A 72,089-nucleotide genomic window follows, 5' to 3' on the forward strand; every position below is an offset into this window, starting at 1 on the left:
TATAGACTAGCCTTGCCCATGGATTTGCATAGAGTGCATAATGTGTTTCATGTGTCCCAATTGAGGAAGTATGTCCCGGATAAGTCTCATGTACTGCAACCGGAGACCATAGAGTTAGACCAAAGTTTGACCTTTGAGGAAAGACCTGTCAAGATACTTGATAGTAAGGTGTGTAGCACTCGAACTAAGGATGTTAAGATCGTAAAAGTGTTGTGGTCAAACCAAGAGTCTGAGGAAGCTACCTGGGAAGTGGAGGAGGAAATGAGAAAGAAATATCCCGAGCTTTTTCCCGAGGTTAGTTGAGTTACGGGGCCGTAACTCGTTTTCTTTAAGGGGTAGAGTGCGGTAGAATTTCGCGCTTTTTACCTTATTTACCCAATTTACCCTTAAAAATATGCTTGAATCGTTGCTTCCAGTGAAGTTTCACTTTTTATTGTCATGTTGAATTACTTAGAGAGTACAGCAACTAAAACTTTTTGCAAAGAAAACGCACTAAAGTCTCAAAATAGACTCAAGTTTAGTTTTAAAATTATGATTTCCGTGCCAAAGTTTCGGGACGAAACTTCTTTTAAGGAGGGTAGAATGTAATACCTCGTATTTTTCTATTATTATAAATATATTTTATTATATTTATAAAGCATTTCGTTGTATACAAAGTAATTTCATTTAATGAGAATTAAATGCGCTTTTATTTTTAATTAATTTAAATATTAATTATTTCGAAAACCGTATTTTATTAAATAAATTCAAGGAATTTATTTTGTCGGGAATTGTTGGGTCGTATTACAAAAACGAATTTAATAAACTTAAAGCCCGGTCGTTTTGTTTTAATTAAACCCAACAAAGCTTGCAAGGATTAAATTCAACTAAGCCCAAAAAGCAAGCCCAACCTTAAACCCTAATACCTAACCCATGAAGGGATGAGAACCTATAAATACCCCTCCCCTTCATGAGATCCCCAACCTACAATTTCTGAATTTTCTCTCCTCCCTCTCTCTTGTTTGTCCGCCCTTGCTTCAGCCCCAACGCACGAGTGCCTTGCTCGTGTCCTTGCGCTCGTGTGCCCAGCCGCGCCTCACGCGCACCGCACACCCCTTGCTCTCTCGCTCGCCTCACCCGCTCGCCCTCGACGCAGCCCGCAGCGTGTAGCACTCGTTGCTGCTGCTGCTGTGCGCGCACCTCGCGTGCCCTCCCCCTCTTGCCCAGCGCACCTCGCGTTCCCTCGCCCCCGCCCAGGCCTCGTCGCTGCTGTGCCGTGCGCTGCTGTGCCGTGCGCTGCTGTGTCGTGTGTGTTGTTGTTGCTCGACGCCCCACACACACAACACATCAATTGTTGTGTGTGTGTGTGTTGTTGATTGGTGATAATCAATTGTATACTTTTTAAACTTTGATTTCAGTTTTTAAATTGTTTTAATTATTGTGATTAAATTTAATTATTTGATTGTTTAGATTAATTAAAACGGTTATGAACACCGTATTGGGTTAGTATTGTGTTTTAATTAAAGAGATTGGTTTTGATGATTTAAATTATGATTTTCAGATTTAATATGTTTATAAAGTGTGGATTTTTGAAGTCAAAACATGTTTTCGGATTAAACTATTGCTAGGGTTTTGGTTTCAAATTGATTAAGCAATTGATTTACATAATTTAATGACAATTTAAATTATGGGAATCAATCAAAGTTTTCAGAATGTTTATTAGCTTTAAAAGGATGGTTTTTAAGGGGTTTAAAGCTAAAAAGTCAATGTTTTTATGCTAGGACTTGAGTTGACTATTTGAGACTATTAAATTACCAATTAATGAATGAATTTTAATTAAACTAAGGGTTTTAGTTTCTTAAATAGTTGCTGGAAATTAAGTAAACATGGATAATAATTTAGTTCTCTTATTTTGTTTTATAGGAGTTGATTTCTAGTGAGTCGTGATTCGCACAGTGGCCCCCGTACTTAGGTATTCCAGGTACGTACAAGACTAGGGTGATCACCCATCCCTTGAGGACTTTGTGAAGTATATTGAATGCGAATCATGTGAACTTATATGTTATGAAGTCATGTTTGATGATTGGGAATGATTATGTTGTTATGAATTCATGTTTAATCACTACTACAAAAAACCCTTTTGGAGTCGCCTCTTAACCACCTATAGAGTCGCCTCATGGGCGACTCCACAGGGGGCGATTCTATAGGTACCCTCTTTACGTGTCGCCTGTCAACCGACACTGTAGGGCAGTTTCTGTGTCGCCTCTTAAGTTGGAGGCGACTCCGAAGAGGAAATCTACGAATTTGTATGTATATGTTTGAGTCGCCTATTTCATTTGATGCGGCCCATATGGTACTCTATGGTGTCGCTTGTATTTTTAGGCGACGCGAAAGAGCACCATATGTGTCGCCTGTTTCGCTTGAGGCGATGTAAATGGTACTCTATGGTGTCGCCTACTTCGTTTTAGGCGACTCATATGGTACTCTATGGTGTCGCCTGCTTCGTTTTAGGCGACGCATATAGTACTCTATGGTGTCGCCTACTTCGTTAGAGGCGACTCATTTGGTATTCTTTAAGGTCGCATACTTTGTTTGAGGCGATGCATAAGATATTCTAAGGTGTCGCCTCATTTGTTCGGGCGATGCATATTTTAGTGTCCGTTATTGAGTCGCATCTTAATTAGAATTGCTATTTTTTTAATTTTTTTAGAGCACATATAATTTGCCTATGTAGGACTCGAACCTACATATATGTGCGTGGCACATAGCTCTACCATTTGAGCTAATAGGCTTTCAAGAAGAAATAATGGTACTATTAAATTACTTGAAATACTCGGCTAGAAAATGTGTTTAAGACTAAAAAATTTAGAAAAAGGATAAATACTAGAATTACCTGATGAACTACCCTAAAACAATGAAACTATTCCAAAACAATTAAACTACTCTGATGAACTATTCTAAAACAATGAAACTGCAATTTTCTAGGATTTTGAAAGCAGAATGCTGCTTTTGTTCTATATAGCATGTATTTTAAGATAGTAAACCATGTTAGTCTTTCTTTCTGAAAAATATACATAAGCTTTGTGGTTGAACAGAACCAGGATACATCCAACACCTACAACCGTTTACACAAAGGTCAGCATTTTCATATTTAATGTTCAGTATAACTAACAAAACACGAGTCAGAAATATGGACTCACCTGCTTCTGTACTATACAACATGTATTTTAAGATATATCTGAACAATGTTATTTAATGTTTACATCACATTGGCAAATTCAGCAGCACACATTTCTCACTCAGATTAACAATTCAAATCTTTTTCTCAAGGCAAGCAGAGTGTTGTAAGACGCAGTAAGCATGTTTTAGATACTCATTACAACTACAAAATCGATAAGAGGATAATAGTTGCCTGCATTTCACCAAGAAAACATAATTGATGTTAACGAACAATAAAGAAAAATAAATTCTGACTCTATCAAATATGACCATTTGTTAGAATCGTCTGTAGAGGATGCCACAGCAAATCAAGTTTCAAGAAAAAGCATAAATAACAAAGCAACAGCAATAAATTATGGGATACAACGACTATAACTGATCCTTAAGGCAGACATGTGGTTCTTCTCATAATTCTTCGGCATGACGGGAAAAGGCTCTGTGAGAACAGACAAAGTCTCTATAAACACACTTCTCCACCCTATGTTACATTGAAGTCATGTTTTTACAATAAAATTTGTCCAATAATGGTTAGATCAATATACTACTTAGGCAGACCAAACACTTATATGGCACAACCACATACCAGGTTACCTAATTCTGTTACTAAGATAATCACTAACGAAAACATGAAGAGTATATTTATCGTGTGTTTGGATGAGAAATTCTGAGAGTGAGAGAAAGGAAGGGATAGTAAGAGATATTATCTGAGGGGTCCAAGAAGCATGTAAATTATGAAGAAACAGAGTTAAACGGAGTTTTCATTTCCATACCCTATCTCTAGTAGCCTCAAACACATAGCACAAAAGAGAAAAAGTCAAGCCTAACTTCTCTGCAATCATCTTGAATTTTCATACTCGGGCTAGAAGAAATTTGAAGGGACAATAATCCAATAATTTGTCATTAGAAAACCTAATATCCTGCTCTTGTTGTTTTCAAGATAAATCAGCAAAAAGACACCCCCTCCCAAACCAAATATCAAGGGGATAAAATGTTTAAACAAATAAGCACTTTTCACGACTTCAACGCATTATCAGATTCCACCCATTACTAGCAAAGAACAGTCGCTTCAGAATCAAAAGGAACTGTACTCCACAAGAGATCTAAGTTCAAATAGTATAATTAAATAATTAATCCAAGTTCAACTAGTCCTCCGATAATTAAGCCAATAAGATATGCAACTTCATAACTCGGCATTCAAATTCAACTCAAAATATAATTCAGCAGAAAGAGAATATTGCACACTTCCGACTTCAAATTCAACTAAAAAAAGTAATCCATGTTATTAGTTATCAAAAGCTTTGCCCATTAATTATAGGAGATAAAATAATCGGGTTTTTTTTCTTTTCACCATTGAGAGGCAAAGTTCATAGAATGGACAATGGAATAAATAAACTGCAACATGATTTCTTTCGGAAATATATCACCTCAGATGCTTGAAAGGTATTTTACATTTAATCTCACATACCTCTAGCTTTTCTTTCATTTCAGATTCGGTTGTCGCTTCTCTATGCGAGACAACCAATATTTTACATGTGGTTTTACCAATAGACCACTACAAAACAGGAAAAAGTACAATTATAAGCATTACTATTGAAAAATCAGTTTTTGACGCGCTATTTTAGTGATCAATGTCATTAACAAATTTACTACTCCAGATACAAAAAAAATTGGTTAGTTACTAAACATACCATGTGAGTATTGAAACCTTGTAGGCTGTGATGGATACCTCCCTGGCTCCCTCTAAAACAGTCCCCCATATATTAATATTACGTTGATGAGAAATATAAACTTTTTCCGAAAGGTTGTATACATACCCTTCATATTCTCGTGTTGGGCTTTTGTTTAGAGTGCGGAAAGAGGCAGATTCCATTGCAGCAAAACTTTCTTCAAATATACGAGAAATCACCATATCATAGCACAAAAATAAGGTACCTGAATCAAGGTGTGCAACGAGAATGAATACATTGCAGATGAGAATAAATTTTTCTGAAAACAGCATAAACATTTGAAATTCAGATTCCAGGAGAAGAAAGCCGGCAAGGAAATAATTTGGAGCATTTATCGACTTCAGTTATTTGCCGCAGCACTTTTTACAAATACAAGAGAAATCAGGTGCCAACAGTCTCGTATATCATGGCACAGGACATACGGTTCCAGTCAAGAATTGCAACAAGACTGAATACACTTCAGAGGATTGAACAAGTTTTGCTGTAATCAAATTAACAACAAAGAAACAGACATTTCAAATTAAAACATAACTAAACAACACAAGTATAGAAAATTCGGCTAAAAATGCTACTGTATTTATTTGCTCTGACTAATGACATTTTAATCCTTTTTACAATACGACTTCTGGCTCTTGATTACCCCAGGAGTTTGGCTTGGATATGATTGTAGCATCATTCAGTGTAACTAACAAAGTGATCATTAAGATATATTCCCATACTACTGATGATCAATCAATCATAAGCAGACATTCTGATCCAACTAGCACGCAAATGCCTTCATCAAAGATTTAGTTGCCTTCCTTGATGATGGACATTAAACAGCCTAGTGAAAAACCACAGTACATGATATATTATGCTTATGTACTCCCCTTCATTCTAAAAGATATGTCTCATTCTACATTATTAGACATAACTACTTGGACCAGAAAAAAGAAGGGAATGAAAAGGAAACCTGTGAGCCGGGGTGTAAGATCGAGTTCAAAAGGCAACTATACTAGCAGTACTTGCAAGAATTCAACAAGTGCAATTAATTGATCATGAAGCATCAGAAGAGCGGAAGAAAAGAATTTCCAGAATGACAGAGATTGAGGATCTTCAAGCACATGATGAACCTCTACTAGCAGTACTTGGTATCGATAACCATTGAGACTATTTCTGCCAACAACAAGCTCATGCATTCAAAACTAGTCACAGCTACACACAGGAAGCTTATACTTGTATGAAGGAATCAATTTCTCACATTAAATCTGTAGGAATATATGACTCTATGATCATGTCTGAACTTGCCATAACGGTAATACAGACAACAAAGTAACGCAGAAATACATCAGGATTCACTACTTGTGATACTACTAATTGTAGTTATACTTAACTGTGGAAAATATCATGAATTTCTTTTAATTAATTTTACTATACATTTGGTAAACATTACATATTAACAACTCACATCCAAAACCAGTAAACTATGATGAACTCCCTTCAGTATAAATTATTTTAACACAACCAATGATAATTTCATTTTAGAATAAGATCAATAATATCTACAATTTTAGAATAAGATCAATAAGACATACAAAAAAAGCTTGCATAATTCCCATCCGTTAGCTCTAACACTGTAGTAAAACCAAACAATTTGGAACCTGATATAAAAAAAACCCCTAAAATTCCAGAAAAAAGTGGGTAAAAAGAAACCGAGTAATACCTCCCTGTAATCGGTGACATTGAAAACCAATTTTCCATGACACTGTCGATAGTATCGAATAACCAGTCTGCATTGAGCGGGGAATCAAAATCAACAACCCAATCTCAGAAGTTCCAACAACACAAAACCTAAAAAATAGATAATAGCTTGAATGATGATGGATGGGACTTACATATCCAAGATCTGCACGAAATGATTTCACGGATCCCTCCACGAATTCATCCCAGCAACTAAGATTAAATTTTGATTATACACCCTGCAAAAGAAAAATAAATTATAGAGCAGAAACCCTAAGATTAGTAAAATTGAAATGGGAAGAAATTTGAGAAAAGACCAATTTAGCAATTTCGTCCTCAATTTGTTGATGGAGGTCGAGTTTCAATTCTGGAGTATTTCGTGGGTGGAGGTTTTCGCTGATGGAGGTTTTTCACGGATGAGCTTTAGGTTGATGGAGGGTTTTTAATTTCTGGAGTATTTTGTGACTTTCTTTTTGAGGGAAAATTTTCTGACTTCATGAATCAATTTTTTTTTGAGGGCGTGACTTAGGGTTTATGACGTGCCTTTTTCTGCGTAGGACGTGCCTTTTCTTTTTATTAGTATTTTTAATAATTTTTTTTAAGTAGGCACTAAATTGTCTCTTTAAAGCAGGAATATAATAACAAATTACGTTTATATCTAACGGATCGCCTATAAATAAAAGGCGACACATAAGGTCAACTCTATAGTGTCGCCTACAATATAAGAGGCGACACGTAAACTATATGCGTCCCCTGCAATGTACAAGGCGACACGTAAAGTATACGCGTCCCACTTTATAGGGGAGGGGACTCGTAAACGTTTATTTTTAGAGTCGCCTACTCAATAAAAGGCGACTCTAAAAGCTTATGTGTCGCCTAATAGGTTGCAGGCGACACGTAAGCCTTTTATTTGGTTTTTTATTTTGATTTATGGAGCCTTATGAGTCGCCTTCTCTATAACAGGGGACTCTAAAAGCTTATGTGTCGCCTATTTGTTTGAGGCGACTCGAAAAGTCCGACTCCATAAGGTGTTTTTGTAGTAGTGAATGTTGAGAACAAGCATGTTATTATTATTGTTGAATCTAGGTGAACGAGCATGTTATGAATTGAATTATGCTTTATAGATTCTATTGAACTATCAAGTATGGACTTTTATAATCGTTGAATTATGTCAAGCATGTTGTTCAAGTTGGTTTGCATGTATGAGTATTGCGCATGCAAGTTGTTATTATTATTATGCTATAGTACAGGATGTCTAGCATAATTATTGAGCCAGTCGAATATTGCCAGTGAGCAATATATATTCTACCAAGGGGTAGAATATTTTAGGGAGTCTATGTGAATTGAATTAAGGACAATTCGTGCTAAGGGCACACCCCGCTTGTTCATAGGCAATGTCGGGTTATCTCAAACAGTGTTTTTGAGAAGGAACAATGGGAGTAATTTCAATTGAGTCTGTGTTTGATCACAAGTCTTAAAGAAATAAAATATTAAAGAGTCATTGTTGAATTGTTTAATTGTTCAATTGTTTGTATGTTGTGTCTTGAGTCGCCTTGAACATAATATACTAATTAACGTAAAGTGTAACCCAAAGAGCTTCAAAACTCTTGGAACGTATATACCTTGAGTATGAACAATGGGGGGAGTCTTGCCGGAAAACTTGTACTCCTAGAATGATACAAGACGTTGTTTCATTCTCTTTTATGCCGTTGTGCATTGGAATTCCTGTCAGTATGGCCCGACTGTCGGTAGTAGCCCGACTTATTTTTGGTGTATGGTTGGCTCCCATCACCCTTTCTTTCCTTTTGAGGATACTTTACTTTACCCGTTCGAAGCTACTTTTTATTAAACTGTGAGTCAAGAGTCGTGTCTTGTGTCGAGTCTTGTCTCCATGTTTAATTGTTTATTACATGGCTTTGGCATGTTGATTATTTAATTTGTCGAGTGAAGCATGTTAGGATAGAATGTTATTCTAGCTTGTTCGTACTCAGCTTTTGCTGACTTCGTGCTTCATGTCTTCTGGTCATGGCCTTTTCCTTAATGACCCTATGATGAACCATCAATTGCATTTGTGTTGTTGGGGAGTAGATTTCAATAATGCAGGTTTGTAGAGATAACTTGCGGGAGAAGTTATCATGGGATTCGAGTTGAGAGATCCTTTCTTCCGTACTTTATAAACTCTATTTTTATTATAGTCATGACTAATACTACTATTTCAGTTAATGGATTTCAAATGGTTTGTTTTAGTTTGGGCCTCAACGGTTCCAACTTGTTTTAATGACCATTAACTATTTATTTAATATGTTTTGAAAGTTAGTTAATTCCGCTGCGTAATTCTGGTAAATAGCCTTAGCCGTTATCACGGTGGCGGTAATATCTCGGTAATTCCTGTGTTTTAAGTTGGAAAATATTTTATAAAAAGCAAGGAATTATTAGGGTGTTACATCCAGCATGCTCCACAAGGCCGCTACACTCGCCGAACTCTTCTGGGCAGTCCGGGAAGCATTCTTCATTTCATGCAAAAGGTGGCCGTATGCCAAGCCACCCTAGTTGAGGCCTAAAACAACTCTCAAGTCACTCAAAGATCTCATAAATCCCACCAGCACGCGGCTATTCCTGCCGGGGCTACTACTCGACCTACAAGAGCCAGAAGGAAAAGCCGAACCCTCTACTCCGCTGTCATGGCAGCCATACGAAGCCCAACTAAAATCACCTCCATTGAAGCGGAGGATTTTCCGTCGGTAATCAAGTCAACAACAGGGTCAATCCAGTCCCTAACACCCTCCGAATGCCATTTCAAGGCAGGATCAAAAGCTACCTCCCTCTGAGAAAACAGGAGACCTGTAATCATAGCAAACTCAAAAGGGTTAATGGTGATCTCCCTCCAGGTCATATGAAACGTGTTGGTGGTATCCCACCACCGCTCCAGCAAAGGCTATGTCCGAGCTCTGACGCCCGTCTTCCCTCTAAAGCCTCTCGTGGCCTCCAGAAGGGAGCGAAGCCGGTCTGATCCCAGATCGCTCTAGTCTCCTCGACATCAAGAATGGTCGGAGAGATAGTCCAAAGCTCCTCCAAAGACCAATACGTGCTTATCGCTTCCCTATCAGTCTACAAGGGGGGCAGATCAATACAAACCTATACAAGTTCGAATAGCCACTTCAAAGTGCAGTACAAAACATACCAAGCCGGCGCGTGGCCGCTGAGATAGGTGAATATCCGGGTGAAACACAAGGTATGAGGACCGCCAACCATCCCCTCAAAAACAGGTCTCCCCTGCGGTACCATGCCAAGAGGCGGCACATCCGCCTCAGCCGCTTAGTTGTCTGAAGCATCCTCCATAGGCGCTCGGACGGTCGAGCATTCGGCAAGTTTCCTTCGAGTGTGACGAGGCATACTAAAGCATTCAAGATACAAAAATCAACATCCAAGTCTGGGTGGCTATCTTGTACTAGCCCGTACAAAATTCAAGAGTCTAAAACTCCCAAATGGACTTGCAAGTTTAGCCAGGGACCTCCATTTCAAAGCAGGTATACAAAGTCTACACCAACGCCTAGGCTACCCATGCCAAAGCAAGGTATGCAAATTCTATATCAACGACTAGGCTATCCATGCCGAAGCAGATATTCAACATCTACACCAAAGTCTAGGCTATCTAAGCCTATTCCTATACAAAGACCCGCAAAGGTCCCTAGTGAAATCACTATCTACAAGTACTAAGTGCAAAATTCAAGATGCAAAATTCAAGTTTCAACAGTTCAAGTTCAAGTGGCTACCAAACAATTTTCTTCCTACAAGATACAAGAAGCCTACTACCATACAAGTACAACATCAACAAATACAAGAGCATTTCAAGTATAAAAAATTGAAACCTACATGCAATCCTATGGTAATTTCATAAGCAAAAACATGAAATACTTACATGGACAAGGATGAAGGCAAGGCAAGAGCAACGAAACCAAGGGGAGAGAGCAATCAACCTTTGAGGAAACAAGAAAGCAAAATGAATGTGCTCTCAACAAGAGCACGCACTAGAGGAAAAGAGCTTATAAGTTGCTCAACATAAGTTGCCCTTATACAACAAGAGCAACTTTTAATGGTTTAAAAAAAATAAAAAAAATAAATGAATATTATTTTCCCTCCAATTTGAAACAAGGGCAACTTAAACCTAACTCTTTCATTTTTCACGCAATACAACAGCCTTCAATCCCTTCCGTACTACTCACGCTTCCTCTCTCGTCCATACTCAAACTCCGGCCACCATCACCGCGCACCATCACCACCGACGTTCGGCCCTTCTTCTTTACGGCGCACTCAAACTCCGGCCACCATCACCGTGCACCATCCCCAGCGTCGTTCTTCGCAGCTGGCCTCCAACTACGTACATAGGGCTGTTACGTTCTTCACGGCCGAACAGAATGCTTCACTTCACCGGCGACGAGGCACTGCGCCTCCTCTTCACCGGCCTCCTCTGAGGCTCTGCTTCATGTTCACCGGCGACAAGGCCCTACGCTGCGCCACCTCTGCTCCTTCTCACGTACCGGCGTCAATTCTCTTCACTCACCACTCAATTCTCTCCATATTAGGTGGTTGATGTTCCTAGGTATGGTTTAATTGCATAATTCAGTTACATTACACCCTCATTTAATATGAAATTGCTTTGTCGGTCGGTTTTGTTCTTGTGGTGGTACTGCGTTGGTTGATTCGGTGGTGGTGGGAGTGCAGGGGGAGGTGGTCAGTGGGAGGGAGTTGTATTGGTGGTGGTGGGAGGTGGTGGTGGGCAGTGTGGGAGGGAGGTGGTCAGTGGTGGTGGTACGTGGGAGGGAGGTGGTGGTACGTGGAGGTGGTCAGTGGTGTATTACATAAAAATAATAATAATAATACAAATCAAAATTATATATAATAATAATAATAAAAATAAAAATAAAAATTAATAATAATAATAATAGTAATAATAATAGTAATAATAATAAAAATAATTATAATAATAATAATAATAATTATTATTATAATAGAAGTACAAATACAATTAGAAATAAATAATGAAAACTAAAAACTAATAAAACCAATTAAACTTTAAAATTTTATAAAAACAAAGAAAACAAACGAGTTATGAAAATAAGGCCTAAATCTTGTTATTAACAAGAACACAATTCCTTATTTTTAATTTGTTGATCTCATCTGTATGCGGCCTAAAATCTGTTTATTATCAGTAGAACACATGCAATTCACTTTTTTGTAATCTAATAGCTTCTTGCTCTTATGTGCAGGCTAGACGCTTCCCCACCCTGTTCAGTAGAAAATTCAATTGTTGATTGTTTTTTAGGTGAGTTTTCCCCCTTTACACTTTATTTTCGAGCATTTATGTATATATGTTTACTGTTTACATTATTGTCTAGAAGTAAATGCATCATCATTATATGCCTAGATATCCGTTCAAGACTTACTCGTTAGGAGTAAGTCTTGAATAGTCCCCGGTTTGGGACTGTTCTTGGACGTCTAATCTCAATTAGGAAGTGAATGTATGTCTTCTTTTTGATTCTAAGGAATATACTGGCTCGTCGTTTCCCTATGTTGTTCTCTGGGTACATATGTAGGTAATAACTTACCTACATCGTGTACTTGGTGAACAGTAGGGAAATGCTGCCGGATTTTCCTTAGAATTGAATAGTTGACATGCATTCACTAGTGGGGTTAGACGTTCAAGGATGGGTTAGGTTGGAGTGATAAGGACCTTTGGAAGCATGCATTCATTCGATAAATCAACTTCTGTATGCATATGCTAAAGTGGTAGAGTTTTTGCTTTTCTATGCCAATTAAACGGGGGTTTTGGTTTGTTTAGAAGTTCCCGGAGATGGATCGTAGTTGGATGTATGGTAGACGTGACACAAAGGATTTCATGCATGGGGTTTCGGAGTTCTGTATGAGTGCTTTACAACATCAAACTAGTACGGGGGTCAAATAGTTTTATTGTCCTTGTGCCGATTGTGAGAATGTGAACACGGTCAATAATGTTTTGGTGATTAGAGATCATGTATTTATGCGTGGGTTTAGACCTAATTACCATGTATGGGTTTATCATGGTGAGAGTGGAGTGTACGTAGGTAATTCTAGTAAGAATGTTGTGCATGAACAAGAAGAAGCCATCTATGCGGAAGGGGAAGCCGATTGTTTTGAGGATGAGGATGACGATGACATTGAAAATAATATTGATGATGATAATGATCGTGTCGAGGACATGTTGCACGAGGTCGAGGATGAAGTTCGCGATCGTTTTTTTGAGTGCTTGTCTAAGGCGGCTGAAACGCCATTGTATCCTGGTTGTACAAAGTATAGCAAGCTTTCCGCTGTTTGCACACTCTACAATATCAAGACAAGCGGAGGCTGGACTGACATTAGTTTCACTGAGTTGTTGGTGGCGCTAAGTGATATGTTACCGGATGGCAATGAACTTCCCAGGTCGAACTATTATGCCAAGAAGCTCATGTGTTCCTTTGGTTTAGAGTACAAGAAGATACATGCTTTTCCAAATGATTGTCTGCTATATCATAAGCAGTATGAGAATTTGGATAAGTGTCCACGGTGCGGAGTGTCGCGTTACAAACGCAAAGGGGTAAGCGAGGGTAAGAATGTGTACCCAGCTAAGGTGTTGTGGTATCTTCCCATAATACCGAGATTCAAGCGCTTGTTTTCGATAAAAAAAAGATGCAAGGAATTTGAGGTGGCATGCAGATCCTGATCGAAGGAAGACAGATGGTTTGCTTAGGCATCCTGCTGATTCTCCCCAGTGGAAGACTATTGACAAGCTTCATGACACTTTTGGTAAGGAACCTCGGAATTTGAGGCTTGGGTTATGTACGGATGGGATGAATCCATTTGGCACTCTTAGCTCCCAACATAGTACATGGCCAGTACTTTTAGTCATATATAATTTACCTCCTTGGTTGTGTATGAAACGCAAGTACATCATGTTGTCGCTTCTTATATCGGGGCTTAAACAACCGGGAAACGACATAGATGTCTACCTTGAACCTCTCGTTGATGATTTGAGAAAGATGTGGGATGAAGGGGTTTCCGTATTTGATGCACATGCAAATGAGACGTTTAGATTGCGTGCAATGCTTTTCTGCACCATCAATGACTTCCCTGCTTATGGTAACTTATCCGGCTACAAGAACAAAGGAATGAAAGCATGCCCGACTTGTGAAGAGGATACACAATCCAAATATATTTCCGAATGTCACAAATATGTGTTCTTGCGAACGCGAAGGCTTCTTAGACGTGATCATCCCTATCGTAAGATGAAGATAGCATTCGATGGGAATGTTGAGATGGATGTCGCCCGTAGAGCGTTGACTGGTAAGGAAGTTTATGAGCGGGTCAGGGGTGTTGAAACGGTCTTCGGAAAGTCAGTGAAAGACAAGGGTACAACTGGATTATGGAAAAAAGAGTCTGTGTTCTGGAAACTTCCATATTGGAAAGATCTACCGGTTAGGCATTGTCTTGACGTCATGCATATCGAGAAAAATGTTTGTGAAGCAATTCTTGGGACACTTATGAATATTCCGGGCAAGACAAAGGATACCAAGGGAGTGCGAGAATACTTTAAAAGTAAGGGGCTTCGTCCAGAGCTGTGGCCTCAGACTTCGGGAAATAATAGAACGAAGGAAATGGAAACAGGGGGTGCCAAGACAAAAGGAAAAGGCAAAGGCAAAGGCAAAGGCAAAGAAAAGGGCAACGACAAAGGGAAGAAGAAAACCCATTACTTTCCTCCGGCTTGTTACACATTGTCCAAATTAGAAAAGCGGTTATTTTGTGAGTGCTTGTATGGCATTAAGGCTCCCTCGGAGTACTCATCGAACATGAAAAGTTTTGTGTCTTTAAATGGCGAGTTGAAGTTGACAAGTATGAAATCTCACGATTGTCATGTCATGATGCAAACTTTCTTACCCATTGCAATTCGTGGGATATTGCCAAAGCATGTGAGACATAGTATTACTAGTCTTTGTTCATTTTTCAATATGATATGTAGCAAAGTGCTTGATCCGTCAACACTCGATGAACTTCAGAACAAAGTAATCCAAACATTATGCGAATTTGAGATGTATTTTCCACCTTCGTTCTTTGACATAATGGTTCATTTAATTTGCCATCTTGTTCGAGAAATTAAGTTGTGTGGTCCAGTGTTCTTGAGGTGGTGTTATCCTTTTGAGAGACACATGGGTGTTTTACAAGATAAAGTGAGGAATCCTGCACAACCAGAAGGTAGTATGATTCAAGGCAACGTGGGTGAAGAAGTTGGAAATTTTATGGCCGAGTATTTAGCAAAACCTGAACCGATTGGACTTCCTACATCTCGGCATGAGGGAAGACTAGAAGGCAAGGGTACAATTGGGTCAAAATTGAACTCACCTCCTACGCATAAGCTATTACAAGCTCACTTATATGTGTTGCATCATATTCTAGTCGTCCACCCATATTTGGTGATGCATAAGCAGGAATTGGCTAATGAATACCCTTCCAAAGGGGAAAGTGAATTGACGCAATTGCATAATAGAGAGTTCATTAAATGGTTCCAAGATAAGGTGATGGGTGAACTAGAGGTAGTTGGTAATACTGTTTGTGAAACTGTTCAATATCTAGCTCTTGGTCCTCGGGAAGCCGTGCAGTCATATCAGGGTTATGATGTCAATGGATACACATTTTGGACCGAGCGCCAAGATCAGAAGTCCTTGTCAGTGCAAAATAGTGGTGTCTCCCTTGTGGCGTCATCAAGAGAGTATGCTAGTGCTAAGGATGGATCTCCGGTTGATGCCGAGTTGTCTTACTATGGGCGAGTCCAAGATATATGGGAGCTTAAGTACGGAACAAAATTGACTGTTGGTCTATTTTGGTGCAAGTGGGCTGATAATAATAAGAGGTGTGTAAAAAGGGATGATCCTTGTGGGTTCACTCTTGTAGACCTGGGTCGTTTGCGTGAGACTGAAGAGCCATTTATACTTGTATCACAAGCTAAGCAAATATTTTATATAACCGACCCTGCCGATAAGAAGTGGTCTATTGTTGTACCGGGAAAGAGAAACATCCTCGGTGTCGGTGATGTTGAGGATGAGGACGAGTATGATGCTTTTGATGATACACCTCCATTCACCAATCCCGAAACTGAAGTGACAAACAATGTGGATAATGACACAAATTACATGCGTTCAGATCACACGGAAGGAATACTTGTTGATGACGAAATCTAGCAATGGTTAGAGGTATGAATCTAAACAAGTTAAATTGGCACAACATCTAGCTTTTTAATTTAGGTCTTGTCACTGTGTGTTAGACCGTACTAACAGGCCACATGTTCAATTGGTCTACAGTACATGAATCAAGAAAACACAAGAGGCGACTTCAGACCAGCCTGAAGAAACAACCAACAAGGAGCAGTTGGTGGTGCAAGACTTGTGTATTGTGTTGGTGGTGCAAGACTTGTATATTGTGTACTGAAGAAAACCGTATTGATGCAATGTACTTGTGTATTGTGTTGTGTTGAAATTTGTAACCTAAAGTTACTATATTGGGCAAATAGTCACATTTTACCTATTGGTAGTTTGTATTGTACGTATTTGGTATTTTGGTATTTTGTATTGGACATATTTTGAGCCTCACTATTTGGGCTTCGGCCTCGTAGTCTTGCTTTGTTTTTAGGTTCATTTCTTTTAATATAAGTTTGACTATTTTCTATGTGTGCTATTGGATGAATTGTTTAGAATTTGGACTATATATGCCATTTTGGGCCATATATGACCTATATCGAGCCATATGAGCCTTAGCTATGCATAAATAACTTGAAATGAATCTTAGAAACATCTAACTAAGCATATGACACATAAAAAAAAGGTTTAGAATTTGGACTTAGGTTCATTTGTTTAGATTTGGGGATCGAAAATGCCATTTTTGGCCATAAATGACTTATATCGACCCAAATGACCCTTAGGCGTGCATAACGAACTTGAAATGAGTTTCATAAACATATAACTAATCATATGAATCATTGTATATATTGTGATAATTATTATGCAAATGATGTATTTGTTTTGTGACGTGGTTGTGTTTCTTTAATTTCAGGTATAGCTCTATCATGGATGATAATGATGACCCTATTATGGATGAGCTGATGGATGATGATGATGAACGTAGTGAGGATGGGGATTATGATGCAGCGGTGGAGGAGGATAAAGGTGAGTCGGAAGATCGTGAATATGATGAATATATACACAGAATTGAGCAGTTTGAGGTTATGGCCGATAGGGCCCCCCCAATTGATAACCATCAACATGTGGTGGCAAATGAAGTTAGCACAAGTAAAAGTGTTAAAAAAGCGTGTGAAGAGAAAGGGGAGAGGGCCAACAAAAGGACTTGGGCGAGAGAAGAGATGTACTTGGAGTACAATGAATTCGATAACCCTTGTGGTAAGTGGCGCCGTAAGTATGCAACATTTACAGGCCTTTGTATGCGGAAGATTTCAATTTTGTTGAAATGAGAGGATGTACCCGAGGGCTTGAAGAAAACTTTTTGGGATGATGCAATGGTAAGCCTAATTTTTAATTCTAGAAATTTATCTAATCGTGTACTTGATGTCCGAATTAGAGCATGCACAACTAATACGTCCGAACATAACAACGACATGATCACGTGCTGAACAGATCAGAAACTGATCAGTTCAGCTGTTGATCTGCTTCTGCTGATCTGTAGCTGAACTAATCAGTTTCTGATCTGTTCAGCAGCTGATCTGCTGATGCTGATCTGCAGCTGAACTGATCAGATTCTGATCTGTTCAGCAGCTGATCTGCTGCTGCTGATCTGCAGCTGAACTGATCAGATTCTGATATGTTCAGCAGCTGATCTGCTGCTGCTGATCTGCAGCTGAACAGATCAGAAACTGATCTGTTCAGCGAATCTTCATTTCTTTCATACTTTGGTCTGTGGATGTGACAATGTGTGTGTAGTGTGTAATACAGTGTGTAACCAACCTTGTAACTATTTTGATTGGATTGTTAAAGTTGCATTAAATTTTATATTGATTATCCATTCAAGTCTAAGATTTTGTGTTCTATTGTTCTTTGTATTGATTGGATTAATGCAAATTAGTACAAAATCTAAGTATGACCAAGTAATTCGCGAGTTTAATGAACGTGCAAAGCGTTTATTTTATACATGGTGCAGAATGTGTTTGAGGTGCACACGGGTGGACGAGTGATGCACGGTAGAAAATCAAACAACAGGATCCTTCCCATATGAATTATGGTTTGTTTAGTTGGAGTATTCAAGCATAATGTACCGAGCTGTAATCAAATTTAACTGGTCTAAGTTGTTATAAAATGGTCTACACTCGGTAGTTTTATGTGTGTAATCAAATTTCCAGGAAGACATGAATTATGTACCGAGCCCTGAGCTTGCGAACCTGATCTGAACAGATCAGAATCTGATCAGTTCAGCTGCAGATCAGCAGCAGCAGATCAGCAGCTGAACAGATCAGAAACTAATCAGTTCAGCAGCTGAACAGGTCAGTTTCTGATCTGTTCAGCTGTTGATCATATTTCTTGCGCTCGGGAATTTATGCTTGGGACTATACATGTTAACTAACGTATGAGATTCAAAAATCTAATATCGAAATAGGTTTGTTTGTTGGTATTTGGGATCGAAAATGCGATTTTTGGCCAAAAATGACCTATATCGACCCAAATGAACCATAGGCGTGCTTAACGAACTTGAAATGAGTCTTATAATCATATAACTAATCATACGAATAATGAAAAACGTTTAGAATATCGAAATAGGTTCGTTTGTTGGTAGTTGGGATCGAAAATGCGATTTTTGGCCAAAAATGACCTATATCGAGCCAAATGAACCATAGGCGTGCATAACGAACTTTAAATGAGTCTTATAATCATATAACTAATCATATGAATCATGAAAAACGTTTAGAATATGGAAATAGGTTCGTTTGTTGGTAGTTGGGATCGAAAATGCCATTTTTGGGCAAAAATTACCTATATCGACCCAAATGACCCTTAGGCGTGCATAACGAACTTGAAATGAGTCTTTTAATCATATAACTAATCATATGAATCATGAAAAACATTTAGAATATGGATATAGGCTCGTTTGTTGGTAATTGGGATTGAAAATGCCATTTTTGACCATAAATGACCTATATCGACCCAAATGAACCATAGACGTGCATAACGAAGTTGAAATGAGTCTTATAATCATATAACTAATCATATGAATCATGAAAAACGTTTAGAATATGGAAATAGGTTTGTTTGTTGGTAGTTGGGATCGAAAATGCCATTTTTGGCCATAAAAGACCTATATCATCCCAAATGAGCCATAGGCGTGCATAACGAACTTGAAATGAGTCTTATGATCATATAACTAATCATATGAATCATGAAAAAGTTTTAGAATTTGGACTTAGGTTTGTTTGTTGGTAGTGGGGATCGAAAATGCCATTTTTTGCCATAAATAACCTATATCGACCCAAATGACCCTTAAGCGTGCATAACGAACTTGAAATGAGTTTCATAAACATATAACTAATCATATGAATCATTAAAAAGTTTTAGAATGTGGATATAGGTTTGTTTGTTGGTAGTTGGGATCGAAAATGCCATTTTTGGCCATAAATGACTTATATCGATCCAAATGACCCTTAGGCGTGCATAACGAACTTGAAATGAGTTTCATAAACATATAACTAATCATATGAATCATTGTATATATTGTGATAATTATTATGCAAATTCCCGAGCGCAAGACATATGATCAACAGCTGAACAGATCAGAAACTGACCTGTTCGGCTGCAGATCTGCTGCTGCTGATCTGCAGCTGAACAGGTCAGTTTCTGATCTGTTCAGCTGTTGATCATATGTCTTGCGCTCGGGAATTTATGCTTGGGACTATACATGTTAACTAACATTTCCATGTTTATTTGTTTGTGTAGAATCAATTCCATATTGAACCTTCCCAAGCTAAGAAGGACGTTTTTTAATCTAATCTACGTATGAGATTCAAAATTTTCAAAGCCAAGTTGGTGAGTGGCTGGATTTCTAAGACGAGAGAGATAAGTAAGGCAGAGAAAGGTGAAAATGAAGGAGAAAATGAAGGAGAAAATGATGGTGAAAATGAAGGTGAAAAAGAAGGTGAAAAAGCGCCACCGATAAAGCTCCCTTTTGACATTTGGAAGCACATCACACCAGAGGAATGGGAGGCTTTTGTTGCACAAAAAACAACTCCAGATGCAGTGGTAAATTTTCAAACAATCTACCTACGTACTTTATAAATTTATTGTTTACATTTTGCATTGAAGTTGACATGTATACTTTGTAGGCAAAGCGCCAAAAGTGTTCAAATTATGCAAAGAAGAAAAAACATAGTCATCGGCTAGGTCCCGAGACTTATGAAGAAAAGAGGAAGAGATGGAAAGAAAAAGGATTATACCCCAACGGTGGCAACACCCGTGCCAATGATTGGTGGTGTTCGATGCATAGTCTCGACAAAAATGGGAAATATGTAATTGTTAATCCCGAAACAAAGAGGCTTGTGATAAACTAGTAAGTAAATGGAGTGATTTTCAATAATTTGAATTAATATATATATATATATATATATATATATATATATATATATATATATATATATATATATATATAATACATTTTGTCTACAAGGATCCCTTGTACATGACTCTTGGACCTGACCCTTCCGGGCATCCAAGAGGTTTCGGAGGGGTACGTGTTGGCTTGAAAAAGGCGTATGGTGAAGAATATCGCAAGCCCACCAATTCAAACTTCAGTGCATCTTCAACAGCTTCAGATATAGCTTCGATGAGAGAAGAACTGAAGAAGGAGATAACTGAGGCAATCCTACAACAGATGGGCTTACAAAGCTTGGAGTTGCCCCGCCGTAGCCCTTTGGATTCATCAAGCCAACCAATTCCTGACCTTCAACCACCTAATGAAGGTCAAGAACCTACTGGAGTTCAACCACCTGCTAGAGTTCAGCCGTCTACTGGAGTTCAACCAATGCTTGGAGTTCAACCAATGCTTGGAGTTCAACCAATGCTTGGAGTTCAACCAATGCTTGAATTAAAGGTGAGCTGAATTCTAGAGTTTAATTCCGTAATGTTCTTATATAAATTTTGGAGTTTTAATTCATTCAATAACGTGATGGCTAAATTTTTACTTATTGCATATCCTGATGGTTGAATGTTAGGAGGAGACGCCTTGCGAACTACTACACCCGGGACAATCAAATGGTGATAAATTTTATGTGGTGGCCGATGCGAATGCACAACCACAAAGTGACCGACCACTAGTCCACTTCAAGCAAGTCCCGAGTGGTTATTATGCGGTCAGCCCATACAATGTTCATGAAGACTATTTGGATTGGATACTTCCGGTGCCCAACAATTTCCTCCATACTTTGGCCGATGCCTCCGGTTCTTATGTACTATGGCCATTTGCATGGGTGTTTTCAGACGAGGTGTTTTGTGTTTCTAATTCCACGCCTTTCTATTTTGCATAACATTTCCTATATGTTTCAATAAACAAGTTTTTTCATAATCTCTTGGTTTTTGTAAATTAACCTGGCAGATCATCAAGAAACTAAAAGCGCCACCAGTGAAAGCTAAACCAAAGAAACCACCAACTCAAGCTAGCAAAGATGGTCAACGATCAATGGAGTTGATTGCAAAAGGAAGTTCACAAGGCAAGAGTGAAGACTCCAAACTTAAATCATCGAAAGGTCCAGTTTCTCATGCAAATTTACTTGTGGAATCAGATGTTTTTCACTCTAGCTCTTAGTAAGCCGTGCAAATGGTTGCATAGTCTTGTTAGTGAGTTACCGGGTGATAATGCTATTGGAGTTCAGATGGACATGTCATTATTCCACTTTTTCGAGCATGGCATAGCATGGGTAACTAAAGACGATATATGTGAATTCCTCAAAGGTGATATGCTTAATATTTCAATGATACAAGTCTTCATGAGGTAATTAATATAGTTAGTTATGGTAATGTATTTATTAAGGTAAATGGTTTGCCAAGTTTCGATTATTCTTATGTTTGCTTGTTCTTTAGGTCTCTTCAGTTCGATGATTTTAGTTCGGATAGTCATATTGGGTGGTTGGATCCACAATCAATAAGTGGTGCTAGTTTCATGAACAATCGAGCCGAAGTCAGTCAATATCTCGATGACGGTATCCGTCAATGCACAAAAGCGAAAAACAAGTTCATATTAGCCCCGTACTTTGAAGAGTATGCCTTTGCTTTAATATCTTTATTGTCCTACATTAGTGTCGATTATAATGATATTTTGTGATTGTTGTGGCATATTATGGATTATTAAACCACTCTTTTGTGATTACAGCCTCCATTGGATGCTCCTTGTGATATGTGTTTCAAGCCACACAATTTATCAATTTGATTCTTGTCGTCGAGATCCATTACGATCCGTGTTGGTCAAGTCACTATTGAATAAGTACATTCCGTATTTAGTTTTTTTTGTACATATCAAATAAAACTTGCAATCATATTTTACATTCAAGCATTTAATGTTAATTAACTTCCAATGAATTGTGGAATTGCAGAGTGTTGATGAAAATGAATGTCAAAAAAAGCGCACTTCCTCAATGGAAATCAGTTAAGGTAAATAATAACTTGTTCACTACTTATTGTACGGCCAAAACAATTACATTTCCTATTATCTAATTTATGTTGTCTTTAATCTAGTGCGCCCAACAAGAGGGTGGGGTCGAGTGTGGCTATTACGTGATGAAATTCATGCATGACATATTCAAAAGTTTCAAGGAAGTTCAAGATCTGGAAAAGGTACATAAAATAGCTTATTTATGATGTATTATTAGGCTAGAAATTAGTTAAAAAAACTATTCGCCTATAATTGGCATGAACCGTCGAAAATGCCATTTCGGACCAAATATGACCTATATCGACCCAAATGACCCATAGACGTTCATAAATATCATGAAATGAGTCTTATAATCATAAAACTAATCATATGAATAATGAAAAATGTTTAGAATATCGAAATAGGTTCGTTTGTTGGTAGTTGGGATCGAAAATGCGATTTTTGGCCAAAAATGACCTATATCGACCCAAATGAGCCATAGGCGTGCATAACGAACTTGAAATGAGTCTTATAAACATATAACTAATCATATGAATCATGAAAAACGTTTAGAATATGGAAATAGGTTCGTTTGTTGGTAGTTGGGATCGAAAATACGAATTTTGGCCAAAAATGACCTATATCAAGCCAAATGAACCATAGGCGTGAATAACGAACTTGAAATGGGTCTTATAATCATATAACTAATCATATGAATCATGAAAAACGTTTAGAATATGGAAATAGGTTCGTTTGTTGGTAGTTGGGATCGAAAATGCCATTTTTGGCCAAAAATTACCTATATCGACCCAAATGACCCTTAGGCGTGCATAACGAACTTGAAATGAGTCTTATAATCATATAACTAATAATATGAATCATGAAAAACATTTAGAATATGGATATAGGTTTGTTTGTTGGTAATTGGGATCGAAAATGCCATTTTTGACCATAAATTACCTATATCGACCCAAATGAACCATAGACGTGCATAACGAACTTGAAATGAGTCTTATAATCATATTACTAATCATATGAATCATGAAAAACGTTTAGGATATGGAAATAGGTTCGTTTTTTGGTAGTTGGGATCGAAAATGTCATTTTTGGCCATAAATGACCTATACCGTCCCAAATGAGCCATAGGCGTGCATAACGAATTTGAAATGAGTCTTATAAACATATAACTAATCATATGAAAAATGAAAAACGTTTAGAATATGGAAATAGGTTCGTGTGTTGGTAGTTGGGATCGAAAATGCCATTTTTGGCCATAAATTACCTATATCGACCCAAATGACCCTTAGGCGTGCATAACGAAATTGAAATGAGTCTTATAATCATAAAACTAATCATATGAATCATGAAAAACATTTAGAATATGGATATAGGTTTGTTTGTTGGTAATTGGGATCGAAAATGCCATTTTTGACCATAAATTACCTATATCGACCCAAATGAACCATAGACGTGCATAACAAACTTGAAATGAGTCTTATAATCATATTACTAATCATATGAATCATGAAAAACGTTTAGAATATGGAAATAGGTTCGTTTGTTGGTAGTTGGGATCGAAAATGTCATTTTTGGCCATAAATGACCTATACCGTCCCAAATGAGCCATAGGCGTGCATAACGAACTTGAAATGAGTCTTATAAACACATTACTAATCATATGAATCATGAAAAACGTTTAGAATATGGAAATAGGTTCGTTTGTTGGTAGTTGGGATCGAAAATGTCATTTTTGACCATAAATGACCTATATCGACCCAAATGAACCATAGACGTGCATAACGAACTTGAAATGAATCTTATAATCATATAACTAATCATATGAATCATGAAAAACGTTTAGAATATGGAAATAGGTTCGTTTGTTGGTAGTTGGGATCGAAAATGCCATTTTTGACCATAAATGACCTATATCGACCCAAATGAACCATAGACGTGCATAACGAACTTGAAATGAATCTTATAATCATATAACTAATCATATGAATCATGAAAAACGTTTAGAATATGGAAATAGGTTCGTTTGTTGGTAGTTGGGATCGAAAATGCGATTTTTGGCCAAAAATGACCTATATCGAGCCAAATGAACCATAGGCGTGCATAACGAACTTGTAATGGGTCTTATAATCATATAACTAATCATATGAATCATGAAAAACGTTTAGAATATGGAAATAGGTTCGTTTGTTGGTAGTTGGGATCGAAAATGCCATTTTTGGCCAAAAATTACCTATATCGACCCAAATGACCCTTAGGCGTGCATAACGAACTTGAAATGAGTCTTATAATCATATAACTAATCATATGAATCATGAAAAACATTTAGAATATGGATATAGGTTTGTTTGTTGGTAATTGGGATCGAAAATGCCATTTTTGACCATAAATTACCTATATCGACCCAAATGAACCATAGACGTGCATAACGAACTTGAAATGAGTCTTATAATCATATTACTAATCATATGAATCATGAAAAACGTTTAGAATATGGATATAGGTTTGTTTGTTGGTAATTGGGATCGAAAATGCCATTTTTGACCTTAAATTACCTATATCGACCCAAATGAACCATAGACGTGCATAACGAACTTGAAATGAGTCTTATAATCATATTACTAATCATATGAATCATGAAAAATGTTTAGAATATGGATATAGGTTTGTTTGTTGGTAATTGGGATCGAAAATGCCATTTTTGGCCAAAAATTACCTATATCGACCCAAATGACCCTTAAGCGTGCATAACGAACTTGAAATGAGTCTTATAATCATATAACTAATCATATGAATCATGAAAAACATTTAGAATATGGATATAGGTTTGTTTGTTGTTAATTGGGATCGAAAATGCCATTTTTGACCATAAATTACCTATATCGACCCAAATGAACCATAGACGTGCATAACGAACTTGAAATGAGTCTTATAATCATATTACTAATCATATTACTAATCATATGAATCATGAAAAACGTTTAGAATATGGAAATAGGTTCGTTTGTTGGTAGTTGGGATCGAAAATGTCATTTTTGGCCATAAATGACCTATACCGTCCCAAATGAGCCATAAGCGTGCATAACGAACTTGAAATGAGTCTTATAAACATATAACTAATCATATGAATCATGAAAAACGTTTAGAATATGGATATAGGTTTGTTTGTTGGTAATTGGGATCGAAAATGCCATTTTTGACCATAAATTACCTATATCGACCCAAATGAACCATAGACGTGCATAACGAACTTGAAATGAGTCTTATAATCATATTACTAATCATATGAATCATGAAAAACGTTTAGAATATGGAAATAGGTTCGTTTGTTGGTAGTTGGGATCGAAAATGTCAATTTTGGCCATAAATGACCTATACCGTCCCAAATGAGCCATAGGCGTGCATAACGAACTTGAAATGAGTCTTATAAACATATAACTAATCATATGAATCATGAAAAACGTTTAGAATATATAAATAGGTTCGTTTGTTGGTAGTTGAGATCGAAAATGCGATTTTTGGCCAAAAATGACCTATATCGAGCCAAATGAACCATAGGCGTGCATAACGAACTTGTAATGGGTCTTATAATCATATAACTAATCATATGAATCATGAAAAACGTTTAGAATATGGAAATAGGTTCGTTTGTTGGTAGTTGGGATCGAAAATGCCATTTTTGGCCAAAAATTACCTATATCGACCCAAATGACCCTTAGGCGTGCATAACGAACTTGAAATGAGTCTTATAATCATATAACTAATCATATGAATCATGAAAAACATTTAGAATATGGATATAGGTTTGTTTGTTGGTAATTGGGATCGAAAATGCCATTTTTGACCATAAATTACCTATATCGACCCAAATGAACCATAGACGTGCATAACGAACTTGAAATGAGTCTTATAATCATATTACTAATCATATGAATCATGAAAAATGTTTAGAATATGGATATAGGTTTGTTTGTTGGTAATTGGGATCGAAAATGCCATTTTTGACCTTAAATTACCTATATCGACCCAAATGAACCATAGACGTGCATAACGAACTTGAAATGAGTCTTATAATCATATTACTAATCATATGAATCATGAAAAACGTTTAGAATATGGATATAGGTTTGTTTGTTGGTAATTGGGATCGAAAATGCCATTTTTGGCCAAAAATTACCTATATCGACCCAAATGACCCTTAAGCGTGCATAACGAACTTGAAATGAGTCTTATAATCATATAACTAATCATATGAATCATGAAAAACATTTAGAATATGGATATAGGTTTGTTTGTTGGTAATTGGGATCGAAAATGCCATTTTTGACCATAAATTACCTATATCGACCCAAATGAACCATAGACGTGCATAACGAACTTGAAATGAGTCTTATAATCATATTACTAATCATATGAATCATGAAAAACGTTTAGAATATGGATATAGGTTTGTTTGTTGGTAATTGGGATCGAAAATGCCATTTTTGACCTTAAATTACCTATATCGACCCAAATGAACCATAGACGTGCATAACGAACTTGAAATGAGTCTTATAATCATATTACTAATCATATGAATCATGAAAAACGTTTAGAATATGGATATAGGTTTGTTTGTTGGTAATTGGGATCGAAAATGCCATTTTTGGCCAAAAATTACCTATATCGACCCAAATGAGCCATAGGCGTGCATAACGAACTTGAAATGAGTCTTATTAACATATAACTAATCATATGAATCATGAAAAACGTTTAGAATATGGAAATAGGTTCGTTTGTTGGTAGTTGGGATCGAAAATGCCATTTTTGGTCATAAATGACCTATATCGTCCCAAATGAGCTATAGGCGTGCATAACGAACTTGAAATGAGTCTTATAAACATATAACTAATCATATGAATCATGAAAAATGTTTAGAATATGGAAATAGGTTCGTTTGTTGGTAGTTGGCATCGAAAATGCCATTTTTGGCCATAAATTACCTATATCGACCCAAATGACCCTTAGGCGTGCATAACGAAGTTGAAATGAGTCTTATGATAATATAATTAATCATAAGAATCATGAAAAACATTTATAATATGGATATAGGTTTGTTTGTTGGTAATTGGGATCGAAAATGCCATTTTTGACCATAAATGACCTATATCGACCCAAATGAACCATAGACGTGCATAACGAACTTGAAATGAGTCTTATAATCATATAACTAATCATATGAATCATGAAAAACGTTTAGAATATGGAAATAGGTTCGTTTGTTGGTAGTTGGGTTCAAAAATGTCATTTTTGTCCAATATAATTGTTTTCGCAACCAATCTAATTTTTGTTTTCGCATATGAAACTTAATTTAATTTATTGGTTTGCATGTACGGTGTTCTTTTAAATGTTTTCAAAACTCCAAGGGAGGAGCCCTTTACCAAAAAGGAGTTGGATAAAGTTCGAGACAAGTGGGCTATTTACTTCAACGATTGTGAACTACCCTTAGTGTAATAAATAGAGCAGACTTTCAGTTATTCGTGACTCTTACATTATTTTGTTATTTATCGATTTAACTAATTACATTTGAATTAATTCGGTAATATTATTGGAAATTTGAAATTTATATCATTTTTGAGAATGTCAAGCTGATGTTTGATGAAACAGAAATTATATTGCAAAATCAGAAATTATATTGCAGAATAGTAGGAATTATATTGCAGATTTTTTTAAAAAAAAAAAAAACTCAAAAGTTGCCCTTGTTTGCAACAAGGGCACCTTATGTGAAACTTATAAGGTGCCCTTGTTGCAAAAAGGACACCTAACAAGGGCACCTTATAAGTTTCACATAAGGTGCCCTTTTTGCAACAAGGGCACCTTATAAGTTTTACATAAGGTGCCCTTGTTGCAAACAAGGGCACCTTATAATATTATAAGTTGCCCTTGTTAAGGGCAACTTTTGATAATTTTACAAAAGTGACCCCCCCATTGGTGGCACTTACGAAGGGCAACTTATAAGCCACTTTTAAGAGCAACTTATCAAGTTTTTTCCTCTAGTGACGGCGGGGGGCCTTATATAGCCAACCCCGCGCTAGGCGCTGGTACTTGCGCCAGGCGCAACCCCTGACTCATGCGCGGAAGAATCTAGGCGCGGTCATCCGTGCTAATTGCCCGCGCTTTGCTGCTACGGTTTTCAGCACCAGGCATCAAACATCAAATCATGCTACCTTCCAACAAATACTGGTATACATCGGTTCCCCAACATTGACAGATAAATATCTCAAGAATACAAAGTCCGAAAAATACAAGGATTCAAGCTTTGACTCTCAACGGACCCAAGCTCCAGGAAAGTCAGCCAAAATTTCAAAATTTCAAGAGTCAATAAAAAACTCTTTCCCCAGTGGACGTATTCCCCAGCGAATCAATCCCGGGTATTCCAACATTCAACATTTCGAAATCCAAAATTCAAGGTTCAAGATTCAAAATACAAAATTTTCGATGCCAAGCTCCGTTCTAAATCAAAGGCGGACAAGCAATACAAGTACAAAAGTCAGAGTCGTCGCAACTGCACGGAGGTAAACTCTGTCCTTTTTTCTAACGCATGTCTTGTGCAGGTACAGGCGTACAAAGAATGGTCTTGATTGCAGAACATCTTGATCGTTCTTGGTACAACTTTGACTTTTGCTTTCCTAACCGAACGCTCAGTCAAAGTGGGGGCTTCTGTAGACACCTAAATCATGTCTCCCCTAACGGGATGATGACGATACTATTATCCTAGCTAGGTGGTTGGTACAATTCCGTACGGAAGTCCCAATTGCTAAAATGCATTCAAAAATCCAAAATCAAATTCCTGAGTCTCAGGCTTGCCCTGATTGGATTTTGTATCCTTCGGCTCCGAGGAACCTTTTAACTTTGTAGCAGCTTTGTTGAACTCTTCGGTTCTGATGAACGCATCCTCCGTTTGCAGCACGTCAACTATTTTGGTGGGGTTCTTCGTTGACAGCTTGTCACGGAACCTTCCGTCCCGAAGTGCATGCTTCAATGCAAAGATTGCCACATCCGACTGCAAGTTAGGGATGTTTGTTGATTTTTTCATAAACCTGGCGATGAAGTCCCGAAGAATTTCACCTCTTTCATGTTGTATCAAAGTGAGCTCAGCAGTGGTTTATTCGGGGCGGTTGTTGCTGAGGAATTGAACTTGAAATTTCTGCTCAGATCCCCGAATCTGACGATTGAACCTTTCGGCAGCAATCTGAACCATTCTCCCGCCACTCCGGTTAGCGTAGTTAGGAAGTATTTGCACCAACATGCTTCGGATTAGGGGCTCAGGTACATCTGCTGCTCGTATGAGATTATGTGCTCTCGCGGATCGATTGTTCCATTGTATGTCAGATGCACTGGCAGCCTGGCCTTCGGGATCTCCTCCAAGACCAATTCCTCGATGAAGGGAGAGGACATCGGCGTCATTACCTTCTTTCCTAGCCTCACTCTGACTCCTCTACTCCCGGAGGTTTCTGCGCGAGAATCCTCGGGTGTGCGGCGGGGGCTAGGTGTTCGGTTGTGACTCCTCTTACTCCTCCTAGCAGCTCGGTTTCTAGTTTCAGGTTGGTCATTGGATATGCTCGAATCTCCAATTCTCGTGCACCGAAGGCCTTAGCCTACTAAGCACTGTGCTTCGGATCCGAGTAGGCCGACTCGCAGTTGTCCCGTTACTTCGAAAAGTCCGCGAGGTGGGTGACCTGAACCAATCTGGTTGATTCTGAGCCTATTCCAGGGTGTTCCATGTGCTTTCTGTCCACCACGATGTCAGGTGAGTTCTTGTCATTAGTGGAAGCATTTGGTCAGATCTGGAAGGCTCACCACTATGTCGTGGCTCTATGTTTAGATGTCTCCTCACTCTCCGGTGAGTGCGGCGGTCACTTCTTAAGTTCTGTTCCTTTTCATTGAAAAGGAAGTTCTGCATTATGGTTATGGCCGCAGTCAGCTCTTCCAGTGTAGGGACAGGAGGTCTAGAGGCCACTGTGTGTGCGTTGTCCGACTCGGTTGTGGATGCAGTTGTGATTCATCCTCTGACTCGTAGGCGTGTAGGTTATCCATTCTTGGATGAAAAATAGTTGGTTTTGCAAGGCTTTGTAGTATCTTCCCTACAGACAGCGCCAAATTGTTCCAGTGTTGAAACAATGGGTTTTGGATTTAAGGCCCTTTCGTTGATGTGGGTAGATCTTGCTTGTTTAATTGTGTAGAGCCCAAATATACCTGCACAATGACAAAGTTACTAGCCTCGGGGCTGTTTATGAGGAAAACCCCTCCGATGCCTAAGTAAGTACTTGTTCAGATTCTAGAGAGAGTTATTTAGAATTATAAGTGTTTGTACAATAAATTGGATGTACCTTGATATATGCGCTTTGGCGGCATATATATAGTGTTTGTGTAGTAAATGCTATTTGGGCATTTATTGCTGAGTGGCCTTGGGCCACTTAGATAAGGCATAGAGCCATGCCTGGGTTGAAGCTTTATGTAGTGTTTGGCCTAGTGGGGTTTTGGACAGTCGGCCCAATTGGGAGTCAATTGAACACCCAAACATTTGTAAATTGTGATACCAACAATAAGGGGATATAATCAAATTGTATGTTTTTCTTTATGAAATTCAATTATAATTGCAAGAAAGAAGCAGAGCAGTAGCATAACATTTGGATTTGCAAAGTATTATTAATATTCAAAGAGAGGGAGTTTATGTAAATTGTACAATTTATTTCGCGCTTAATTACTCACTTATATTTGGGATTTGGAAGGGAGGTTGGAGGTGAATGGAGGTGATTTTGGTTGTTGTTAAGATTTCGGCAAGATAATGATGAGAAATGGAGAAACTTCAATGGAGATGATCTTAATTGTGAGAAGATGGGGAAGAGGGTACTTTCAAGGGAGAAACCAGGTAAAAGTAAAAACAACATATGAACGGTTACTTAGAGTTAGTTAGGATTATTAGGATAGTTTAGCGGTTAATCTCTAAAGGCGTTAATGCCGTTATTTAGATGTATTTTTGATAAAAATAAGGGTACTTGATGTATTTTTGAAACTTAGTGTGTATTTTGGAAGATTTCGTGAAACCTCAGAGTTATCCATAAATAACCGTTTTTTTAAATGTACAAGACTAGTAGTTTTCTTTTATTATCGAGAATGAGAGTTTGCTTCCCTCTCATTACACATACATTGCTTTAACGCTATAAATAGATGTGGAAAATTTCTTCTTCAATGCAACTTTAATGTGATTTCTTAAATTTCTTTATTGTGAACCGTTACACGAAACCTCTAAATTACAAGGAGATCATTGAAAGACGATTGAATTATCAGACAGAAGAGAAAAATATTGTAAAAAGTAAAAATAGTTCATATTTCAATCATTGCTCCATCATTAGTAACCAATTATGATGACTAGTACACTCCAAAACGAAGTGACAGGTAAAAAAAAAGAAATAAAATGAATACATATAAGCATCACCTAGAAAGAAACCAAGTGAACTAACCGACATTACCATATTACCCAAATAACGTGCAAACATCTTACCCTAACATAAAGATTTTTCCTATCTATACCTTTAGTAAAAAGTAGTGGTGAGTATAAATTGTTTAAAACTAGAGCAATAGTTGAAAAAATGTTATTACTTAGACTATTTTCCGTCCTCCGTCTTCTCTTCCAAGGTGTCCCGAATTGTGGTAGTTTTTATGTTGTCATTATCGTCATTTTTGTTACTGTCGTCTTTGTTTTTACTCTTGGGAGACATCAATGAGTCGAATTTTTCGGTCTTCTCCAACACAATTTCGATCTAGCAATACACAAAAAGATGGGATCGTTGTAAATTAAAGCACAAGGCAACCCTTTAATGAGAATTAAAATTTGTGGTATCCTTATGTTTTACCTACTTTGTGAATACTTCTTTTCTTGTATTTTACAACCATAACTTTACTAACTTTTTTATTTTGCCACTACTTAACACTATTCTGTCTTATATTCCGTCCCCCCCCCCTATTTTCTTTCTCTCTCTTCTCGGTTTCCAATTAGCTCTATCCCCATATCTTGAAGTTGCTATCACAACTCATACATCTAAAGGTTGGGAAATTCTTTACTACTAAATTGAACTGAATTGAAGTTCAATCATGGAAATTCAAGGTATTTGAAAGCTATTTGGGGATTTTTCGAGATCAAGTAATTTGTCCATATTTATTATAATTTACATTAATTAACTTCAAATCGAACTAATATAACCTATATAAATATCAATTAACAGTAATTATTAGCCCAAATTTTCATATTATATCAATTTAAAAAAAATCCTCAAATAAGTATGAACCTGAACTTTGAAAATTAAAATTCAATTTTACGTCTTGATTCTCATACAATCAACTCCAATTAAGTGGAACTTTTAGTCCAATTTATAGTTAATTGTTCATAAAGATGTCCAATATTTTCATATTATATAAATTTAAAATAAAATCCTCAAATTCATATGAAACCTAACTTTGGAGATTAAGGTGTCATTCGGTTCACATAGGAAGTAGAATTACCCATGAAATATGAATTCACAGGAAATGAATCCTTAATTTAAATTCATGGGAATTTCCTTAACAATAATGTAGGAAGTAATTTCCCATGAGATTTTCTACTTGCCTACGGGGGACTGTGTAAGCAAAATCCCCCATTTTGTGGGAAGTTGAAATTCTTAGGTAGTTTCAATGCATCCCTTTCATTAAAATTTTGTCAACCAAGCAACTCTCATACTATGCAATTCCTAGGAAGTCCAATTTCCCATGTTTTTTATGTCAACCAAACAACACCTAAATTTTTGAATTCGTACATATGTTATTATCTTTCTTTCACCTCTAGTTAGATCGAAAATATATATAATGGATTTAGTTGGAAGAATTTTGAAATTTAAGAGAGATTTGAGATTGGTGGCAAGGTTTGAAGGTGAATCTATACTAATATATTAAAAGACGTTATGAAATTGTATATGTGTCACGTATACCCTTTTTATTACGCCACGTCACAATTAATAAATCAACATAACATATTACTGACAACCAAAAAAAGCATGTAGCAAGGATCGAACATTAAATATCATGGATTAAAGTTTCACTTCCTACCATCTTGGCTAGCTACATTATATGTTATATTTTCCCATGTAAATGTAAAATTCAATCTTTTAAAAATGGGCACATTTTTACAAAATGCAAACCCCACTAAAAGTAAAGTAATGCCCGGGCCACACTCTAGTAATTTAATTAAGAACCTTGGAGTTATAAAGTGGAATTGGAGGAAACTAATTAATAGGTGGATCTCACGTAGTCACGTTGGATAGAGAAGTAGACGTGAAATGTTAAGTGGTGGTGAAATTTAAAAAGTCAGTAAGCTAAGGTGGTAAAACATTTAAAAAAATTAAAAAAAAAATTAAAAAAAAAATAATGTGACTATTCTCGAAGTGGGTAAAATGTGGTAATTATGGTAAATATAAAAAGTCAATGAAAGACATGATGCATTTAACAAGAAAAAGAGAGGTTACCTTAGCTTTTTGAATCATTCGGCCTTTATTTTCATCTTTCATGCCAATTGAAGACGTGCATACCGCTATTTTCGAAAAAACATATACTTTAAAAAAAGAGCAAAGGAAGTAAAATTATCGAGGAAAATAAAAGTTAAGATCAAGTCTATTACTCTTTTGACAAGCAAATCCATTATTCTTCAGAATTTCAGCAATGGTGACAACTGTTGTAATTGCTGCAATATGCAAAATTCAAAAATGAAAAATATAAAATTAATTAAATTAAAATATACGAAAATGTCAAGGTAAATCATCGTTTTTTTTACAGGAAGGTAAATCATCTTTAAAAAATCTACTTATATATTAAAAGGCATTCCTAATGTCATGTGACTCTTTCCTCTTTTGTATCAACATACTTCCTCTGTTTTTTTTTAAATGACACAACTATTTAAGCACGTTCTTCAACGCACGTTTCAAACATTGATATCTTCAATTATGAAGTAGAAAAAAGTATAAAAAAATTGTTATTTAAAATATATTTATTGAGACGAATCTAATAAGACTCTACACGACTATGTTTTTTCTTAAGTATAAATCACAAAAGTAAGTCAAATAAGTTTGTGTGAATAGTGTCTAAAATTCAATTGTGTCATGTAAGAATTGATGAAGTGTGTTGCTCCATGTCATCCATATCCCCCCCTATTTCATAAAGTTTCTCACTTTTCCATTATGCGACACCATCCAATACACTACTTTTACTAGTAACTAGATTATACTCGTGCTAATGTACAGATATTCAAAAATTGACTGGCTAACCACAGGAGATGTGATACGGTTATGGATGAAAGTGATAGTCTTATGCTAGCAATTGGAACCAAAACTGATTTGGGTTCAATGGCTCATTTTGTGTGCATGGTGACTTGGATTGAGTGAGCTCGTTATATGGTCCTTATTATCAAGGTGGTACGTTAATCAAACTGGTCCGTTTAATCACATTGGTCCGCTTGTTTAAACAGATTGTACGCACTTATTATTTTAATTGCTTTGGTTAAAGTCGGTTTAATAAAGGGATATTTGTTTAAATCCCCAATTTAAATTCAGTCATTACTTAGCTTTGATTATTGCTGTTTGTAAGGAGAGTTTTAAGCCTTTGTAACCTCCAATTTAGTGACTGAATTAGGAGGCTTTAGAGCTTGAAACTGCCAGTTTTAAAGGCTCTTAAATGGCTCTTAATTAGCCGTTTAAAGCTCTTGTAGCTGTTGGTTTTTGGCTATTTATAGTCAGCTTCTTGATTGGAATAAACAACCAACTGGATGATTAAAACACTTGTTTGTTACATTTCGAATTATAGTTTATAATTCGGCCTTTTTCTTTGTTTTGGACGCGTTTCCTATTCAAAGAACTGATTGTGAGTCAATAGGTCTTGTCTTGCATTCACGATCAACGAGTTAAAGGTCTAGCTTGTTAATCAACTATCCTTGTTTATACAACGAGTTTTTAAACTCGTATCATTAGTGGTATCAGAGCTGCTGTTCGTGTGATCCGCCCAAAAAAAAAAAAAAAAAAAAAAAAGAGCTGCTGTTCGTAATTCTTACAAACTGAAATATGGATTTTGATGATCCTGACTTTCTACAACATCTCCAAGAAGCCTTGAAGAACGTTAGAGATGGGGGGTATCGTAGGCCTCCTAGGCGTGATCTACGGGCTATGGATGAATTCAAAGTCACCGAACTTCCTGAATTTGTTGGTGGAACAGATCCGGAAGCCTATTTGGAGTGGGAGCGCAAAATAGAGAGAATGTTCGATTTCAAGGACATTGATGATGAGACGCGTTGCAAATATGCCGTATTGAAGCTAGGACGAGGGGCTTCATTGTGGTTCGAGGGACTGAAATCCAAGAGAATACGTGAAGGGAAGGAGAAAATTACCTCTTGGGAGTCTTTGAAACGTAAGCTACGTAAAAGGTATGTGCCAACAACTCATAGAATAACAACTTATCGTAAAATTGTCGAGTTGAGGCAAGGAAAAATGAGTGTGGCTGAATATATTGATGAGTTTGAAAAGTTGTCCTTAATGGGAGAAATTGAGGAAATTGAGGAACAAAAACTGTCCGGATTTTTAAGGGGTCTAAATTATAATATTGCCAATACCGTAGACCTTTATCCATATTCTGATTTTGACACTCTTTGTGGACTTTGTTTAAAATTGGAAAATCAAGGGAAGGCAAAATATGGGGGAGGGTCTAGTATGGATGGTAAAGCCAAGTCTTGGGCTAAATCCGAACCTAGCTTGAAACCAAACACATCACCTAGTACCGTAGGTTCAAGTAATTCTACGGCTGCCCCTAAACTATCTAACCCAACCAAAGAAACAAGTTTGTCCAAGGTGCGTTGTTTTAAGTGTCAAGGGTTTGGGCATTATCAAAATGCGTGTCCAAATAAACGAGTAGTGACCTTGAGAGAAGCTGTTGAATGTCGTGAGGAGTTGTTTGAAGAGGAAAAGAGGTTGGGGGACGTATTTGTGTTTGATGAGAGTGGTGATGAGGAGGAAGAGGAAGGGTATGAGGCTCCAATTTATGACACAAATCTGGTTCTTAGAGAGCTACAAACTCAAATTTCACCTACTGATCTAGACCAACGAGATCAGTTGTTTCATACTAAATGTCTAGTGAAAGATAAGTGGTGTAGTGTAATTGTTGATGGGGGGAGTTGTACCAATGCTGCTTCTAGTGAAATGGTGTCAAAATTAGGCTTAATCACTACTTCCCATCCTAGGCCATACGCACTCCATTGGCTTGATGATGGTAATAGTGTAAAAGTGTCGAAGCAAGTAAGGGTTGGTTTGACTATGGGTTCGTATGTGGATGAAGTTCTTTGTGATGTTATTCCTATGGATGCTTGTCATATTTTGTTGGGTCGTCCTTGGCAGTTTGATAGGGACGTGATTCATAAAGGGAGAAGCAATGAGTATGAATTGAGAGACAAAGGCAAGAAAATTGTGCTAAAGCCTATGTCATCTCAAGCGGTTCGATCCATGAGTGTGAAACAAAAGAAAAAGCCGAATCTCACCATGTTGGCTAGTGAACGAGAAATTGAGCAAGCTCTTGATCATGGAGAGTTGGTGTATTTGCTCGTGGCTAAGGAAAGTCCAATTGAAGGCCAAAATTGGAAAGAAGGCAGTCCCATTGCCGAATTGCTGTTTGAGTTCAAGGATGTATTTCCGGATGAATTACCACCAGGTTTGCCCCCTATTTGTGGTATTGAACATCAAATTGATCTTATTCCAGGAACTTCTTTGCCTAATAAGGCTGCCTATCGTTGCAATCCGGAGGAAACAAAGGAATTACAAAAGCAAATTGATGAACTTGTGAATCGAGGCTATGTTAGAGAAAGCTTGAGTCCATGTGCTGTTCCGGTGTTGCTTGTGCCTAAGAAAGATGGAACATGGCGAATGTGTGTTGATAGTAGGGCTGTGAATAACATTACCATCAAGTATCATTTTCCAATTCCGAGACTTGATGATATGTTAGATGAGCTCCATGGTTCGAAGTTGTTCTCAAAAATTGATTTGCGAAGTGGTTATCATCAGATTCGGATGCGTGAAGGAGATGAGTGAAAAACGGCTTTCAAGAAAAAACATGGTTTGTATGAGTGGACCGTCATGCCATTTGGTCTCACTAATGCTCCTAGTACGTTTATGAGGCTAATGAACGAAGTGCTTAAATCATTTTTGGGCAGATTCGTTGTGGTATATCTTGATGACATCTTGGTGTATAGTAGGAACGAAGAGGAGCATCTGATTCATTTGAGGGATGTTTTTGAAACACTTAGAGCTCAAAGACTCTATGGGAAGCTAGAGAAGTGTTCATTCCTTGTTGACAATGTTGTATTCTTGGGCTATGTGGTTTCGAAAGATGGAGTGTCCGTGGATCAGTCCAAGATCGAGGCTATCAAATCGTGGCCTAATCCTAAAACTATAAGTGAGGTGCGTTCATTTCATGATCTTGCTTCATTTTATAGACGTTTCATTCGTGATTTCAGTACTATTACTAGTCCTATCACTAGTTGCTTGAAGAAAGGTGCTTTTGTATGGGGAGAGGACGCTCAAAAGGCGTTTGATGTGATTAAAGAGCATTTGTGTGCTGCTCCTATTTTGGCGCTGCCAGATTTCTCTCAACCTTTTGAGGTCGAGTGTGATGCTAGTGGAGTGGGGATTGGTGCTGTTTTGATCCAAGGTAAGCGTCCCATAGTTTATTTTTCGGAAAAGTTAGGGGTGCTCGTTTGAATTATTGCACTTATGATAAAGAGTTCTATGCCATTGTTAGAGCTTTGGATCATTGGAGTCATTATTTGCGTTCTAGCCACTTTGTTTTGCATTCTGATCATGAATCTTTGAAGTATATTAATGGGCAACAAAAATTGAGCCCAAGGCATGCTAAATGGGTTGAGTTCTTGCAATCCTTTCATTTTTCTTCGAAATACAAAGATGGTAAAAGCAATGTGGTGGCTGATGCATTATCACGAAGGTACACTTTGCTTGCTACACTTGATGCTCGTTTGTTGGGGTTTGAGACCTTAAAAGATTATTATCATGATGATGGTGATTTTGGAGTTGCATTCGAGAAATGTGCAGTTGGTGCTTATGGGGAGTACATGTTGCAAGATGGGTTTCTTTTCAAAGGTAATCGCCTTTGTATTCCTAAGCATTCAATTCGTGAGTTACTAGTGCGTGAGGCTCATGGTGGAGGATTGGCTGGTCACTTTGGCATAGCCAAGACCTTGGAAATCTTGAGAGAACATTTCTTTTGGCCTAAAATGTTAGGTGATGTAACGAACATTGTGAATAAATGTGTGACTTGTCATATGGCCAAGAGTTCTTTCAAACCCGGTTTATACTCACCTTTGCCGGTTCCAGTTCGCCCTTGGGAAGATGTATCCATGGATTTTATAGTGGCTTTGCCTCGTACTCAAAGAGGTAAGGATGCTATTATGGTCGTGGTGGATAGATTTTCAAAAATGGCTCACTTCGTTGCTTGTCACAAAACGGATGATGCTTGTAATGTGGCTGATTTGTATTATAAGGAGATTGTTCGTTTGCATGGAATTCCAAAGACTATTGTTTCTGATCGAGATTCCAAGTTCTTGAGTTACTTTTGGAATACATTGTGGAGAAAGGTGGGAACCAAGTTGTTGTTTAGCACTTCACATCACCCTCAAACTGATGGGCAAACAGAGGTGACAAATCGAACCTTGGGAACGCTATTGAGAGGGTTGGTAAGTAAAACGCAAAAGGATTGGGATGTCAAGCTTGCTCACGCTGAATTTGCTTATAATCGGTCTCCTACTTATGCTACTGGTCATTCTCCATTTGAGGTAGTATATGGGATTAATCCATACTTGCCCTTGGATTTAATTCCATTACCAAAAGATGAATTGGTTCACAAGGATGCCGATGCTAAGTTAAAGTCTATGATGAAACTGCACCAACAAGTTCGTGAGCGAATTGAAGCTATTAATACCTCTTATAAACAGAAATCAAATAAGAATCGCAAACCGAGGTTGTTTGAAGAAGGTGATTTGGTTTGGGTTCATTTAAGGAAAGAGTGTTTTCCAAGCAAACGCAAGAACAAGCTTATGCCTAGGGCTGAAGGTCCTTACAAGGTGGTTGCACGTGTGAATGATAATGCTTACAAGATTGAGCTTCCGGGAGACTATGGTGTCCATGCTACTTTCAATGTAGGTGATCTTTCACCTTATCTTGATGATGATGGCCTTGCTGAATTGAGGTCAATTCCTTTTAAAGGGGGAGGGGATGATACGGTTATCGATGAAAGTGATAGTCTTATGCTAGCAATTGGAACCAAAACTGATTTGGGTTCAATGGCTCATTTTGTGTGCATGGTGACTTGGATTGAGTGAGCTCGTTATATGGTCCTTATTATCAAGGTGGTACGTTAATCAAACTGGTCCGTTTAATCACATTGGTCCGCTTGTTTAAACAGATTGTACGCACTTATTATTTTAATTGCTTTGGTTAAAGTCGGTTTAATAAAGGGATATTTGTTTAAATCCCCAATTTGAATTCAGTCATTACTTAGCTTTGATTATTGCTGTTTGTAAGGAGAGTTTTAAGCCTTTGTAACCTCCAATTTAGTGACTGAATTAGGAGGCTTTAGAGCTTGTAACTGCCAGTTTTAAAGGCTCTTAAATGGCTCTTAATTAGCCGTTTAAAGCTCTTGTAGCTGTTGGTTTTTGGCTATTTATAGTCAGCTTCTTGATTGGAATAAACAACCAACTGGATGATTAAAACACTTGTTTGTTACATTTCGAATTATAGTTTATAATTCGGCCTTTTTCTTTGTTTTGGACGCGTTTCCTATTCAAAGAACTGATTGTGAGTCAATAGGTCTTGTCTTGCATTCACGATCAACGAGTTAAAGGTCTAGCTTGTTAATCAACTATCCTTGTTTATACAACGAGTTTTTAAACTCGTATCAAGATGACAATACCAGACTGTTTCACCAGAGTTTGAAAAAGAGAAGACAAAAGAATGCTATTTATTCCATAATTGATGCCAATGGAGTTTGGAGGGATGATCCCCTTGCAGTGAAGAATGCTTTCCTAGACTTCTATACTCACCTCTTGGGGACCACTGGTGGTCCTAGGAAACCTGTCAACTTAAAAATCATTGAAAAGGGTCCTATCTTAACTACTGAACACCACACTCTTTTGAATAGACCTGTGACTGCTGATGAGATCAAAAAGGCTATGTTCTCAATAGGGAATGATAAATCCCCATGCATTGATGGATATGGGAGTAAGTTTTACAAAGCTACATGGGAGGTTGTTGGTACTGAAGTAGTGGATGCTGTTCAAGCCTTTTTTGTGAATGGAAAACTGTTGGAGAACCTGAATGCCACCTCTATCACTTTGATTCCAAAGACAAATTGCCCCACCACAGTGATGGATTTCAGACCCATCTCCTGTTGTTATGTGCTGTATAAATGTATCACCAAGTTGCTGTGTTCAAGGTTACTGGTTCTTCCTGATATTATTTCAAACAATCAAGGTGCCTTTATTTCAAGGAGGAGTATTCTTCACAATGTCCTTATTTGTCAGGATTTGGTTAAGCATTATGCTAGGAAATCAGGACCAAAGAGTTGCATGATTAAGATTGACATCAAGAAGGCTTATGATACTGTGGATTGGAAATTTGTGGAGGAAATGCTTAATGCTCTTAATTTTCCAGATCATTTTAGTAAACTGATTCTTGTGTGTTTGACCTCTACTAAATACTCCCTCCTTCTAAATGGTAGCTCTCATGGCTACTTTCCTGCTAAGAGAGGTCTCAGACAGGGGGATCCACTCTCCCCTTTGCTTTTTGTGATATGTATGGAATACTTATCTAGGACTATGGCTTATGTTGGAAATCTCCCTCACATCAAATTTCACTCAAAATGCACTGGTTTAAGATTGAACCACCTATGTTTTGCTGATGATGTCCTGTTGTTCTGTAAGGGTGACTTTCAATCAGTTTTCTGTATGATCCAAGGTCTGAACCTCTTTTCAGACACCTCTGGTTTGCTTGCTAGTAAGGAAAAAACAGCAATGTACTGTTCTGGAATGGATGAAGTGGATACACATAGGTTGACTGCTGCTTCTGGCTTTACTTTTGGCTCTCTTTCTTTCAAGTATTTAGGAGTACCTATCAGCACCAAGAAACTGAATGTAGCTGATTGTGAGCAATTGGTGGAAAAGATCACAACAAGGATAAGGGTATGGCAATCTAGACACATATCTTATGCAGGGAGATTGGTCCTTATTAATGTTGTCTTGATGAGCATTCATGTGTACTGGGGGCAGATTTTTATCCTCCCAAAAGCTGTTCTTAAACAGATTATTTCACTCTGTAGAGCTTTTCTCTGGTCAGGAGATCTAGTTAGCTCAAAACATGGCTATGTTAGTTGGGAGAAAATGTGTGAGACCAAGAAAACTGGTGGTCTTGGTATTAGGAACATCTTGATGTGGAATAAAGCCGCAATAGGAAAGTTGGTTTGGAATATTGCCCAAAAACAAGATTCTTTATGGGTTAAATGGATTAATGAGGTTTATGTGAAACAGTCTAACTGGTGGGATTTTGAAGCTCCTAAAACTGCTAGTTGGGGCTTCAAATGTATTTGTAAAGTCAAACAGGAACTTGTTCAACACCTGAGATGTGACACTTGGCCTGTGGGACAACATTACTCCATTTCTCAGGTGTACAAGCAGTTACAAGGCCCCGGTGTGGATTTACACGGGTCTAACATTATCTGGGCTGGAACTGTAATACCTAAACACAGGTTTATTCTCTGGTTAGCCATGTTGCACAGGCTCCCCATCTGTGCTAGATTGTATCACATGGGCATTGCTGCTCCTGATACATGTGTGATCTGTGGGTCTGCTCCTGAAACTCAAGACCATTTATTTGGATCATGCATTTATGCTAGTAAATGTTCTGCTGCTATCATGCAGTGGCTTGGTGTTCCTCACAGACCAGTTGGGATTGAGACTTTATGCAGGTGGATCAGAGGTGTGTTTAAGGCCTCTAAATGGAGGAAAGAAATGGTTCTAGCTGCAACTGCTGCTACTGTGTACCTGCTATGGCAGGTGAGAAACAAGGGTTTTTGGGAAGCTACAATATGTGGAGTAGATAAAACTGTAAAGAACATAAAGTTCCTTGTAAAAAACAGATGCATACATACCATCGGGAAGAAAGTAAGTTGTATAGATAGAGAGTGGTTGGCCTCTCTATAGAGTTTTTTGGGTGTTTTGAGTTGTTTCTTTTTCCCCCTTGTTCTTCTTTGAAGAACTACCTCAAGGGGTGTTTGTAACAGTTTTGGTGAGATTGTTAATATAACTTTACCTTTACCAAAAAAAAAAAAAATGTACAGATATTCTAATAATATTAGAATTTTTTTGATATACTTTGAGATTTTTTTTTTTTTTGAGATGATTTTGTGCCGGGTATATGATCCATAATTTATGCGATTGCGTATTTATATTTTTCAATATTCCATCTTCTTAAATCAATATTTCTGTCAAACTTCTTTATATTTTGATTCGATGTTGATTTTGTTTAATCTTACAGAGGAAGTACATTATAAAAGTTTTAAACATAGTTTGTGCCAAATTTGAACCCATGACCTTGGGACTAGAACACTAATTACTTCTGTAACATATTGTTTATTATTTTTTACATACAAATATAATAAAGGATAATAAAATGAAGAACACTTATTTTAGCTGAAGTCATATTCAATTATATTTTTCTTTTTTTTGCAAACGACATAATTACTGACATCTAAGTAATGGTCTGGGGCATTGTCCGGCCTGACCCCAAAACTAGTATTTTGGATGTTGATCCATTTTGAAATTTAAGATAATCCAACAAAATTACAATTATCATATGAATTTTAATAGAATTTCTAGAATTTAATCCATGTGGGTAGGAGAGAGAAATAATAAAGGAGTTTAATGGGGATAAAAGTGTACTTCGGAATAAGCAAGTGAGTCATTCTGGATATTTATAAGGGTACAAAGGGGATAAATGTTGGACAAATAAAGAAAGATATCAAAAGAGACTAATAAAAAACGAACAACTCAATAAAGAATAAGGACTAACATTCAAGAACGAAGAGAGTATACTATTATACAAAATATAGGGAACATAGGAGGTGCATGTTGAATTTTTAGAGTCCCTTATGAATTACCTATATTATTCTTTACATTACAAACTTATACTATTAATTAAAATTTAAATCAATACGTCATTGAAACACATAAATTCCCAAATACCACAATTAATTTCAAAATATGTAAATATACGGCAAATTCAATTACTTATCTTTAGGAAAACTTTAGAACAACTTTTTTACTACTTAGTATTTGAGATTATAAAATGTAAAACCAAAATTTCTCTCTTATCGATTCATAAGAATCACGTGTATATAAGACTAATACTTCCTCCGTCCCTAAAAGATTGTCCCATTTGACTTTCACGTTCTCTAAGATATGACTTAAAACGTCAATATCTCTAGTTCTACATGCGTAAAAGTTATAAACATTTGATATTATGAAAATATATATTGAAACGAATATCACAAGATCTCACGTGACTATATTATTTCTTACTTCCTCCATTTTTTTTAATAATCGTAACAGTTAAACTTTTTTCACTATTCACATATTCTACTTTGACTATTGTTGGTGATTTATATGTAAGAAAAAACATATTCATGTAAGATCTTGTTAGATTCGTCTTAATGTGTATTTTCAAAATATCAACTTTTTATAATTTTTACTTAAAGTGAATTAAAGATATTAATGGTTAAAGTTGTGTATTGACATGCGTGAAAATGATCTACATTGCGAGTAAACAAAAGAAGCAAGTATAAAAGTAATAAAAATTCATGGTCAAAGTTTTCAAAGTTTGACTAAAAAAAAATGCAATTGGATAATGTTTTATGAACGGATGGAAGCAGCAATCTATTATACTATCACAAGTATGTAATAGAAGCAGGTTGCTAATTTCTTTTAGTTCAAATAAATTTGCTTCTAGATTGTGTTTTTTAATTATTTGTTTTGGTGGGAAGAAAAAGGAAAGTGAATATTCACGTAAAGTTGCAAGAACATACCCATGCCCAATGCAGAAAGCTCAACCTCGTTATGTTGTTGTATGTACCTCTATACCCATAAACCACAACAATCATAATCATGAAATGTTAAATATCGCATAAATTTTTTATCAAATGAATTGATTTTACTGAAAAAAATAATGACATTACAAAGATTAAAAGAAAAAATTGAACCTTTGCGAGATTAACATAGAAGAATAGAGGTTTTTTGGTATTTGATACTTGAATTCTATTCTTCTTTGTGGGTGAAAGGGGAGTTACAACAACCACTTCTGCTGATGCCATATTTTCTATGTTTTTTTTTCTATGTTATTTCTGCTAAAGATATGAAAGAAAAATTATCAAGAATTTCTAATTAATTATAAGATTATGGAAAAGGGTCATAGTTAAGTTCAATTATAGGTTGTTTAGGGATTGGTTTACAAAAAAAGGCGGGACTAAATTCAATTATACACCACGTGTTTGGTTAATTGTAGTTACTTGTTTATTTATTTTGGGGTGATTTATCAATCATTTTGAGAACCTATGATTATTGATGTTAACATAAAATCTTTATCTTAATTTTTACTTCCTCCACCCCTATATACATTTTGATGTTTTATTTTCTGCATGTTTCGATTTTTGTAAAACATCTTATATTTTGGAATGATCACCCTAATACTTTATGAGTAATGTAATACTCATATTTCATCCTTTTCCGATTACGTAAAGTTACAGTGTCGAACTCTAAAAGAAAATGTAATTCATGTTTAAATTTATGAAATTAGTGCACTTTTGTCCAATTTAGTTGATGTATCACGTGTAAGAGTTGAGTACCTAATATCACTAATTAATAAATGGAACCAATTGCTTGTTGGTTAAGTGGTGATTGGGGCTGAATTTGGTAGGGAGAACCCGTGTTCGATCCTCCGAAACAACAATTGGGAGGGGACTGAAACCTATACACCCAGAACTCGCCCCGAATCCGGATTAACCCTAAAGGTGAACCGGGTGCTAACACCAAAAATAAACTAATTAATAAATGGACATGGTCCACACTAAATTTATTGTGAACCATGTCTAAAGAAAGAAGTTAACAACTTAATTCTGATTTATTTTGACATGTTTATTATAATTATTATGAAAAAGTTTCAAATTGGTATCTTTAGTACATTTGCTTGAATAATGTTAGGGTTACTTTGATTTTAAAAATAGTTACTATATCTAAGAAAATTGGTGTTTAATTTATTATAGTTAATATGTGAACAATAAATATCACTATGTAGGTAAAAAAAAAAGGTGTTAGGGTAAACTGCTGGCTTTTGGTCCCCAATAATATTATTGTGGATCATGTCCACACAAGAATAATTCACTCACTATCAGACTCCTCACATACAGCTTGTTTGGTAATAACTTTACATGGCCCTTTTTTTTATTGGATTTTTGTTACGAAAATAGAGAGAAAGGGAAGATAGAAACGACAGAGAATAAAAATAAGCGGTTATCTTATTGGAGAGACCAAAGTAATACATATACATACATCATAAAGGATAAGGATGTCAAGGGTGTAATGAGTATCCATAATACAATATATTTATAACACTCGCCCGTGGATGTCCATTATCTAAAACAATATAATGGCCCTGTCATGCACATGAAATGATATCAGCATCATTAAAAACCTTACTAGGAAAATCCAGTTGGATAAAAACCTAGCAAAGGAAAAGAGTACATCACTCGTACTCATTATAATACGCTTGAGATATTGCCTCGCTAAAAACCTTACCAGGAAAACCCAGTGGGACAAAACCATGGTTATGGGAAAAAGAGTGCAATGCGTATTTTCACCCCCTAATGAATACATCACTTGATATCTTCTAGTGCAATGATTCTAATATTGTTGAATAACTTTTCAAATGTAGCACCATGAAACTCCTTGAAAATGATTATCCAAAATTTGACTTGAATCTTCAATTCTCCACTTGAACAAATGAGGTGAATGTTTATGTCCCCAATTGTTTGGAAGTAAATCCTCTATATATCAACAAAGCTTCATCTTAGATAAATACATTTTCTTGTACATGATATTACAAAACTTATCCATAAATATTGGACATATATAAACCTTCTTCGAACGTTGTAAATAATAGTGATCATCAATATTGATCAAAATTTCTCTAGTCATACTTTCATGGCAATACATGATAAATAACAATATCATCATTCAATTTGAAGTTATAATATAGCTAATACTATTATTCATTGTTCTCTCTGGACCATAAAATAAAACTGCATGTAAGGGCATTACATACCCTTACTTATATTTTGAATCAACTTATATTTGTACAATAATTCGTCCTTGAATAAATCAATATGTGTAGACGCCTACATTTGTCCCTAGGCCCGACAAGGTGTGTTCAATGATGAAACCAAACACCGCTTGACTAAGTTAGCTTTCCTAAATATGTAGCGAACGATCCATGACTGAATTATAATCCCGTATACCATATTTCCGTTTTTAGAAACTGCTATTTTTAGTAATTTCTATGCTTAAATGCTCCCCAGAATGGTAACCGTATAAGATAAAGATCTAAGTGTTTAAGTTGCATTACGATTTATCGACGGATAAAGGATAAGAGTTGCATCCCAACTCATATTCTAAAAGATAAAACCGTGAGTGAGATTCGGGTAAAAATCGGATAAAACTGGAAATGTGAAGTAAAACACCATCGCTAGAAAATTCTAGCGCTGGCATTGTACGCGCCACTTATTTCCGGCGCACAAATCCAAAGCGTCATTATTTTTTGGCGCTGCGATTTGTTTCTCACACACTCATGCAAGATAAAGTTTTAATCCAGCTGTAAGCAAACACATCTGGCGCTAACATGTGAAGCGCTAGAAAATAACAACGCTTCTGATCCAAACGCTAGAAATTTCTAGCGCCTCACATATCTCAGCAGAAAACTCACATTTCTTTATTCTATCTTATTCTGGCCTATTTTTACTATAAATAGGGGCTATAAATTCCGACAAATAACAGACATTCCTAGCTTAAAACCCTAAGCTTGAGTATTGACCTATGCGTTTCTCTGTCTCGTATTCGTGTGTCTGCCGCATTAACACTCTGTTAAGCAGACCCTGCCCACACGACCACCTGAATCAGTCCGAATACTACCGAAGTACTGCCCAAGTCTCAAATCAACCCTTAAGCCTAAAACATACAAAAACCCTGGAAGAATCCCGTCCCACAGTCAGTCAGTCATCGGAAAGTTCGAAGGCCAAACGAAAAGCTAGTAAAGTCAAGTGGTAAGTGTTCATGAGAACCGCAGTATAGCCTACGCTATACCGTAACTGAAATCTATATTTTATAGCTTTCTTCACCATATATATATGTTCACTTTAATCCGTTATATTACTCACGCCTATTGCTAGGCACCTTGAATTAACCTAAATCCGAGTTTTGACATCTGTTTAGTAATATTTGTACATTAAAATCAATCCAGAGTAGTAATGTAGCATAACACATGTCCCGTCCTAGTCACATTGAACTAGTAAGGACCGCCGCGTGGGCTAATGTTGGGAACTCCCCGCATTAGTAAACGTCCCTCGAATTCTCAATCTCTACTCCGCTGGATGTACGTTGACGGATCTCCAATTCAGGGATCACAAGGGAACCTATGGCCGTTGTGAGTCAAATATGTTTGCACTCCAGGCATATCACGATAACCAGGTTTTGTCAGTTTTCTTAAACTGAATGACGACTCTTATAGACTAGTAAAAAGAGGCTAACGCCCACAGTTAGTTCCTATTTACTTAATATGCTTGCCACATCCAGAGGGGAAAATTCGTGCGGGCCGTATACTCTTTGAGAGGCGCCCCGTCGTGTTTTGCGACCCCCTCACTGTGGCGACTCAACTGGGGACAATATTGAAATAATCCGTGCGTCGGTGAGGCCGTATAGCAGAAATCAAACTCTACGCCACAATTATTTCCTTATTAAGTTGGGACGACCTGAATATTCAATGTGAAGAATGATCGCGACAGAACCGCATACCGAATCTCGGCTTCCTTGGCATGTTTCATCTCGAAAGTGCAGATTAAGGACACCTATCAGCCCGGGGGTGCACGCGCTTCGGATGTTATCCAATCGATGCATTCGCAATGTAGCACATCCACCAAAATCAAACCTCTTATCTCCTAGGTCCATTCACGGTATATTCCACTCCAGCACGTACCGGATAAGCCTTGATAAAATTCGTCATGAACCTGGCTACTCTAACAAGGGCATGTTGGGGGATTGGCGATAGGTTTGGTACACTTTGACACCCAAGCCTATGAAACCTTAGAAACTAGCATAAACTAAATGCGCATCGTACTTGAAATCATGCTTGTTGTTAGTTTGATGTAGATTCTTATGTGCTATGTGAAACTAATCAACCAGACGCTCAGTTTTTTAAGGTCAACAATGCTTTCAAAATCCCAAAATACGCTCTAAAAGTCGAAATAATATTAAAGCTGCGAATCAGAGTTAAAATTCCGCAACCAGGAGCCCAGCTCCAGAACAAAACAACTATGCCCTGGCCAGCGTTAGAAAATTCCAGCGCGCAGACTCTATGCGCAAGAAATTTCTAACGCATGCGACAAGGAAACCAAAAAGCCATAATGGCCAGCGCTAGAAACTTCAACGTTGATGAGGCAAGCGCTGGAAAATTCCAGTGCTGCACTAATACGCTCCTATTTTTCAGCGCCCGCCTGCTTTTTCCTCGCACTTAAGCCTACAAATCAGAACTTGAAAGTTAAGGGCCAGTCCAGTTTATCGTGCAATCAATTCGAAAGACCAAAATATGCATTTGCCTTAAGCATTACGTAGGTCTGGCTGAAAATACCCATTATAGGACACATATTCAAAATTGCGCCGAAGGTATTCTCACAGAATTAAGCCTCATTAAGTTAAAATTAACCAAAATCCTCACTAGCTTTTACCAATTAAGCCCAAAGGCCAGTACGCGCAAATTACTTTTCATTTGCGTCGAAATGCTGAACGTTCGAGTGCACAAACGCTCAAAGGAAGGGCACATTTTGGTAACATTCAGGCTACGGAACAAAACTGACTAAAAAAGGCTAACTGCACAAATACCTGCAAGCGCTGGAAATTTCCAGCGCACAACAGGAAACGCTAGAAAATTCCCACGCTGCACTTTTCAGCGCTGGTATTTTCTGGCGCCACTGGCTCAACTCGCGACAAATTTCACGTAACTCTTGGCTTAAAATAAAAACAATTCGCAAAGTAATTATTGGTTCCCTAATTACACTTATGACTGGCATGATACCACTCAAGCTAAAAAACCCGACGTTCACCCTAGTTAAGTCTTTAGGAAACCACCGTTACCTGGGAAAATTGAGCCATTCCGAGTCTGTGTTAAATTCATGTCCGGTAGTAAACAAATACATTATGCTAAATAGTTGTCTTGTAACATAAGGTTGGTTCTGCTACTTGACGCCGAACTGAAGATCAGAGATAAGCGCGTCTCGAGTCTGCCACCCCGATTGCTAGTCCAATTGCAGAAATAGTAACTCCTGTCTCCACCCGTCATTCTCCTTTTCCAGGGTCTCCAGTTTTCCAACCTTAATTCTCCTCTGCACCAACTAGAAACATGTCGCTCAAAGATTTGACCCCACAAGTCAAGTTAATGGCCACTGATATGGAACAGCTTCGCATGGATAATCAAAAGCTAACGGCTACTCAGGCCCAAAATGAGCAAGGAGGAAATGGTCCTTCAGCACACCATGGGAAGCAAATTCTTCTCGGTCGACCCTAAACCCCTTGCTGGAAAATTACGAGACAAGTTCAATGCATCGGACTTGCCCAAGTTGAAGGTGACAGATAATCCCAAGAATCACCTCTTGAGTTTTGTGGGCGCGATGAACCTGAAAGGCGTGGACAGATCCATGTATTTGCCGGCCTTTCCCATGTCCTTGGAATCAACTGCACTCTAGTGGTTCTATGAGCTGGACCGCAAGACCTTCCCCACTTGGGAATACTTTTCTAATATCTTCATCAAGCAGTACTCGTAGAACATGGACTTCCAAGTAACCATGCGCGAGTTAGAAGTACTCTCGCAGAAAAAGAACGAGGGATTCACGACTTACTTTGCCCGATGGAGAGAGCAAGCTGCTCAAATCATACAGAGGCCTCTCGAACCAGAGTTAGTCCAAAAGTTTATTGATAACTTGGACCCTGCTTACAAGAAACACGTTCGTTACCTCGGTCTAGACTCCTTTAAGGGAATCTATGACGTGGGCATTAAGATTGAAGATAATCTCTTTAAAAATACCCAGAACGCTGCGGCAAAATCGTAATACACGCCTCGAAACAACACTTACAAGAAAGGCGAGCAGTCCCAAACGCAAGAGGTCCACGCTATTGAAAATAACCCACCAAGGACTAAGTGTTGGATTAGAGGCCGAAAGTTCTCCCAACAAGGGCCGACTTTGGAAGCAGCCTACTCTATGCCCACGGAAAATTGGTTCTGTTAGAACCAACACCTGAGCCTGTAGTCAAAGGCAAGTACTGGGATGGCTCTGCCTACTGCAAGTACCACGGACGCAAGGGCCATGATATTGAAAGCTCCTGGTTCCTCAAGAACACGATACAAGATATCATAGAGGAGAAAATCATTCCCTTACCCAACGTGCGCAAACCAAGCAATGACACGAGTCCTCTAGGAACCTGCTGCATAACATTCGATAACCTAGAGTGCAGAGCCTTTGACCCCTTGAGCTACATAACACCTCAAGGAAAACCGTTGGTCCGATTACCAGCAAGCCATCAGTATGACGACGTCTGCGGCATTTGGGACGATAATGCCGATGATGTCTACCTTTTCCAAGCTGTAGACACCTACTTTTGTCCCCATTTCCCGAAAGGGAAGGTTCGATGATGAGAACATAAATCTCCACTTGGCAACGCATCTCCTATAAAATAAACGAATCTCAATCACCTTTTCATTTCAGCCAAAACTGCTATTTATGGAAACCTGCTAAGAATGGTAACTGCCGTAAAAGGTAGTTGTTAAAAGTGGCAAAACCGTAAAAGATAGAAACCTGTCAGAATTAGGTGTTGCACTCCAACATAAATCCTAAAAGAGATAGAATTTGCATTCCTGGTGTAATTCAAAAATAAGAGTTACGTATTAATTAAATTCCTAACGAACCTAGAGTTCGTAACGGGCCCAGACGCATTCCGTCATAAAGTTAATACGCACTAAAAGACTCGGATAAATCTCAAAAGCTCCGTATTATAAGAGTCCAAATCTGACAAAGAACTTGGCCCAGATCCCATTTTCAACGCCTGGATCTAGGCGCCGAAATCTTCGGCGCCCAGCCTTGGGCGCTGAAAATGCCTGGGGCCGTGTCGTCTCCGAATTCTTTTTGGATTTGTATTCTAAAAATCTATCTTTCCACAAACTCTTTCCCTATAAATACAGCCTCAAAACCGACGTGAAAAGGACACAATTCCATAACCTGAGTATTGACTCTAGCCTTAAGCCTAGCCTCACGCTGCGAAATTGATCCGGCGTTCTGTCGCAATCGACCCAAAAGTCGAACAGAACGCGTCCTGCCCCTTGTAGCTGATGAATTAAGCCTAAATACTGGAACATTGCTTGGAAACCCGAGATTCGTTAAATAAAAGGAGAAATAGCAAAGCCAAGGGTTAGTTTTCTGAGAACCATAACGCACCTCTCAAGGGTGTGTTGTAATGTGTCCCTCATATGATTTAATCGCTTTCATCGCCCTTTTATAAAATTGTCAAACTATTAACTTGATTGGTCTATCACGCCTAATAAGATAATACCTTGGACAATTGAATTATCATGCTAGGTACCTTAAATCAATCTAAATAAGATAATCACGATCGATTTAGTATTATGTGTTGCATATTGCTAAAATCAATTCAGAATAGTTTAATAGTTTAACGCATGTCCCTTCAATTATTTATGCTGAGCTAGTAAGGATAACCTGCCTCTGGAGTTATCGATGAGCACTCCTCTCGGTAGTTACAGTCCCCCGAACTCTCAATCTCTGCCCTGCGGGTGTACGTTGAGCGATCCCCACACCAAGGATCACAAGGGAACCTATGGCCGTCGTGGTCGAACATAATTGCACTCCCTTTATGTCACGATAACCGGGTTTTGTCAGTTTTTCTCATTGTCGTTAAAAACTGAATGGCGACTCCTATATTACTAGTCGATTGGGTGTAAACTCACAGGAAATCCAATTACACTTGATCTGACAACGTCACGCCCACGAGGGACAAGGTCACGCATTAGCCTTGTGCTTTTTCGACCCCCTTACAATGGCTACTCCACTGGGGAACGTTAAAGAAACACTCGTGCTCGTAGGTAATCAAAATAGCCGAAGGGTGAAACGATCCTACTCCGCGTTTATTTCCTTATCAAGTTGGGACGACCTGAAAATCAGCATATTAATGTGAACGAACAGAACCGCATAAAGAATCTTGGCTCCCTTGGTGTGTTTCATCTCGGGAGTTCGGACTAAGGATACCCATCGCCACTCGGGGGGTGCATACGCTTCGAATGTTGTCCACTCGACACTTTCGCTAGTAGTACACCTGTCCCAAACCCAATCGCTCGCCCACTAGGTCCCTCTCATTGGTGCATGCCCCCTTGGCTTACATCGTGATTGGCCTCTTGGGACAAAATTCGTCTGTTGAATGCACTACCTCGACCGGGGCATGTGTTGGATCTACGAGAGAAGAGGTACCAAGCCGGCGCAAATATTACCCATAGAAGCCTATCATAAACTACGTGACATATTATTTTTTTCTTCATGTTGTAATGCTAGTTATGTGTAGCGAATTATGTGATTATGTTGTGATTGTGTGTGACAAATAATACTAAGAGAACCAACGACCCTAAAAATTGCCCAAACATTCATAAACACCAATTGGTCAAAGAGTTATACCAAAATACGTGTTCCGCAACCCCGAGCGATCGCCACAAAAATAAGCGACGCCCAGGATGGCCTGTAACGGATCCCACAACGCCGCACAACGCGTAAAGGACGTTACTAGGAAAGCACGCAAAATTAAATCGTATATACGAAAAAAGGATACGCGAACAGAATACGAGTACCAGTCAGGGACGCATTTTCAGCGCCCCTGGCTGGGCGCCAATCATTTCCAACGCCCAGAGCTGGGCGCTGAAGTTGCTGCCTGGCCTCCGGGTCAGGCACAGCATCCTCAGTGCCCGCGCGTAAAATATACGTAGCAATAAAAAAAAATTCGCAACAAATTTGCTACGAGGACGTATGAAAAAAGGAACTCGATTCTAAGAACGACTTATAAAATAAATAACTCCTTGTGTCGTTGTTAGGCTTCCCATAACGACAATGTTCGGCACCAAAACCGAGCATGCTAATTAAAATAACCTTGAATGTCACACGGGCAAATGTTTCGAAAATCCAAAGAATGACCAATAGAAGAGCCAAAAGTGTACCAACAAAAGCGAGAATAGAAAACCAATAGAAAGAGTCAGAAGTCTAGACTAAGTAATGCTTAACTTTGGGCCTAAACTTTAGCTTGTCTTATGCATAGGGCTGGTTCTGCCACTTGGCGTCGATCTGAAAATCAAAGGTTAGTGCGTCTCGAAGCTACATCACCAACACAAGGTTTAGTAACTCCAAGCTCCATCCGTCATTCCCCCTTTCAAGGATCTCCGCTTCTCCAACCTCGATTCGCACCCTCAAACACGTCCATGGAAGAATTACGAGACCAGATGGTCCAAATGACCCAACTTATGAATCAACTGAAAATGGAAAACGAATCCTTAGCAGCCGTGCAAGCCAAAAATGACCTCGATAACGAGAAGAAGATCGAAAAAATGGTTCTGCAGCAAACCATGGGGAGCAAGTATTTCTCCCTCGATCACAAACCTTTTCCCGGCAAACTACCGGAAAAGTTCAGTTCATCTGACTTACCAAAGTTCAAAGCCACGGATAATCCCCGTGATAATCTCTTGAGCTTCGTGAATGCCATGTGAAGGAAATAATGCCCTTGGTCCAAGTATGCATTCTATGTTAAGTCTAATAAGTGCGGTTCAGTATTAATTAACAAGTTAATAATTCAGTGAGATCAAGTGAGCTGAATGCCTAGCTAGAGGCCGCTTCAGTTCAAGTGGAATTAATGATATTAATCCACAACTTACTCTTGACTGAACCCGTAGGGTCACACAAATAGTACGTAAACGGATCAAGTATTTAATGGCATTAAATACTCCATCTATGGATATTCGGAATCGACGGATCTTGGTTTCAGTGGGAGCTGAGATCGTCACAGGCAAGAAATGAATGCTCCGGAAACGATGATATTGCCGGAAACGGAAATATGGATCGTATCGGAAATATAAATATTATCCAAGTCGTAGATGTTGCCGGAAACGGAAACATGGTACGTATCGGAAAATATTATCGGAAATGGAAATATTGCCGGAATCGGAAATATTGCCGGAAATGGAAATATTGTCAGAATCGGAAATATTATCGGAATCGGAAAATAATTCCGGAAACGGAAATATTAAATATTTGTTCGAAACGGAAATTAATTCCGGAATCGGAAATATTAAATATTGTTCGTATCGGAAATGAATTCCGGAATCGGGAAATTAATCGGAAGCGTATCGTACGAATTAGCATCGGACGAGGCCTGCCAGACGAAGGCCCAGCACGAAGCCGGGCCATCGCCCAGCAAGCCAGCGCGCCACAACGCACCAGCCAAGGCTGCGCCAGGCCCACCGCAAGGCAGGCCCAGCGCGCGCCAACGCTGCGGCAGCGTGTGGGCCTCGTGGCAATGGGCTGCGAGCTCGCGGGCTGCGCGCGCGCGCATGGCGCCCCTCGTGGGCTGCTGTGCGTGCGTGTGTGTGTTTGTGTGCTATACGAATCCTAAAGCTATCAGGTTTCGACATATGATTAAATTCCTAAACCTAAAAGGATGAATTAATTAAATAAGAATTCTATTAGGATTCTAGTTTAATTAATTCGTATCCTAATAGGATTACAATTCCCTTTCCATACCTCTATAAATAAAGGCCTAGGGTCATTATTTTGGATAGAGAATTCAAGTATTCAAAGTGATTTTTGAGAGCAAAAATCCAGTCATATAATTGCCTACATTAGCCGAAAATTCTAAGTACCTTAAGGGCGATCCTAGTTGGTCAAGCTTAAGGCGGATCCGGACGTGCTGTGGACTATCTACGGAGGGACGACACTTGGAGTCCTAAAGACTTGTTCTTGTTCGGTTCGGGCGCAGCTAGGGAAGGCACGCAACAAAGTGTATGTATCTAAACTATGCTAAATGATTATGTGTAAATAATATGCTTTCCTGGCTTTATGGTTTTTCTGCATGATTTATGAATTGTCATATGTATCATAACCTAACAGTGGTATCACGAGCCTCTTATTATTTTCATAATCTAAATTGCATGAACATGGTTAAATATTACAAATTTGCAAGAATTAAAAGGGGTGATTAATTTTCGTAATGGTTAATTAATTGCAAATTGCGTTTATTTAATTATACGTACGCAGTTTTTCGGCAGTTTCTTCGTTACTCATCCAAATCGAGTGATTTTTGTGTCAATTCCGCATGTAAAAGGCATTCTAAAATTTTGACCGAACCCAGAATTCTCAAATTCGAAGCCTAACTATGACTTTTCGGAGGTTTTAGTTTTTCGAATGCAAAATTTCGTAAATTTAAGATGTTAAATTAAATATTTGCGATTCTTGTTGATAAATCTTGAATTTTTGATTGACCTACTTTATATGTTTAACAAGTTTGAAGGCCTAGCCTTGTTAATTATGCAATCTAATTTGTAATTATGATTAATTTGCTGAAAATTGGAATAATTCAGAATTAATTTGATTTTCATAATTAGTTATAATTTAATTAGATACCTATGATTAAAAACCACCATAAAAATTGTAAATTTATGTTAAATTTTAAATTTTTATGACCTAGACTTGAATCCATGTTAATCGGAAATCAATTAAATAATAAATTTTTGATTTTTCGCCCTAAAATTATGAAATTAATATTATTTATTAATTTGTCATTAATTTTGAATATAAATTTTAAATTTTTATGCGATTCGCTCATATAACTTGCACGCACAAAGCAATGGACGCTACGTGTTACCCTTAAGGGGTGTTGTATAGTGCGGGCATGTGACGACGAGCAAGGGAGCTCGTCGCCCATGCGGTACGAATGCAATGAGCATGGCCATGGTGCACGAGCGCAAGGCAACAGCCCTGCCTTATGTCGTGGGCTGTGTGCGATGGGCGAATGGGCGAGGGCGAGAGCAAGGCACGAGCAGTCGCGTGTGGGCAGCAAGCGAGCTGCGCCACAGCGCGCACTGCCTCGCGCAAGCAAGCGGAGCCTCGCGCGCAGCGAGCGCTAGTGTGTGTGCGACGAGCGCTGCGCCCAGCGGTGGTGTGCAGCGTGCTTGTTGCGACGTGCGGCGAGCGCTGCGCCCAGCGATGGCGTGCAGCGTGCTTGTTGCGACGTGCGACGAGCGCTGCGCCCAGCGATGGCTAGCAGCTTGCTTGTTGCGACGTGCGACGAGCGCTGCGCCCAGCGATGGGCTGCGGCAGCATGCTTGTTGCGTCGAGCGCTGGCGCGCGCAGCGAGCACCAGCTCGCGTGATGCCTTGCGATGGTGAGCAGCAGCGATGCGACGCAACGCATGGGCTGCGCGCACATGGCCAGCGATGGCTGTGTGCGTGTGGCCCATGGGCGTGCGTTGCGTGGGATTGTTGCGTTGCGATTAGATCGTTTTGAAATTTTAATTTGAAATTTTCAGTTTACGTAATTTTAATTAATTTTAAAATTAATAATTTAAATTATTTTCTTGGATTTTAATTTTTAATATTGTAATTATAATAAATTTTATTTATTCTAATTATTTTACTAAAATTAAAATCATGAATTAATTTAGATACGACTGAAATTAAATTAAACTTTTTGGATTCAATTATAAATTTATATGAGCTTTAAATTTTAATTAAATTTGTATGTTTCCGGTTAGACTAGAAATACATTTTTATGTTTAAAATTAGTAAAGCATATGAATTTATTGGTTTAAGTGGGAGCCCTTTTAGTCATAAACTCTTGATTAGGTCTACAAATCCTTAAGGTTAAAACAACTTGATTAGAATTAATAAGGACTGAATAATTTGTAGATTATTGGTGCCCTTGATTAATTGCTGCAAATGTTTATGTGATGGATAATGTGTTTTACTAACCAGCTATGTGGGCCATTCATGATAATGAATGGGTGAATGGTATATATTGTATATGTACTGTTTTGCAGGTTATGAAGTGACTAGTATGGCCCAAATAGGATAGAAAATATGGTCTGCGTACCATTAATTTGAATGTAATTGGTCTAAAGTACCAAAGTTGTTTTTCAATTCAAATATGGTCTGCGTACCATCAAATAGTTGTAATTAGTTTTTAATTATAGCTTATCCTATTTGAAGAAAATGGTGCCTCCCACGGAGATTTTCAAGACGGACTTTGAAGTTAAAGCTTCAAGATGAAGTCGGGCCATACTAGATCACATTTATCTTATGCATGTTTTAAGTTATTTATTGCTTTTAAATATGTCTTAAAATGCATGAGATCAAAAGCTTGATTATGTTGCATGATTAAGGATTTTAGTTCACTTAAAATCTAACCAACATAGTAAGAGCCTTAAGTTCCAAACTTAAAAATTGAGTTAAAAGGTGCCATGCCAAAATATACACTTGCTTGGATATCCTTTACATCAATCTAGTAATAGTTTTCGCTTAGCGAGGTGTTACTTATTGGTCCTAAAGGGGCAAGGTACACAAATAATTGTGAGTACATGTTAGTTTTGGTGAAACTCAACGATATAAGTAAGGAGTCCTTTTATGTCGTGGCAAAATCGATAGGTTTACCTAATAAGTTCTTAGACGTACCTATCAACCAAGAATAGTTTCTAGACTATTAGCAAAAGGCTTTTGCTTACCTAAGATATTTTAGGACTAAGTCGACAAACTGTGCTTAGTTCTTCAATGATTTTAGGATCTTGGAATCATTTTATTCACACCTGCCGGAACACATAACTTGAATAAAATGCTTAATAAACATTGAATTATGCATGTATGCTAGAATTTAAGTTTATTAAGAGAAACTGTGAATGGTTATTTATTTGTTTATTCTTTTCAATTGTAGTTTTAATATGGCAAACAACAATCAAAACATCATCATGGGTTCTGAGCTTATGGTCAAGCTGAACCTGACAAATTTTCTTGAATGGGAAGCTAAGCTAGTTGAAATAGTCAAACTCAATGGACTTGAGTATGTACTATCACATCCCATGCCAAGCTACTATGCCAGAGACATGACCCCTGAGAGATTTTACGCCTGGGATGCGGATCTTAAAAAGGTTATGAGTCTCATGCTGAACAATATCCCTGATGATTGGGCTAGAAGGTTTGTAGCCTGTGAACCTTTTACGCTCATCAAGAATCTGAGGGATATCTGTCGTGGAAGCACGGAGGACAGGGACCTGAACGTCCATGAGTTGATTGAATCAATGTCTGGTCTAAAGGTTAGTTCTCCCAACAGGTGTTATAGGATGGAAGTCCAAGAAACACATGTTCAGCTCCTTCGCACTAAACAGAGGGTAGGCGTCCCACTAAGGTTCCATGTGGATCTTATGCGTTCATACTTTGATCGCCTAAGTCTACTAGGAACACCAATAAGCGAAAGGATGGCAGTCTCTGTCTTGCTCAATTCACTACACAATGGGTTTGGCCGCTTCAAGCAACTATACCTAAGTGAACCAAGAGAAGAAACAGTTGCAGAATTTGTTCACCTTGTCAGAAAGGCTGAAATAATACTGCACTGTGAAGCCAAAGATTTACTCAAGGCTAGAAAGAGACCGTTCAAGAAAAGTGGAAAGTCCAAGGGCGACGCTAAATCAAAGCAGGACAAGTCCACATCAAGCTGTCTTTATTGTGATGGAATAGGCCATTACAAAAGAGAATGTCCAAAGCTAAAGGAAGATCAGAAGAACGGAACAGTCGGTTCATCTTCAGGTATTTTCGTTATAGACTGTATACTTGCTAATTCAACTTCTTGGGTATTAGATACAGGTTGTGGCTCACACTTATGTTCCAATCCACAGGGACTAAGAAGAAGTAGAAAGTTAAGCAAGGGTGAAGTCGACCTACGAGTGGGAAATGGAGCACGGATTGCTGCATTAGCTGTAGGAACTTATTATTTGTCGTTGCCCTCCGGGCTAGTTTTGGAACTGGAAGAGTGTTTCCATGTTCCAAGTCTTACTAAAAACATCATTTCAGTTTCTTGCTTAGATGCTAAGGAATTTTCCTTTTTAATAAAAGACAATAGTTGTTCGTTTTATTTTAAAGAGATGTTTTATGGATCTGCTAGATTAGTCAATGGACTTTATTTATTAGATCACGACAAACAAGTATATAACATAAATACCAAAAGGGACAAAAAGGATGATTCAGATCTCACCTATCTGTGGCATTGTCGATTAGGCCATATAAACTTGAAACGGTTAGAAAGACTTCAAAAGAAAGGAATTCTAGAACCATTTGACTTAGAGGATTATGGTAAATGCGAATCATGTTTACTTGGCAAAATGACAAAGTAACCTTTCTCTAGAGTTGGAGAAAGAGCAAATGAACTATTGGGTTTAATCCATACAGATGTATGTGGACCAATGAGTACAAATGCTAGAGGTGGTTTCAGCTACTTTATCATTTTCACCGATGACTTCAGTAGATATGGTTATGTCTACCTAATGAAGCATAAGTCTGAATCCTTTAACAAATTCAAGGAATTTCAGAGTGAAGTAGAGAATCAATTAGGCAAGAAGATTAAGGCACTGCGGTCTGATAGAGGCGGTGAATATATGAGCTATGAATTTGATGACCATCTGAAAGAATGTGGAATTCTATCAGAATTGACTCCTCCTGGAACACCACAATGGAACGGTGTGTCGGAACGGAGGAACAGAACCTTGCTAGACATGGTCAGGTCAATGATGGTTCAGGCCAAACTTCCATTAGAATTTTGGGGACATGCACTAAATACAGCTGCACTCACTATAAATAGAGCTCCGTCTAAAGCTGTCGAAAAGACTCCATATGAATTATGGTTTGGAAAGCCTTCAAATGTGTCTTTTCTTAAGATTTGGGGATGTGAAGTATACGTCAAACGATTAATTTCAGACAAACTTCATCCAAAATCTGACAAATGTATCCTTGTGGGCTATCCAAAGGAAACAAAGGGGTATTACTTCTACAATACATCTGAGAACAAGGTGTTTGTTGCTCGAGATGGTGTCTTTTTGGAGAAAGATCACATTTCCAAAATGACAAGTGGGAGAAAAGTAGACCTCGAAGAAATTCGAGTCGAACAACAAACTCTAGAGAATGCTCAAGATGACATTCAGGATGAAACTCATAGATTTTTAGAAGAAACTGGTGAGAATCATGGTCAATCTAGAAATGTTACCCCGCGTAGATCACAAAGATATAGATCTCAACCATAAAGGTGCTTAGGTATTTTGACGAACGAGAGCTATGACGTGATGAACCTGCGACTTACAAACAAGCTATGACGAGCCCTAGCTCCAAGCAATGGCAAGAAGCCATGCAATCTGAATTAGACTCCATGTCTGAAAACCAAGTATGGGATTTGGTCGATTTGCCAGATGGCTACTAAGCCATTGGAAGCAAATGGGTTTTCAAACTGAAAAAGGACAAGGATGGGAAACTTGAAGTTTTCAAAGCTAGATTGGTTGCAAAAGGTTACAGGCAAGTCCACTGTGTGGATTACGATGAAACCTTTTCACTAGTTGCAATGCTAAAGTCTATTCGGATAATGTTAGCAATCGCTGCATATTACGATTACGAAATATGGCAGATGGATGTCAAAACTGCTTTCTTAAACGGCGTTTTAACAGAAACTGTGTTTATGACACAGCCTGAAGGTTTTGAGGATCCAAAGAATGCTAAAAAGGTATGCAAGCTAAAGAAGTCAATCTACGGATTGAAGCAGGCATCCAGGAGCTGGAATATACGTTTTGATAAAGCAGTCAGTGACTTTGGTTTCATCAAGAACGCAGACGAATCTTGTGTATACAAGAAGGTCAGTGGGAGCAAAAAATTCTTTCCTAGTATTATATGTCGACGACATATTACTTATCGGAAATAACATTCCTATGTTGAACTCTGTCAAGATTTGGCTTGGGAAATGTTTTTCGATGAAAGATCTAGGAGAAGCACAGTACATATTGGGCATCAAGATTTACAGAGATAGATCACAAAGGATGATTGGACTTAATCAAAGCACTTATATCAATAAGGTGCTTGATAGGTTCAAGATGGCAGACTCCAAGCGAGGCTACCTACCCATGTCTCATGGAATAACTCTAAGCAAGACTCAGTGCCCAAAAACACTTGATGAGCGTAGACGAATGAATGGGATTCCATATGCATCATTGATTGGTTCAATAATGTATGCTATGATATGTACACGCCCGGATGTTGCGTACGCACTCAGTGCTACGAGCAGATACCAGTTAGACCCAGGAGAGGCGCATTGGACTGCTGCCAAGAATATTCTGAAGTACCTGAAAAGGCACAAAGATGACTTCCTGGTCTATGGTGGAGATGATGAATTAATTGTTAAAGGCTATACGGACGCAAGTTTATAAACCGACAAAGATGATTTCAGATCACAGTCTGGGTTTGTCTTCTGCCTCAACAGAGGTGCAGTAAGCTGGAAAAGTGCTAAGCAAAGCACCTTTGCGGATTCTACAACTGAAGCGGAGTACATTGCTGCACATGAAGCAGCAAAGGAAACTATATGGCTAAGGAAGTTCATAGGTGAACTTGGTGTAGTCCCCTCCATTAAAGGACCAATAGCCCTGTATTGTGATAATAACGGAGCTATTGCACAGGCACAGGAGCCTAGACACCACTAGAGAGTCAAGCATGTACTTCATAGATTTCACCTTCTACGAGAGTTCGTTGAATGAAAAGAAGTTGAGATAAACAAGATTGGAACTGATGACAACATATCAGATCCATTGACTAAACCTCTGCCGCAGGCGAAGCACAACTCGCACACTGCAGCTATGGGAATCAAGCATATTGGAGAATGGCTTTGATATCCCTGTTTAATGTTTTAAAGTTTTAGAGTTTAAATCTTTGTAAAACATTATTGGTTAATCATTCACAATAAATGAAAAGAATTCATTTTTCCATTTAATTTGTGGTTTATTAAATGATGAGTCCCTTCAATTTGACGATATATTCAAGATAGACTGTCAGGACCAGTCCTGTGACTAAGAAATGTCTATCAAGTGAACTTGAATGTCAAAGGTTGAAAATGGTCCCTAGTCGGAGTTTTCTATAAAATTGGACGCATAGAAAACGTTAGACGATTAGAATGCAAGATGACTAGTAGTTCTATTTCTTGAACTATGTGGACATGGCAATGTCATAATCATTTGCATAGATACTTACTTTGGGAAGACTAGTATCGGACAAGACCTATGAAACTTAACTGTAAGAGATGAAAATCTGTCATAAGTAAATTTCATTAAAATTATTAGACACTAAATCCTCAATACCTGAGTGATTTGAGATTACTTGTTTGAGAACTGGTTGCTTTGACGTTGACCAACCGTCGCACCGTAAAAGGAGGCTATAAAGGCAACGCTCAGGTAATCACCTATCAAACGAAGTCTAATCTCAAGATCGCAAGATTGGGATTGTCCTCCCATAAATCGGGATGAGATGCTTAAAAGTTGTACAAGGCCACTCGGAGAGCTAGAAACTGTGAAATGCATGGTCGTGCTCGGATGAATCATAGGCTATGTTTATCTGTTTATTTGATCAGTTGAACTCTGAAACCGAGGAACACCTCTGGACATAATAAGGATGACAACTCTTACCTTATGTTCAAGAGCAAGCATCGAGCGACAAAGGAATTAGGAAATGCACACTTGTCCCTAAGGACAAGTGGGAGACTGAAGGAAATAATGCCCTTGGTCCAAGTATGCATTCTATGTTAAGTCTAATAAGTGCGGTTCAGTATTAATTAACAAGTTAATAATTCAGTGAGATCAAGTGAGCTGAATGCCTAGCTAGAGGCCGCTTCAGTTCAAGTGGAATTAATGATATTAATCCACAGCTTACTCTTGACTGAACCCGTAGGGTCACACAAATAGTACGTAAACGGATCAAGTATTTAATGGCATTAAATACTCCATCTATGGATATTCGGAATCGACGGATCTTGGTTTCAGTGGGAGCTGAGATCGTCACAGGCAAGAAATGAATGCTCCGGAAACGATGATATTGCCGGAAACGGAAATATGGATCGTATCGGAAATATAATATTATCCAAGTCGTAGATGTTGCCGGAAACGGAAACATGGTACGTATCGGAAATGGAAATATTGCCGGAATCGGAAATATTGCCGGAAATGGAAATATTGTCAGAATCGGAAATATTATCGGAATCGGAAAATAATTCCGGAAACGGAAATATTAAATATTTGTTCGAAACGGAAATTAATTCCGGAATCGGAAATATTAAATATTGTTCGTATCGGAAATGAATTCCGGAATCGGGAAATTAATCGGAAGCGTATCGTACGAATTAGCATCGGACGATGCCTGCCAGACGAAGTCCCAGCACGAAGCCGGGCCATCGCCCAGCAAGCCAGCGCGCCACAACGCACCAGCCAAGGCTGCGCCAGGCCCACCGCAAGGCAGGCCCAGCGCGCGCCAACGCTGCGGCAGCGTGTGGGCCTCGTGGCAATGGGCTGCGAGCTCGCGGGCTGCGCGCGCGCGCATGGCGCCCCTCGTGGGCTGCTGTGCGTGCGTGTGTGTGTTTGTGTGCTATACGAATCCTAAAGCTATCAGGTTTCGACATATGATTAAATTCCTAAACCTAAAAGGATGAATTAATTAAATAAGAATTCTATTAGGATTCTAGTTTAATTAATTCGTATCCTAATAGGATTACAATTCCCTTTCCATACCTCTATAAATAAAGGCCTAGGGTCATTATTTTGGATAGAGAATTCAAGTATTCAAAGTGATTTTTGAGAGCAAAAATTCAGTCATATAATTGCCTACATTAGCCGAAAATTCTAAGTACCTTAAGGGCGATCCTAGTTGGTCAAGCTTAAGGCGGATCCGGACGTGCTGTGGACTATCTACGAAGGGACGACACTTGGAGTCCTAATGACTTGTTCTTGTTCGGTTCGGGCGCAGCTAGGGAAGGCACGCAACAAAGTGTATGCATCTAAACTATGCTAAATGATTATGTGTAAATAATATGCTTTCCTGGCTTTATGGTTTTTCCGCATGATTTATGAATTGTCATATGTATCATAACCTAACACCATGAACTTGAAAGGTGTGGACAAGCCCATGTATTTGCCTGCCTTTCCTTTGTCCTTGGAACCTGTGCCACTCAAATGGTATTACCACCAGGACCCTAAGCTCTTCCCCACTTGGGAGGACTTTGTCAATGTCTTCGTCAAGCAATACTCGTCGAACATGGATTTTCAAGTCACCATGCGCGAGCTGGAAGTACTCTTCCAAACAAAAATGAAGGTTTCACGACTTATTTTGCTAGATGGAGAGACCAAGCGGCCCAACTAATCAATAGGCCTCCTGAAACGGAATTGGTCCAAAAGTTCATTGACAACCTAGACCCAACTTATAAACAACACCTTAGGTACTTGGGCCTTGATACCTTCAAAAGGGTTTATGATGTAGGATTAAAGATCGAGGATGACCTTGCAAAAATAGTACAAAGCAAGCCTGCATACAAAAGTAACACCTACAACAGGGGCCACACGCCGCAAGCCCAAGAGGTCCTCGCCTTAGAGGAAACCCCTACCCGAAGGAGCCATGGAAGGTGGACCCGAGATTGAAAGTTTGCCCCACTCGGGTCGACTCTGGTACAAGCCTTCCAAAGACTAACCAATCAAGTAAAGCTAAGGCCCATAGGCCCCACACCTGACCCTTCATTCAAAAGTAAATATTGGGTCGAGGGCACCTATTGTAAATTCCATCAAGGAAATGGGCATGACACTGAAAACTTCTGGAATCTAAAAAACATAATCCAGGATATGATAGAGGATGAAATAATACCTCTCCCTAACGTTGGCAAACCCAACAACAACAAGAGCCCACTCGGTTCTTGTCACATCTCTCTCGACCAACCAGAAAATAAGGACTTCGACCCTATGGTGTATATCACGCCTCAAGGTGCACCACTCACCGTGGTCCCTATGGATCAAATCGAGAGAGAAGTGAGCGGCGTGTGGGATGATGATGCTGAAGATGTCTACCTGTCTCAAGTGTCGGGCCAGGACCTCTTTACTGAAACTTGGCCCGGGCATGCTCCCATTGACACCACCCCTCAAGAGTCCGAAGTTGACAATCTCACTCGGTCCGGAAGGGTATACCAACAGGGTATTCGCCCACCCCCTATGGACGACGTCCCAGTCAGACAGACTCTTGAAAACGTGCGGCACACCACCGTCGCAGAAGTCATCGAAAATCCTCTCTTGAAACAACTAAAAAGAACTAAAGCCGAGATTACCATCTGGGATCTCATGTGCACTTCAAAGGAACATCGTGAAAAACTCATTCGCTCACTTGACCTCATCTCAGTCCCTACGGACATCACATCTGACTCGTTGGTTAACCATGTCACAAGAGATGTTGAGGAAAAAGCAATAGTTTTTACTGACAAAGACTTACCTAAAGAAGGAGGCGCCCACAACAAGGCCCTCTATCTAGTGGTTGGATGCAAAGGACAAAACATCCCCCTAGCACTCGTAGATAACGGTTCAGCGGTAAATGTTTGCCCATTGCGAACCGCCCATTGCTTGGGGCTAGGAAGCGATGACTTCCAAACCTCCACGCAAGGAGTACGAGCTTATGATAACTCTCGAAGACCTGTGTTGGGAAAAATGAACCTCACAATACAAACCGGGCCCGTGGCACGTACCACGGAGTTTCAGATAATCGACATCAAGCCCACTTTCAACCTCTTCTTTGGATGCCCTTGGCTCCATGACGACGCCCTTGGCTCCATGACTTAGGAGGTGTGGCTTCTACCCTGCATCAAATGGTTTAACTTAACCATAACGGGGTAATTTTGGAAATACGCGCCCCTCCTCTCGACGTTAGCTGTACTATGGTTGGAACGGCCGACACTGCGGAAGACCTTTAAGGTTTTCAAGTGGATGAAGCCATCCAATTCATTGAGGACTATAATTTAGCATTTCTGGATCCGCGTGCATCCCGGGTCATCCCTAAAATATTGCTAGCTCAGGGCTATTTCCCGGGAACTCCATTGGGCATAAGGAAGATGAACTACATGTGCCATCCCCCACCCAACAAATCTACTCCCTTTGGCCTAGGCTATGAACCAACGGAGGAAGATATTGCTGATCACTTGTCTAGGCTACGCCTTAAACCAGCCAAGACAAAACGAGCCACCCTCCTTTCCCCATATCAAAGAACCCTTAACGGTATGTTTTTCCGGGAAGGAGAAGAACACCCATGCTGTGACTTCCCTGAACCCTTCGTTCAGAATGGCCTGCTAAAGCCCGGATTCAAAATTTTCCATGACTGTCATACTTTGGATGAGGGACCCCACCTCACCAAGACTGAAACCGCTGAAATATTGGACAACCAAGCTCTATGGACATTGTTTACCGAATCGAAGCCTATGGAGGACGAGACTGTGATGACTACCCTAGCTCTACAAGATGAAAGTTTCGATCCAACTCGGTTAATCACTCCTACATCAACACTAGAAGAGGCCGAGAACGGATGGGTGAAGACATGTCAGTGGGTCAACGCAAAGGGAATAGAGTTTAAAATGAGTACAGGCGAAGGACCAAAGTTCTACGAGACTAAACCCAAGGCTTGAGCCGTAGAGAGAACTTTAGCAAAACGCCTATTAGTTCTTTAGATGATAGAAAGAATAAAGCCCTAGATATGGTCCTAAGAACCCCCTAGAATGTTGATTAATTTATTTCAGTGTGTTTTCCTTACTTTCCAAATTAATAAAGGCGTAAGATTTGTCCTAAAATATTATTCTAACACTAAACAAGCACTAATCATATTTTCAAATATAAAATCAAAAAATATAAGGAAGCGGCCCACTTTAGGCCTAATAGCAAGGCCCACTCGGTCTTGAATCGTGACATCAAAACCAATTCTCGAAATCCACAAAATAAACCGTACCATCCCCTTCATGTCTCCAAGACATAAAGGTCAACCCGTGCAATAATAAAAGTCAACCCATGCAACCCAAAGAAATCAAAGGAAATCAAATCCAAAACAAATGCAAATGTTGCTTAAAAAGAAAATTAATAAAACGTAACCCCACCATACCCTTCATTAACAACACGCACCTCAACCCACCCAAAAATCCTACGCATAGATCTTCATATCTTCCGCACCCTAACTCCATTTTCAAAGCCGTTTCGAGTCACGAATAGAAAAAATTAATCCGGACGAAAATGCGTCCAACGCTAACAGTCCAAAAAGCTTCCGAAATAGCGTCAAAATTGATTCCTGACAAACAAAGAGTAAAACAAAACAAAGAAAAAGAAATAAATGCAAGAACATGTCAAGGAAAAGAAGCAACGCGCCAAGAAACTTGCCCCGGAATCATTTTCAGCGCCCAGGGATGGGCGCCGAAATCTTTAACGCCCCAGCCTGGGCGCTGAATCTCTCTGCTTGCCGACTTTTGCCCAGAAGTGCTCATCATTTTATCCGCACATACACGGAAAAATAACGAACACTCGGGGGGTACAGCACGTATACGTACCACACAAAAAAAAAACACATGAAAAAATGCAAAATACGTGTACTCAAAAAATAAAATGTACTCAAAACATAAAAACAATTTTTTGTTTTTCGGCAAAGCAACAGATTAAAATAAATAATAAACTTCACTTATTCTACCGTTTCGAATAATATGTTTCCATCTCAGAACATACTTATCGAATTCGGCATCCTAGAATCTACTCTAGCGAGAACTACGCTCGACCTGATTCTAAGTTAAAAGGATACGTAGGCAATCCTATTTATGGATTCGGTCCAATCAAATAAAAAAAAATATAATGCGCATAAGTGTTGGAAGTGAAAAAAGAAAGAAACAAAACGAAAACAAGAAAAACAAAATTACGCCTTTATTAATATTTGAAAAATCATAAGAAGGAAAACAAAGTGCTAAGGAATGAAAATTAAACACAACTGAAAAAAAAATAAAGGGCACCTACACCCTAACAAGAACTACACTACTCGAGTTCTTCCGGATCATCAAATAAAGTTTTGTAGAGGGCAATGTTCGCAGGGTCCACTTCCACAGGCTTCTGCGCTACCCCTATATCAATCTCCATAAGAACAGGCTCCTTGACACTAACTTCCAAGGACGCCAAGGCCTCAGAAACATTTTCAGTTTGAACAGCTATAGCCTGCTCAGCCTCAAGGGCACAAACAATGGTAGGGGAAGGATTATCAACATCAATTGGATTGGCCACTGGTTCTTGTAGGGGCTGAACTTTCCTAACCCATACATTATTCCGGCGATGATCTCTGCGAGAGCTTGCATTTCTTTTGTGAACAGCAGGTCCCTTCATGTTAGGCACCTTTTTAGGCCTAGAACTGGAACGGGGAGGAACTTCCTTTCGGTTTCGATCAGGACGAGGTTTTACAATCTTAATACCATGGTCACGAGGATTAGCAGAATCAAGGCTCTCATACTTAGCCCTATCGCGAGGTATCAAAAGCTCAGCCGGCTCTTCATTTCGAGCCTTAGATCTCACAGCCTTATCATCGGAACTCATCCACAACTTGTAGTTTTCAGAAAGACCCACAAAGCCATCGGTAGCCACGGTCCAACGCGGGAGGCCACCATAATACTTAGCCCACGCTTGAACCCGTGCTTCGGAAAAGACCGCTACTTTAGGTGGTACCGTATCGGAAAACGGGATAGTCTGCCTTAAGCCGTACTGTCGCATGACTCGGTAAGGAAAGATGTAAATGGGCCGAGATAACCCCAACAAAGTAACATAAACTAATGCCTCGGAACCCCCCGTCATATTAGTCAAACCCCACCACGGTACCACCCACTTAATAGAGCATATGCCATGAGTAAAATAGGAGGCCCACTCGGCCTCGTTCTGGCCTTGGTGCAAATACTTTCGGTTACCCAAGGCTATAGGGCGATAACGTTTAGGATCGGCGGGAGCTTCTAAAAGCCTGAGTCGTTCCATGAGCCAAACCTGCAAAAAACGGGTACGATCAGAAAAATAATAATGCCTGGGACACACTTTCAACGCCCAGGAACAGGCGCCAGAATGTATGACGCCCAGCCCTGGGCGCTGAAAATCAGCTCCAGGCAGGGGCAAACGAAAAGAATAAAAAATAAATATATGTGCGCAAATAAACGATCGATTACCTGCAGCAATAGGGGGCTCCCCTTAAAAATTTCAGACTTGGTATCCTTCTTTAACTCATCCGCACTCAGCAAGGTCTCGACAACAACCAACGACATAATGGAATAACAACTCTCCATCTGGCTGATCAAGGGGAACAACCTTATGTCACCGAACTCGCCATTATTATTCGACAGTAAATAGTGGTTCAACAAGCAGAATACCAGTGCTCGAATATTCAATTTCTGTTCGGTCATATTCTTACTAGGTCTAAAATGGTGTTTCACAAGATTTGCCAAATTAACCTTATCATCCACAACGATCTCAGCAAGCATGTTAGCATCTAGTCCTAGGAAAGCCCCTATGGTTGTTTTATCCTCTTCAACCGTGCCAGGGGTAGCAGGAGTAGCATTGGTAGGATAACCAAGGATCGCGGCAAACACATCTGGCAGAGGGCATACTTCACTGCCCCGAAAAACAAAAACATGGTGATCAGAATCCCAAACGTCTACGGCCGCATACAGAAAGTTATAATCAATATTAATTTGTTGTAAGCCTAAGAATGCCTCTAAGTGGTATCCTTTCAACAAAGCCTTTTCTATGGGATTAAGGGCTCTTAGCCAACGCCTAACAACTCGTTGGAGGGAGAAGGGAGGAATCGACATGGTAAGAGCAGGGAGGAATAAAAGCTAAAGCAATTGCAAAAAAAAAGGAGGAAGATTGAGTGGTGAAAAAGAAAGACGTACTTAACCCCTATATATACAAGAAAACATCAAGTGACATCCCAATCCCATTCGGAAACGCGCTAAAAATCCGGGAACTGCCAAAATAGAACTTCCTGCGCCCAAGGTTGGGCGCCGAAATTTTTAACGCCTGGCCCGGGGCGCCGGAAATGTAGCCCAAGGCCCGGATCCTTCAAAACGCGGAGCGGGAAAGGACTTAAAACTGTGTTAATAGACACGAGGCCCTGCTGTAATCAAGATCAAGCCCAAAGCACCTTTAGAGCCCGAATAGTGAAAACAAATGTTAAAACTTGTCGAAACTTAGACTCATCTCAAGGAAAAAATATGTGTACATTTTTCAAGGCAATATAGAAAAAATAAAAATTAAGGTCATTCTTCGAAACACAAAAAACAAAAATCAAGTCGTTGGTTTCCCAAATTAAAAAGCGTTTATTTGTCAAAAGATCAATCCGGGCCAAAATAAGCTCGATGTATTAATTATTGAAAAATGGAGCAAACTTTGTCGCCCGGAAAATGAAGTCTCACTCCACGACTTCATCAAAGTAGCATACCACTACAAAGATCGCTCGCACTTACGAGCAAGATCCCAAGCACGATCAAGAACATTACAAAACGCGTATCCCCAAGGAACCTCTTTGACAAGAAATGACCATCAAGCACAAATGCTTGGGGACTCAAAAGAAAATAAACATTTCAAAAGAGAGTATGCAAAGTTAAAACAACATTCCCAGACTACGCTGTACGAAGTCCCGTGTTTGGATAATCTCAAAAGATAAAACCGGATTACGACCTCAAGACAAAGGTCGCCGTTGATACTTATACATAGTCCCCTAATCAAGGACCCAAGTAGTGGCAAAATTGAACCGTAAAGACTAGCTCAAAACCATGAAAGATGATGACCGCAAGACAATGGTCCGTCTAAGCACGTTACCAACCCACGTTCAGGTTGCAACTAAATCCGAGCATCCCTCGAAAGAGTTCGCTCTTACAAGAATGAATAAAAAAGAAATTCTCAAAAGAAATCCCAAGAACAAATGAAATAGGGACTTGCCCACCTCAATCGGGCAAGATCGCGCCACGAACCGCGCGGGTCCCAAATCAAAAAGACGAATCCAGGTTCGCTCACCTCCAGCGGGCGGGGCGTCCACCCTTAGCGGACAGGGCTCGCCCACCTTCAGCGGGCGGGGTCTGCGTCACTAACCGCGCAGGTCCTCAGTTTTCGAAAATGAAATCTTCAAAAACACAAAACAGGCTCGCCATCTTCAGCCGGCG

The 72,089-nt window shown here is 38.7% G+C and overlaps 1 protein-coding gene across 1 annotated transcript; it reads right to left on the reverse strand.

Moving 5' to 3' along the window:
• Positions 1-31,683: 31,683 nt before the first annotated feature.
• Positions 31,684-44,860, reverse strand: LOC110796861 (uncharacterized protein At2g34160-like). The gene is made up of 5 exons (XM_022001944.2): positions 44,700-44,860; positions 44,526-44,574; positions 34,027-34,089; positions 33,875-33,939; positions 31,684-32,140 (listed from the first exon to the last, which is right to left on the reverse strand). The coding sequence occupies exons 1-5, from the start codon at positions 44,808-44,810 to the stop codon at positions 31,985-31,987; spliced, it is 444 nt and encodes a 147-aa protein (XP_021857636.1). The 5' UTR covers positions 44,811-44,860; the 3' UTR covers positions 31,684-31,984.
• Between the last annotated feature and the right edge of the window lie 27,229 nt (positions 44,861-72,089).

The sequence above is a fragment of the Spinacia oleracea genome, chromosome 4 (genome assembly GCF_020520425.1).
Source record: "Spinacia oleracea cultivar Varoflay chromosome 4, BTI_SOV_V1, whole genome shotgun sequence".
Lineage (NCBI taxonomy): Eukaryota > Viridiplantae > Streptophyta > Magnoliopsida > Caryophyllales > Amaranthaceae > Spinacia > Spinacia oleracea.

What these genes read in the sequence shown, in the direction of transcription:
- LOC110796861 (XM_022001944.2), bottom strand. Translation starts at nt 44,810, where the DNA reads ATGGCATCAGCAGAAGTGGTTGTTGTAACTCCCCTTTCACCCACAAAG. An exon ending in GCTTTCTGCATTGGGCATGG is followed by an intron (nt 34,090 to 44,525) that starts GTATGTTCTTGC and finishes TGCATATTGCAG; the next exon opens with CAATTACAACAGTTGTCACC. An exon ending in TGGATTTGCTTGTCAAAAGA is followed by an intron (nt 33,940 to 34,026) that starts GTAATAGACTTG and finishes TTTCGAAAATAG; the next exon opens with CGGTATGCACGTCTTCAATT.